The following is a 72,089-nucleotide window of genomic DNA, read 5'->3' as shown; positions in this document are numbered from 1 at the left end:
CCTGTCCTGGCCTTGGACATGATCTTGTAATCTACATTCAACAGTGAGATGGACCACCAACTCCTGATGTCATCCATCTCCCTTTCTACTTGTGGATGAGGGTAATGATGCCCTTCCCTGTGGAGTCTGACATGCTGTCAGCCAGAAGCATAGTGTTGTACACTTCCAGCAGGCATGGTCCCTTTCAGTCCCACAGAGCCAAGTATAACCCACCTGGGAATTTTATCTGAGTGGAAGGAGTGGATGGAGCCAGTCAGCTTCTCCCGGTCAGTGGTTAGTCCAGACTCTCCCGTTTACTGCTTCTGGTTGAGGATAGGAAGTTCTGGGAGGCTGTGCTGTCCGTGACTGCTCTGTCGTAACGACTGGCACAGAAGGATCTGCAGATCCTCGACATGTCCATTTGTGAGGATGCTACTGAGACACCCTCTTCCTTAGAGCTGAGGGTCACAGGTACCCACTGTGAGCCTTTTAGAACAAGAAGTGTGAGCATTCCCCATCCTGTTCCATAGTGTGGGCCTGGGTTGGAAGGTGATCTTGGAGGATTCAGCAGGGAGAGCTGGAGTTGCCTGTCTTTCACCTGTTGTAACTCCTCCCCTCACACCCATCCCCTTTGACTGCAGCAGGAGAAGTTGATCCAACTCTGTCTGGAGTTTGCACAGGTCCCTCTGATCCTGTCTTGCTCTCTGAACCCCTTTGTAGACAAAGAACCTCTTCACCCAACCACTTAAACAAACCATGGGGACACCATTGTGACCCCCTGCAGTGGTTGTGGAGATGTAGTAGACCACACTCTTGTGGCAAAGTCACATCAGCCTTGACCTTGGCAACACACATCACACAGTTTTCTTCACACTGTGCATGTCCAAAGAGCCTGTTGGTATCTCCATGCTTGAGATCTGGAATCACAGGTCTCATCCACTTGTCACTCAGTCTGAACTGTCATGCCTACAACCTTGGTAAACAGCCTGAGGTACTGCAGATGGTCCTCCAATGTGTGAGGGATGTTGTGGTGTGTCTGGGGGGAGATTGGTCACTGTTCCTCCTCCAACATCCTGCTCCAGTTGACCCACACCCTCCACCTCACTGAACTGGGGCGCGCCGGCTGCCTTTCTGCTCCCGGACTCCAGGAGCTGGGTGTGGATGGGGGTCTACTGGCCTTTATACAACTCCCGGTTTCCCAACGCTGGTATGTATTGGACACTGTGTTGTTCACACTCTACTGGAGCAGGGTGGTTATGGCATCTGTCTGCCCCCAATTTCATGAGGCAGAGGCATTCAGCAGAATTCCTTCCTCATCCGTATCTGCTGTTGGTTCCCTTCCAATTTAACCTCCCCTGTTTGGCACTTCCTCTGCCTGTGTCATCGGTTTTGTCCGGGGGAGAGGGTGGGAGATTGAGGTGGTCACTCTTTCCTCAGTGTCAGTCTGGTTTCAGCCCTGGCTGTGGCTCCAGTGCTGGTGGTGACACGTCAGCATTTTCTGTCATTATTGGTGCCAACTGCCCCTTATTACCTGAGCGCAGGTGCCAGCACATTTTGGAACCAATGTTTGCAAGATCAAGGAGATGACTGGTGACTTCAGGAGGAGGAAACCAGAGGTCCATGAGCCAATCCTCAGAGGTGGAGAGGGACAGCTACTTTAAATTCCTCAGTGTTATCATCTCAGAGAACCTGTCCTAGGCCCAGTATGTAAGTGAAATTATGAAGAAAGCACGGCAGTGCCTCTACTTCCTTAGAAGTATGTGAAGATTCAGTGTGGCATCTAAAACTTTAACAAACTTCTATAGGTATATGGTGGAGAGTACCTCATGTTCCCAATATCTATCTATTTCTCTCTCTCTTTCTCTCTCTCTCTCTCTCTCTCTCTCTCTTGCATTTGAAGAATTTGTTGTCTTTTGCGCATGAATTACTTGTTTGTCCTGTTGGGTGACTCTGTTGTGTTTCTTGTATTCCCCTATTATGCAAAAATCTATCCAACCTTGTCTTAATTATATTTACTGAGGTAGCTTCCACTGCTTCATTGGACAGAATTCCACAGATTTACTACACTCTGGGTAAAGCAGTTCCTCCTCATCTCCGTCCTAAATCTACTGCCCTGAATCGGCTATATCCCCTAGTCCTAGTCTCACCTACCAGTGGAAACAACTTTCCTGCCTCTATCTTATCTATCCCTTTGGTAATTTTATATGTTTCTATAAGATCTCCTCTCATTCTTCTGAATTCCAGCCAGTACAGTCCCAGGCGCCTCACAGTCTAAACCCTTCATATCTGGAATCAACCTGGTGAACCTCGTCTGCACCGCCTCCAAAGCAGTATATCCTTCCACAGGTAAGAACACCTGAACTATGCGCAACTCTCCAGGTGCAGCCTCACCGGTACCCTGTACAGACCGCATATCTCCCTTCGGAGTAGAGTCTACATTGTCCTGGGACTCCCTCTGCTGGTCACCGCTGGAACACCCGTGTCCTTTCCTTTTCCGACACAATGGCACTGACCCTCAAACCCATCGATCAGAGGCAGTGAACAAGTCTTGTTTGAGGAAATCAATAAATAAAGCCACAGCAACACACACCCACTGCTATCTATAAGGAGTTTGTACCTTCACCCTGTGACAGCGTGGGTTTCCTCTGGGTGCTCCAGTATCCTCCCACAGTCCAAAGACGGACTGGTTGATAGGCTAATTGGTCATTCTACATTGTCCTGCGACTGGGTGGGGATTAAACTGGGCATCGCTGATCAAAGGGCCAGAAGGGCCTGTTCCGCATCCTATCTCAATAAATTTAAAAATAAATAAAATAAAAACTGCTGGAGGAACTCAACAGTCAGGCAGTATTGATGGAAATGAACAAATTGTTCACGTTTTGGGCCAAGACCTTTCTTCAGGACTGGTTGTTCACTTTCATAGACGCTGCCTGACCTGCTGAGCTCCTCAAGCATTTTGTGTTTTGCTCTGGATTTCCAGCATCTGCAGAATCTCTTGTGTTTAAAATAAAGCCACAGACAGTGGAACTCTAAAATAGAAATGTTGTAAATACTTATCAGATGAAGAGTCTTTGACCTGAAACATAACTCTGTCCCGATCACTCAAGCTGCCCCAGTCTCTCACTCACCAACAGGATTACACCCGTCCCCTGATCCCCGGGACACAAACATGATCCCAGTGGGGGTTCACTCTCACTGAGGGACACATTATCTCACCATCAGTGTGGCTTTTCATCACCGAGATTAGCTCCCATCACAAATACTCCATCAAACTGCAACTACCAGTGAATCCTCCCAGCCGGCCTTCTCCCTCTTGCCCTGAATCAGCTTGTTAACCCTTCAATAGTGCAACACATCGCCAGAGGCTACACTTTCACATTCCATTCTCATGAGGCTTGACAGCAAGTATCACAGACTCACTTCACCCTCTGCTGCTTCAGCCCCTGACATTCACTGTAAATACCCACATTGCCACCCAGTGCACGGGTCAGTGTTCTGGAGATTACGTTTCACTTTACTGAGGACTATTAAACTCTCATCACATTGGTTTCCTGACCAACAGAGACTCAACCAGTCAGGGCCCCAAACAGTCCTTCCAGGTGAGGCGACAATTCACCTGTTAGTTGGCTGGGGTGATATACTGCGTCCGGTGCTCCCGATGTGGCCCTCTATATATTGGCGAGACCCGACGCAGACTGGGAGACCGCTTTGCTGAACACCTAGCTCTGTCCGCCAGAGAAAGCAGGATCTCCCAGTGGCCACACAGTTTAATTCCACATCCCATTCCCATTCTGACATGTCTATCCACGGCCTCCTCTACTGTAAAGATGAAGCCACACTCAGGTTGGAGGAACAACACTTTATATTCTGTCTGGGTAGCCTCCAACCTGATTGAACATCGACTTCTCTAACTTCCGCTAATGCCCCACCTCCCCCTCGTACCCCATCTGTTACTTATTTTTATACACACATTCTTTCTCTCACTCTCCTTTTTTTCCCTCTGTCCCTCTTAATATACCTCTTGCCCATCCTCTGGGTTCCCCCCCACCTTTCCCTTCTTCCCGGACCTCCTGTCCCATGATCCTCTCATATCCCTTTTGCCAATCACCTGTCCAGCTCTTGGCTCCATCCCTCCCCCTCCTGTCTTCTCCTATCATTTTGGATCTCCCCCTCCCCCTCCCCCTCCCACTTTCAAATCCCTTACTCACTCTTCCTTCAGTTAGTCCTGACGAAGGGTCTCGGCCTGAAACGTTGACTGTACCTCTTCCTACAGATGCTGCTTGGCCTGCTGCGTTCACCAGCAACTTTTATGTGTGTTGCTTGAATTTCCAGCATCTGCAGAATTCCTGTTGTTTGCTGTTGTCAATCTTTCCCACTTCTGACGTCCTCAACCTGAAACATTAATTCTGTCTCTCTTTCCACAGATACTGCCTGAACTGCTGAGCATTTTCTGTAGTTATATCTCTCTGACTTACCTATTTTAAGGCTCCTCAGTTCCACACTCAGTGAAATGTTGCTTTGATGATAAGGGCCGTCACTCTCATCTCCCCTCTCAAATTCAGCTCTTTGGACTGACTTTGGAGCAAGTTTGTGATGTGGTCTGGAGCTGATGAAGCCAGAACAGCCTCTCTCAGGAGGTTACTGTGGTGTAAGGGATGGCACGGTGGTGTAGTGGTTAGCACAACGCTTTACGGTACCAGCAACGGTACCCTGTCTATTTAAATGCCTTTCTAAATCATTCTTGTATTATTAAACATGACACGACCTCATCTGTCAGTGTGTTCCAGATGTCAGTCACTCTCTGTTTTAAAAACTAATCTCACAGATCTCCCTCAAAACTTCTTCCTCTCAGCTTAAACCCAAAAGTTGTTTTTGATACCGCTGCCATACCATGGGAAATGATTTTCACTCTCTACCCCATCTATGCCTCTCACAACCCTTTATACTTATAAAGGTCTCTCCTCAGCTGCCTTCACTCCAGGGAAACCAAGCCCATCTCCTCTACTCAGTGTCCTGACTGAAGATGGTCAGCATGCTATGTGTTCTTTTCACCACCCTGTCTACCTGTGACACCACTTTCAATGAACTCAAACTGAAATTCCTAGACAGTGAGAGAGAGAGAGAGAGAGAAAGCAAGCGCGAGAGAGTGAGAGCAAGAGCGAGAAAGCAAGCGCAAGACAGCAAGCACGAGTGAGAGCGACCACGAGCGAGAGAGAGAGCGCGCGATAGCAAGAAAGCAAGCGCAGGGGGAGCGAGAGCGAGTGAGCAACCACGAGAGAGCAAGAGAGAGAGCGAGAGCAAGAGTGAGAGTGTTCCAAAAAAAGAAAATATGAAACGTACCTCACCACAGACTACACTAAAGTGCACCCCTGCCTAATAGGGGTCAAAAATAATGACAGTGTTGCTGCTGCACTGTTTGCAACAGTGACTTTTCTATTGCCCATGGTGGGTAAGACTGTAAAAGACATATTGAGGTGAGTTTAACAGGTGTCATTCGTTCATTGGCTTTGCTAATGTTATTTAAACTAGCTGGCTAGCTTCTAAGGAGCTACTCTATTGCAGACATCCCACCTCTCCCGGAAGTTCCAGGAGTCTCCCGCAAATTGATGATGCTACCTCCCTGAGATCAGTTTTTGCAGAGTGGGATGTCTGCTATGGTGTTGCTGGGGACTTCAATCGTTTCAACTTCAAAACAGACAGGAGAAAATCTGCAGATGCTGGAAACCCAAGCAATACACACAATGCTGGATGGAATAACTCAGAAGGCCGGGCAGTATCTATGGAAACGAGTACATTCGACCTTTCATCGGGACTGAAGGGGGAAAAAAGATGAGGAGTCCGAGTAAGAAGTTGACAGTCCTGCAATGGTTCTACAAACATGTCAGCTTCGCAACCGGGGAGAGAAGATATCAGTCTTTATGAAGGGTCGCGGCCCGAAAAGGCGACTGGTTACTCTTTTCCGTTGATACTGCCTGGCCTGCCGAGTTCCTCCAGCATTTTGTGCTTATTACTTCGGTTTCCAGCATCTGCAGATATTCTCTGTTTGTAATATATTAGACATGTTTACACAAATGCTCGTGAAGGTCATATCCCGCCATCACCTCGCATACGCAAACCACAATCCCTTTTGCTAATCCCTGCATACAGAGCACTGGTTAGGAGTCAAACCCGCTCACAGGGAGATCAGGACCTGGCCAGAAGGTGCTGCACAGTTGCTTTGAAAATATGTTCTGCAACATATCCAGGAATGCGGCTACCTACGATCATCACATCGGCATTGAATATGCGGGATCGGTGACCGGCTACACGGGAAAATGCATTAAGGACTTTCCCGAGATCAAACGGGTAACGCCAGGGCAAACCAGATACCATCTCTGACTGCGGAGGGAGGTTCGTGCACTGCTTAGGGATCGGGGCGCTGCCTTTAGATCGGGAGACTGGACAACATAAGGTCAGCAAGACCCGTGATATCAGGATGGCCAAAGTGTGAGTACGCAGAGAAAATCCATGGACATCGTTTGTGACACCAGGGACAGGCGGCGCATGGGGCAAGGTTTTTAAACCATTACTGATTACAAGTCCATCCTGCGCTCAACGATAGATCATGAAGTGCTTTGAGCAGCTGGTAATGGATCGTATGAAATCCCACCTTTCAGCGACATTGGGCCCTTCCCAGTTCACCTACCACTCAAACCGTTCCACTGATGATGGCATTGCCGCAGCCCAGTCCGTCCTGTCCCACCTCGAAAGCGATGCCAGGATGTTGTTCATCGACTTCGGCTCGGCGCTTAACGAGATCATCCCTCAGAGACTGGTAGCTAGACTGTTCTCGTTGGGATTCAACACCCTTCTCTGTAATCGGATCTTGGGCACTCAGACAGTGGCGGCGCCAGAGATTTTTTCTTGCTGGTGCTACGGAGGGACAAAATGATTCAGTGATGGTGCTGAGGGATGCACTGTATGGTAATATGTATTCGCAAGGCCAGACGCGAGGCGTTAAAAAGTCAGTTTCAAGCATTATGTACCTACTAAAAACGCCTCTGTTGATTCACAAGCAACAGCAATCGATAGATCTAATATAGAAGTGAACTGTTTCAGTGTCAACGGCATCGGAGACAACCTGGGCTACACGGAGCATAAATAACAAAAAAAAACAAACAGAGCATCCGAGCAACAGCGGACAACGTGAATCACGCGCCAATCCCGCAGTCAGCGTCAAATGCGTGCTTTTCAACTAAAAAAACACAAAACTAACCCACTGCTATTCGCATTACACAGACAGCAATGCCAAAAGATACGCCGTTATTAAAGTCAAATAAGGCAAACGACAGATGCAAGGCTTTACCTGGAGTTGGACAAATCATACTCTGACCATGCAATACCTCAGTTAATTGAATTTAAAACAAAAAAATAAACAGAATCACCGCTTGGAAGTCTAAGCAAAACCAGTAGGCTTAATAGCAGTAAATGTAATATTTTAGGATTTGCAGGAAACATAACGACTATGGGGTATCCACCACAAAATAATAATAACAATAATCAGCATTAGTCTTGGCCCAAATTTTTAAAAAAATCAACTGCACTCACCTGACGAAGGGTCTCGGTCTGAAACGTCGACTGTACCTCTTCCTAGAGATGCTGCCTGGCCTGCTGCGTTCACCAGAAACTTTTATGTGTGTTGCTTGAATTTCCACCATCTGCAGAATTCCTGTTGTTTGCACTCACCATTAATGTTTTCAGAGAAGCACAATCCGTCTGTTGTTGTGATTGGTGGCGAAAGAATCAATGATTTTCTGGATGTCAAGTGCCTGGTCCTCCGGCTGTTTATGGCCAACAGGACCAAGTTGCTGTTCCGAGCATCGCCGCTGCTATTCCTTAGGTAGTTTTGGACGCGTCTGAGGCTAGAGAAACTCCGTTTGCATGAGGACCTACACTGACCCATACACGCGTTCTTATCAATAACACACCGGGCGAGTGTCTGTTCAATGCTTTTAAGAAGCGACTTTGCGTCCAACCCTTCTGCTGGAGTGAAGTGCAAGAATTCTTCAAGCACTGTTTTGTTATTCAAATACCGCACCACCACTGATATTTGCCCCTTTTTACTCAAGTCTTCACTTTCATCCACCATGATGGCAAAATATCCAGCCTCCTTGATTTCTGCACTTATTTGACGTCTGACTATATCTGCCATAATACCCATAATTTCATTTTGGATATCGTGATGGGTGATTTTTGCATTTCCAGGATTGTGCTCTTTTTTTTTTAGCTACAGTCTTATCAAACTTCCCAATTACATTGAGCAACTCAACAAAGTTTCCCCTATTGCCAGATCCATCATTCTCCCGGTGTCCTCGCTGGGCAATGCCTTGGCACGCAGTATAGTGTACAGACTCAACCACTGCTCTCATATACTCACAATTTTCTTGGACAATCTTTGCATGTCCTTTGTCAAGCATATTTCCCAATCTTGAACCGTCTTGTTTTCTCAATCTTAATCTGGCCCGTGCCTCCATCGCAAACTTATGAGCTGCACTTACATGGTGGGTTTTGAAAGCTATTGTAGCTTACCGCCAGTTGCGGTAACCGGTGACAGTGAAGGTAGACTCAGAATGGAACCCATGTTCTCCACACAGGAAATGCCTGCATGCGAAGCAGAACATAGTATCTTTCGTGATTGAATATTCCAGTCAGTCAAACCAGCCACGAATAAAACTGCTTTGCTGATTGCCAAACTGTTGCGAAGGGTACTTTTTCAATGCTGGCCGACGGTGTCCTTCCTCAGGCTGCTGGCTGACGTCGCTAACAGTATTCCCACTGGCACTAAGAGCAGCTTCATCCACGTTCTCTTCCGAATCCCGCTCCATTTCTTGTTCCTCTACTTTGCCCTCACACTCCTTCGATGAACTGCTGTCGTCCTCATCCCCACTTACTTCTTTCTGCATGTCACTTTCAATTAAGACATGCTCAGGCTGAGACATGACTGATTCCTCTGGATGAGGTCGTTTTCTCACTAAAAATCGATCCATTTTTCACACCGGCCAAAATAATGCACGTCACAGGTCGACACTAGTTTGTAAAAGCACAACGTGCGCGTGTGGCATCCGTTAGTCTCGCGAGACCACGGATCTGCGCCTGGATGTATACTATCAATCTCTCGCGTGAGTGGAAGTGAGTGACATCACCACCTTAAGTGATCTTAGATCAGCCTAACTGATCTGAGGACAGCAACGGCAAGATATTGACAACGAATGAATAAGCAGAAGTGTAGAGTGGATCTGACAGAGTTTATAACTTTATTGCTGCGTGGGTGCTATGGTAATTGGGGATGCTGTTTCACTAGATCAACTGGAGAAACAAGTTGTATTCAAAACTATACAGAGAAAGCAAAGCAGCTGCAATTAATTTCTTGATGGTGCTATGGTGGGGCTATTGCAATTTCTGCTGGGGCTGTAGCCCCAGCTAGCACCACCTTAGTGCCGCCCATGCACTCAGACCGGGTTGGCAGAAACATCTCAACCTCCATCAGGTTGAGATGCCCCCCAGCCCTGTGGTCAGTCCACTCACGATTGCTCTGCCAGATCCAGCGCAACTGGCATCCAGTTCTCAATTACAGCAACCTATTCGGCTCCCACTAGAGGTAGTTCCCAGTTAGTGCGGGCAAGGACCGCAAACCGCACTATCTGGACAGGGTGAAGGGGTCGTGCTGGGGACCAACCGGATTCGCCCTCAGCCGAGCCCATGGGTAGGTCTCTTTATGGGACTGCACTTCAGACTTCTGTCGCTCTGCTCAGAGATGCATCTGAACCAAAGAAAATTTTCTTTTTATGAGTTTGGATGTTTTGATATTTTGAATAATACATAAAAATTGGCACTTTGTCAACGTTTCATTAAGCTGCAGTAATACCATGTTCTGAGTTTTTTAATGCTGTTTCTTTTATAAAAAATCGAGGATAGGTTGCTGTACTATGGGCAAGGTCAAAAGCAGATACTTCTGTGCTGTAAATAGTACTTGACATTCCTCAGCCTGCTCCTTAATGCTGACTGTCTCTCAGTGCATGAATAGACACATCCATAAGCAAATGACGCAATGGCTTCTCACTGTCTGCCTGGGATGGGGAACCTAACATTCCTTAGTGTTTGCATATCTCTGTACAATATTTCTCCTTAATTCCCCGTTTTCAGTTGCATCAGAATGGAGTTTCACTTGGGCTTCTGAGCATTAAAGGCCCATCACGCAAGTGCTACCATGTGTATTTTAATTTCTATCGGTTTCTATGGAAACAATACACCTTGCGGTGTCTGGGAAAACCCCCAGCACAAGTCTGAAAAATCCAAGGTTGATGGACAAGTTGGTAATTGATTCAATTTTATGGAATACCCACAAAACCACTAATCGCCTTCCAAAGATCTTCAATTTGGATCACTCCCGTTGAGCCCTACGGAACTGCAGTACCTCTTTGCCCAGGTCAGAGCCTATTGGGACAGTGTATCGAGTTTCAGTTGAAGGCTGGAATACCTGTCGGTGTAAATGGAATAAGGCAGATGGGTGCAATGGGGTGGGCGAAGCGGCCCGTTTCTGTGCTGTGCAGCTCTCACTCTGTTGACAACATGGTGTTGTTTTTACACGTACAGAAGGGAAACAATTAGAACAGATTGTTCCAAGATCAACAATTAACTTATCTCAAACTTAAGAGGCTCTGCAGTTGCTGGAAATAAACTGGTGACATTTCTCCTGTTTATTCCCCCATAGATGCTGCCTGATCTGCCAAGTTCCTCCAGCAGTTTGTGTGTGTAACTTATCCCAAGCTCCTATACTTCCATGAACAGGTCTGAGAATTTGTTTTAACCTTCAGTCCCAGTGAGCTGAACACTGGGCAGTTAATCCTGTACCAAGTGCTTTACATTACCCATAAGTGGAGTAATATGCAAACACGAGGAAATCTGCAGATGCTGGAATTTCAAGCAACACACACAAAATGCTACTGAACGCAGCAGGCCAGGCAGCATCTATACGAAGAGGTACAGTCGACGTTACGGGCCGAGACCCTTCATCAGGACTAACTGAAAGAAGAGCTTGTAAGAGATTTGAAAGTGGGAGGGGAAGAGGGAGATCCGAAATAATAGAAGACAGGAGGGGGAGGGATGGAGCCAAGAGCTGGAAAGTTGATTGGCAAAAGGGGTACAAGGCTGGAGAAGGGAGAGGATCATGGGATGGAAGGCCTAGGGAGAAAGAAAGGGGGAGGCGGGGTAGCCGAGAAGATGGGCAAGGGGTATAGTGAGAGGGACAGAAGGAGAAAAAGAACAGAGAGGAAAAAAAAAAAAATAAATAACGGATGGGGTAAGATGGGGAGGTGGGGCAATAATGGAAGTTAGAGAAGTCAAGGGCATGTGTAGCACTTGTTCCGCGTACAAGGATAAGTGCTGGGAGAGAGATCAGTGGGGAGGGATGGGGGGACGAACGGACAAGGGAGTCATGTAGCGAGCGATCTCTGTGGAAAGCAGAGAGGGGGGGAGGGAAAGATGTGCTTAGTGGTAGGATCCCATTGGAGATAACACAAGTTATGGAGAATTGCGGAGAACAAAGGAGATGTCCTCCTTTTTTTAAAGAAAGGGGCTTCCCTTCCTCCATCATCAACTCTGCTCTCCAATGCATCTCTCCCATTTCACGCACATCTGCTCAGCTACCACCCCACCAGCCTCCGGGTCCAACATATAATTCTCTGTAACATCCGCCAACTCCAACAGGATCCCACCACTAAGCACATCTTTCCCTCCCTCCACCCCACTTTCCGCAGGGATCGCTCCCTACGCAACTCCCTTGTCCACTCGTCCCCCCCCCATCCTTTCCCACTGATCTCCCTCCTGGCACTTATTCCTCGAAGCGGAACAAGTGCTACACATGCCCTTACACTTCCTCCCTTACCACCATTCAGGGCCCCAGACAGTCCTTCCAGGTGAGACGACAATTCACCTGTGAGTTGGCCGGGGTGATATACTGCATCCGGTGCTCCTGATGCGGCCTTCTATATATTGGTGAGACCCGACGCAGACTGGGAGACTATTTCGCTGAACACCTACGCTCTGTCCGCCAGAGAAAGCAGGATCTCCCAGTGGCCACACATTTTAATTCCACATCCCATTCCCATTCTGACATGTCTATCCACGGCCTTCTCTGCTGTCAAGATGAAGCCACACTCAGGTTGGAGGAACAACACCTTGTATTCGGTCTGGGTAGCCTCCAACCTGATGGCATGAACATTGACTTCTCTAACTTCTGCTAATGCCCCCCCCCCCCCAATCGGCTATTTATTTATTTATTTATTATTATTCATTTTTTTTCTGTCTCCTTTCTCTCCCTCTGTCCCACTCACTATACCCCTTGCCCATCCTCTGGGCTTCCCCCCTCCCCCCTTTCTTTCTCCCTAGACCTCCTGTCCCATGATCCTCTCATATCCCTTTTGCCAATCAACTGCCCAGTTCTTGGCTCCATCCCTCCCCCTCCTGTTTTCTCCCATCATTTTGGATCTCCCCCTCCCCCTCTCAAATCTCTTACTCCCTCTTCCTTCAGTTAGTCCTGACGAAGGGTCCTGGCCCAAAACGTCGACTGTACTTCTTCCTGGAGATGCTGCCTGGCCTGCTGTGTTCCACCAACATTTTGTGTTTGTTGAGTGGAGTTATATGTTTCATTCTAGTTCAATTTCATCACACTGATTCTAGATCAGCAATAGACTTAGAAACATAGAAAATAGGTGCAGGAGTAGGCCATTCGGCCCTTCGAGCCTGCATCGCCATTTATTATGATCATGGCTGGTCATCCAACTCAGAACCCTGCCCCAGCCTTCTCTCCATACCCCCTGATCCCCATAGCCACAAGGGCCATATCTAACTCCTTCTTAAATATAGCCAATGAACTGGCCTCAACTGTTTCCTGTGGCAGGGAATTCCACAGATTCACCACTCTCTGCGTGAAGAAGTTTTTCCTAATCTCGGTCCTAAAAGGCTTCCCCTTTATCCTTAAACTGTGACCCCTTGTTCTGGACTTGCCCAACATCGGGAACAATCTCCCTGCATCTAGCCTGTCCAATCCCTTTAGGATTTTATACGTTTCAATCAGATCCCCCCTCAATCTTCTAAATTCCAGCGAGTATAAGCCTAGTCGATCCAGTCTTTCATCATATGAAAGTCCTGCCATCCCAGGAATCAATCTGCTGAACCTTCTTTGTACTCTCTCTATGGCAAGGATGTCTTTCCTCAGATTAGGGGACAAGAACTGCACACAATACTTCAGGTGTGGTCTCACCAAGGCCTTGTACAACTGCAGTAGTACCTCCCTGCTCCTGTACTCGAATCCTCTCGCTATAAATGCCAGCATACCATTTGCCTTTTTCACTGCCTGCTGTACCTGCATGCCCACTTTCAATGACTGGTGTACAATGACACCCAGGTCTCATTGCACCTCCCCTTTTCCTAATCGGCCACCATTCAAATAAGAATCTGTTTTCCTGTTCTTGCCACCAAGGTGGATAACCTCACATTTATCCACATTAAATTGCATCTGCCATATACTTGCCCACTCACCCAACCTGTCCAAGTCACTCTGCATCCTCTTAGCATCCTCTTCACAGCTAACACTGCCACCCAGTTTCGTGTCATCCGCAAACTTGGAGATGCTGTATTTAATTCCCTCATCTAAGTCATTAATATATATTGTAAACAACTGGGGTCCCAGCACTGAGCCTTGCGGTACCCCAATAGTCACTGCCTGCCATTCTGAAAAGGTCCCGTTTATTCCCACTCTTTGCTTCCTGTCTGCCAACCAATTCTCTATCCACATCAATACCATACCCCCGATACCGTGTGCTTTAAGTTTGCACACTAATCTCCTGTGTGGGACTTTGTCAAAAGCCTTTTGAAAATCCAAATATACAACATCCACTGGTTCTCCCCTATCCACTCTACTAGTTACATCCTCAAAAAATTCTATGAGATTCGTCAGACATGATTTTCCTTTCAAAAATCCATGCTGACTTTGTCTGATGATTTCACCGCTTTCCAAATATGCTGTTATCACATCTTTGATAACTGACTCTAGCATTTTCCCCACCACCGATGTCAGGCTTACCGGTCTATAATTCCCCGGTTTCTCTCTCCCTCCTTTTTTAAAAAGCGGGTTACATTAGCCACCCTCCAATCCTCAGGAACTAATCCAGAATCTAAAGAGTTTTGAAAAATTATCACTAATGCATACACTATTTCTTGAGCTACTTCCTTAAGCACTCTGGGATGCAGACCATCTGGCCCTGGGGATTTATCTGCCTTCAATCCCTTCAATTTACCTAACACCACTTCCTTACTAACATGTATTTCCCTCAGTTCCTCCATCTCACTAGACCCTTGGTCTCCTACTATTTCCGGAAGATTATTTATGTCCTCCTTAGTGAAGACAGAACCAAAGTAGTTTTTCAATTGGCCTGCCATGTCCTTGTTCCCCATGATCAATTCACCTGTTTCTGACTGTAAGGGACCTACATTTGTCTTAACCAATCCTTTTCTTTTCACGTCTATAAAAGCTTTTACAGTCAGTTTTTATGTTCCCTGCCAGATTTCTCTCATAATCTTTTTTTCCTTTCCTAATTAAGCCCTTTGTCCTAGTCTGCTGGACTCTGAATTTCTCCCAGTCCCCAGGTGTGCCGCTTTTTCTGGCTAATTTGTAGGTTTCTTCTTTGGAATTGATACTATCCCTAATTTCTCTTGTCAGCCACGGGTGCACTACCTTCCCTGGTTTATTCTTTTACCAAACTGGGATGAACAATTGTTGTAGTTCATCCATGCGATCTTTAAATGCTTGCCATTGCATATCCACCGTCAACCCTTTAAGTATCATTTGCCAGTCTATCTTAGGAATTCCTGTCTCATACCTTCAAAGTTACCCTTTTTTGTTCAGAACCTTTGTTTCTGAATTAACTATGTCACTCTCCATCTTAATGAAGTATTCCACCATATTATGGTCACTCTTACTCAAGGGGCCTAACTAACCTTTCCTCATTGCTCAATACCCAGTTTAGAATGGCCTGCTCTCTGGTTGGTTCCTCGACATGTTAGTTCAAAAAACCATCCCGCATACATTCCAAGAAATCCTCTTCCTCAGCACCCTTACCAATTTGGTTCACCCAATCTATATGTAGATTGAAGTCTCCCATTATAACTGCTGTTCCTTTATTGCACACATTTCTAATTTCCAGTTTAATGCCATCCCCAACCTCACTACTACTGTTAAGTGGCCTGTACACAACTCCGACCAGCGTTTTCTGCCCCTTAGTGTTATGCAGCTCTACCCATATCGATTCCACATCCTCCCAGCTAGTGTCCTTCCTGTCTATTGCGTTAATCTCCTCTCTAACCAGCAATGCTACCCCACCTCCTTTTCTTTCATGTCTATCCCTCCTGAATATTGAATATCCCTGAATGTTGAGCTCCCATCCCTGGTCACCCTGGAGCCATGTCTCTGTGATCCCAACTGTATCATATTCATTACTAACTATCTGCATATTCAATTCATCCACCTTGTTACGAATGCTCCTTGCATTGACACTCAAAGCCTTCAGGCTTGCTTTTACAACACTCTTAGCCCTTATACAATTATGTTGAAAAGTGGCCCTTTTAGATTTTTGCCCTGGATTTGCCTGCCTGCCACTTTTACTTTTCACCTTACTACTTGGATGAAAAAAAAATTATTATATCTACAGCTCAGTGTGATCAGTAAGTTGTAGATATAATACGAGGGGTGATTGATAAGTTTGTGGCCGAGGCCTAAGGTAGAGGGAGTCAATTTTAGAAAACCTAGCACATTTATTTTTCAAATGCAAAAACGAGGAAATCTGCAGATGCTGGAATTTCAAGCAACACACATAAAAGTTGCTGGTGAACGCAGCAGGCCAGGCAGCATCTCTAGGAAGAGGTGCAGTCCACGTTTCAGGCCAAGACCCTTTGTCAGGACTAACTGAAAGAAGAGCTAGTAAGAGATTTGAAAGTGGGAGCGGGAGGGGGAGATCCAAAAGGATAGGAGAAGACAGGAGGGGGAGGGATGGAGCCAAGAGCTGGACAGTTGATTAGCAAAAGAGATATGAGAGGATCATGGGACAGGAGGCCTAGGGAGAAAGAAAAGGGGGAGGGGGGAAGCCTAGAGGATGGGCAAGGGGTATAGTGAGAGAGACAGAGGGACGGATGGGGTACGAGGGGGAGGTGGGGCATTAGCGGAAGTTTGAGAAGTCAATGTTCATGCCATCAGGTTGGAGGCTACCCAGACGGAATATAAGGTGTTGTTCCATCAACCTGAGTGTGGCTTCATCTTGACAGTAGAGGAGGCCGTGAATAGACATATCAGAATGGGAATCCCACCACTAAGCACATCTTTCCCTCCCCCCCCCCCCGCTTTCCGCAGGGATCGCTCCCTATGCAACTCCCTTGTCCATTCGTCCCCCCCATCCCTCCCCACCGATCTCCCTCCTGTCACTTATCCTTGTAAGCGGAACAAGTGCTACACGAACTGAACTGAACTGAAATTTACTCATCATCGTAAGACTGTATCTTTTTACCCCAAGACTTAAAGAAGCTTGGTTTATCATACATGTATTTCCACATTTACTGACCTACTTACTTATATATATATATAATGTTATGTAACAGACAACAATGAATATCAACCGAGACAGGTTATAGAAAAACAACCAAACATTTATTAAACACGGATAAACGAGAAGGAAAAAAAACAACTGTCATGGGTGACAACCTCATCCTTTAATCAGTCTTTTTAGCCATAGCTCTTGTTACAACACAGGAAGAACCTGTGTTAGAATCCCTCTGTGGTTCCTCAGAATTTGAATTTATTGTCAAATGCACTTCAGGAAAAACTTGTCCACCTGCTAAATCATTCCCTAACAAAAGAGAAACATCATTCACAGGTAAACGGGATTGTAGTCCTACTTTAACAACCCCTGTAACTAATTCTGACCTTAAATTTACTCTACGTAAATGTACTAGCATAAGCGCACTCCCTACTCCTCTTATATAATTTACCTCAGCAATGTCACACTCATCACTAAACCTTAACACACTATCTAATATTAGTGATTGCGAAGCTCCAGTATCTCTAAGTATCCTTATTGGTATTGAATTGGATCCTTCTTTCAAGGATACAAATCCTTTGTTATAAAAGCTTCATATCCCTTCTTAACTTGGTCAGACTCTGACAACATCTTCATTAATATTTTCTAAACCCTGTGGTTTTACAGGTTTTTTCAATATGCTGCACACAAGCATCTGGGGCCACTTCTTTCTCTTTCCTTTTTAATCGGAAGCAATTAGCTACTACATGTCCAGGTTTCTTACAATAATTACAAATAATACCAAAATGTCTTTCCTTCACATGTCTCCCTTCATCCTTACTTTTCTCACTAACTTAAGATTTAATTTCTGATTCACCTTGACTCTCTGTGCTGTTTTTCCTTTTAAAAATTTTACCTGGAGAAAATTTATTCTTGTGAATTAAAACATACTCATCAGCCAATTTAGCAATCTCCTGCAATGTTGCAGTGTCCCGTTCATTTAAGTATGTTCTCCCTTCAAAAGGAATGCTTCTTTTGAATTCCTCCTGCAAAATCAGCTCTTTTAATTTATTATACTCCCCATTCACATCTTTAGAGGAAACCCATCTCTCAAAACACACAGATTTCTCATAGGCAAATTCCACATAAGTTTTTTCCACCGATTTCTTCAAACCTCTAAATCTTTCTCTATACGCTTCTGGAACCATCTCATATGCCTGCTTATGTGCTGCTTAACAATATCATAATCCAGTGCTTGTTCAGCATTTAAAGCTGTATAAACTTGTTGTGCCTTGCCTTTAATTACACTTTGTAACATCACTGGCCATTGCTCTTTCAGCCACTTTAAACTCAGAGCAACTGTTTCGAAATGTTGGAAATATGTGTCCACATCACCTTCACTAAATGGAAGAGCTAAAATAACCTCACGACTAGCAATAAACTGTTTTGTAGAACCAGAAGAATGACTCCCAGACTTTAATTTCTGCATCTCTAGCTCGAATTTCCTCTGGTTATCAGCTTCTCTTTCTTTAAATTCCCTTAACTTAATAACCTCCATAGCCTCGAATTCTTTCTGTTTATTTACAGCTTCTAACCGACTCTTTTCCAAATCAGCTTCTAATTGCTTTAACTTTATTTGTTCAAGATGTAACTGCATTTCCAGATTACTCACTGGAAACTTATCTAATACCTCCTCATCAAACAATTCCAAATTAATATAATGTTCAGCAGTTTTTCTTTGTGTGAAAGCCTTGGTGGAATTCCTGGTAATTCCTTTAATATCCAACTTCCTAGCAATCTCCAATACCTCAGGTTTTCTTGCATTCTCTAAAGATCCCGAGTCAGGCGTCTTCAAAAACCCGTCAATATCCATTGATGCCGAATACAACACACACACCAATCAAACCAAAAACAAAAAATTGGGTATTTCCCTTATCCAAACCAAAATGGCAATTACCAGCACTTAAACTCAAAATCAGAACATTTCCCACGAGCCCCCACAGTTTATGTTACGTAACTGGCAACAATGAATATCAACCGAGACAGGTTATATAAAAACAACCAAGCATTTATTAAACACGGATAAACGATAAGGAAAAAAACAAACGAAAACTTTAACTGGAAGTTAACAGGTACGCAGCCGTTCAGCAACCCATCACTCAGCTCTGGTTCTTAAAAGCGTTAAATGCGAAAACAGTTCTTAAAGCGATAACTTCGAAAGTCCAACACATTTACACGTTCAATTGGGAGAGACTTCTCTGGAGAAGGGTTTCTTCACAGATGAAACTTTCCTGCTGGTTCTGTCCACAGGATTCACGATGCCGAAAATAAACAGTTTAAATCGACTGACCTTAAATTCCTTTAGAGAGAGAGAGCACCTTTTTGCATGAACTCCTTGCTCTGTTTGGCAAGAGTTATCCTCGATGCAGGTCGTACTCCTCTAACGAAGACTCAATAAGTTCGATCCTTTATTAAACTGCCAAAAGATGCCGACTCCTCTCGATCCTGTACTTCGATAAATTCTTCACTCTCCCTTCTACTGTTGGAATTGAGTAAATCGACACATCCAGCAAAAATTTCCAGTCCAATAATATGGTATCTTGCAACCGAACGCAACACTCCGTTTTAAAAATGAAACTGCGTCACAAAAACAAACACGCAACAGAAACGGAGATACAGCACGTTCTACCTGGAAATCTACAAACTAAAAACCAACTGCGTCACCTGGGTCGACCCTTATATACTCATGGTGCACGTGTCATCACGTGACCTCACATCGGCGGGAAAATCACATCAGGTGACCTCCAAAAGACCATTACATCATTCTCACAAAAAAAAACAGATCTTCTTGCGCATGTAACAATAATCGTTGCTAACCGGTTTGATTCATCTACATTTATCTTACTGTATTGCATAGTTAGGAATAAATATTATTAGTTTATAGCAATACTAGACTCCAAAGTGTTTTCCATCTCTGCTGGTTCTTCATTCCAGTCACGGGGTTCGTGACACTATGAACCTCTGGATGTTTGGGGTGCAGGTCGATGGACTAGGCAATTGAAATGGTTCAGCACGGACGAGATGTGTTGTAGTTTTCTATGACTCCAAGTTGTTCGTATCCAGGCTTTCGTTTTCAACTGCACAGCTCTTCTCTTCGTTCTCCAGTACACAAGATCCTGTGACTCAGCATTTGGCTGGGAAACCAAGGTGTCATCAAGACTGAGTTCAGACTGTTAAGGCTTCGAACTGGGAATGTCGTCTGAAAATGAAGACTGATGTACGCTTTTTAAATCAGACATCAGAAGTTCATCAGAAGCTGTGGGATCTGGTGGGTCCATTTCAGAATTTTCCTTTCTGCAGGATACTAAAATGACAAAAGTGCATTTGTTACAGGAAGTAGGTGAATCTCAGTCAATCAACAGAAGCATCACACCAAGGGGAAGGGTGACAGGCAGAGAAGGACATGCCTACAGAGACTGCGGCAGACTGAGGAATCCAGGTACCAACTCACAGAGAATATTTCAATAACAGGCAATCTCTACAAGTTAACTGGGGAATGTGAATAGACAAAGTAGTTCTATAACTTCAAGAGTAACTGTATACAGATAGACCCGGTGTTACACAAGACTTCAGTTCCCAAGAGCTGTTTGTAAACTAATCTTTATGTAAAGCAGGAACATCTCTTTCCTGTAGCTACCCACATCACATCGCCCTGCCTACACATCCTCTAAAACAATAAGACATAGGGGCAGAACTAGACCATTTGGCCCATCGAGTCTGCTCCACTATTCCATCATGGCTGACTTATTTTCCCTCTCAAAACCATTCTCCTGAATTCTCAACATAAACCTTAACACCTTGTCCTTTCATTTTAATGATAATTTCCAACATTTACTCTAACACAACCATAATTAACTCAGAACACACACTGTATCTTGTACTATTGTAAACATTTCATTATTGCAAACCTGAAAAAAATTCTTTCTTAAGTTATGGGGCAATTTCTGTAAGACATGGGTTCTGGATCCGGTGAGCCCCCCTGTGCTACAGTGAGGTCACAGTATGTACCCCAGATTCTCTGGGCTGGGTGAATCAGTGTCCAAGAGAGAGCAGCATTATGAACACACAATGTATTAATTTTTAGGTGTAAATTAGTCAATTTCTAAACACATAAAATGAAATTTTGACAAACAGTAGGAATCTATTTTAACAAAATATCTGGTGCTGTTTCTTCAGTGTTGATGCCTTCATTTGCATCTTTGATTCCATCTAAGAAATCGATCCTTTACAGATTTCGCAGTAATGTAGTGGTCAGTACAATGCTTTACTGTACCAGCAACCTGGGTCCAATTCCCGCCACTGCCTGTAAGGAGTTTGTACGCTCTCGCCATGGCCGTGTGGGTTTCCTCCCACAGTCCAGAGACGTACCACTGCAAACTGTCCTGTGATTAAGTTCGGATTAAATTGAGGTTTGCTGGACGGCACGGCTCGAGGGGCCTATTCTGTGCTCTGTCAGACCTCTCCATCAGTCTCCAAGGAGCCCAGTGGGGTATCACTGGAGTTCAGCTGGGAGGTTGTTCACTTCTACATCCCAGCAGGAGTCCAAAACCCCACATGCACGGCCAGCAGCTCCGTGAGGGAACTCAAGCAGAGCCCGGGAAACCCTCGTAGGAGCTGAAGTGGCTGCGAGATCGGGGGAAGGTCTTTACTCTGGGAAGCGATACAGCAGCTGCTAAATGGTTTGGTATTTACTTACGGTGTTCGACCATGAAGTTGAAGAGAAAGACCACAGCACCCACGATCACTGCTCCAAAGAATACCATCCAGACAATAAAGCTGCTTTCACAGCCTTGATCTGAAAATGTGCAACATGATGACACTGAGTAAACTGACACCAAGTGCCCACATCCACAGTACAGTAAACATCCAATGCACCTTCCACAGCAAATTCACAGAGCAATGGCAAAGAGAGGATGGTGCATGGCCCGTCCCTCCATGTACCTGTCCAGGTGTTAAACACTTCCCAGAGCTTCTGGTATTGTACCTGTCTCAACCTGTTCCTCTGTTAAATTGTTCCATACCCTGATCACACTCTGTTTTAAAAGAAACTGTCCTTCAGGTCTGTTTCAGATCTTTCCCCTCTCAACCTAAATCTATGCCCTCGTGTTTTCAACTTCCCGACCCTGGGGAAAAGACTGTCCAGCTCATCTCTGCCTTTCATAATTATTAACTTTTCCAAGTTCATCCCTTCTGTCTCCTAAGTACAGTCTTGCTTGGGTGCCTAACACTTTGAGACAGTACAGTAGTAAGTTTATGTATTGCTGCTGGAAACAAAGTTAAACAGATTTCATGCCATTTGTGAATGATGATAAACCTGAATCTGAAATGGGTCTCTACTGTGGACTGAGAGTGGGAAGGGGTCAGGGAGAGGGGCATCGTGGTTGGGGAAAGGAGAGAGGAGGAAGCAGGAAGCAGCAGAGAACCACTCTGCAGTGATCAATAAACCAACTGTGTGTGTGTGTGTATATAACAAAGAAAATGATCAAAACCATGCATTGCCATAAACAATGATGAAGAGCTCTAGGCAAACTCACAGTCTGGATGACTTAATAATGCTAAAAAAACGACTGAAGTGATGATCACGATGACATGAAGTCCAGCGACGGTCCTTTCCCAAATAGCTGTCAAATACAAAGTGTGACAATTACAGTGCATTAACCATATAACTATATAACAATTGCAGCACGGAAATAGGCCATCCCGGCCCTTCTAGTCTGTGCCGAACTCTTACTCTCATCTAGTCCCACCGACCTGCACTCAGCCCATAACCCTCCATTCCTTTCCTTCACTGAGAGGTTGTACAATGAATGACCCAGTCTCTTACCTGCCCTCTTTCTGAAACAGTCCAGCCTCTGGACAACGAGCAGCAGACCCAAAGTCAGAAGCTGAAGGGACACTGTGCAATAAACCGCTACTACGACAGGGTCCGAACCTGGGGAGCAAAGACCCCACAGCAATGGTCAGCGGTTCACTCAGTAATAAACGGGAAATTAAACAACAAGACGCAGGATTTCCATTCTGTAACTTCCCCAGAACTGTGCTTTATATACTGTTCCTGTAGAGGGGGCAATGCTGGATCTGCTTTTCACCTGCTTCACCTGAGGGTGAAACCTCTTGTTGGAAACCACTTTTTTAAAAATAATACTTTTTATAAAATTTGTACTTTTTAACAAGTATTACCCATGTGATGTAATTGTTTTAATTATGTAGCCTATTGACTAAATTATCACTAAGGAATTTCCTTCATCTTATCTATAGAAGTGATAGATTGTTCAGAAGTGCCATTCTTTCTTTTATTTCTCTTTATTCCTTTTCGTTACACCCCTTAGCATTTGTTCCCCTGAACTGCACTCTCACCAGCTGTGGGTAGACCAGACCAGGGTGAGACACTCGAGAGGCTCTCCTGGTCTCCGCCCCTCCACACAGTTCACTTTCTTCAGCTCAGCCCTTCACCCATCTCTGCAAAAGGAAACACAGATTTCTAACCTCACTCCACCTGACGGTGACAGACCTGAACCACCGGCTCTCCAGACCGACTCAGATGATGGGAGAATCATCACTGGGTTCACCACTGGTGCAAAGAGGTACGTCGTTGCAAACAGTGTGGGGGGGGGGGTAGACAGCATTTCACTGTCCACCTCTCACTACAGAGACGCTGCCTGACCTTGAATGTTGCAAACATGTTTACGTGAACAATTCAAGCAGGTGTGCAGAGGTGTGGGTGGAGAAAAGCCAGGACACTCTGAAGTCCCGGTGGATGAAGTTCAGTGACTAACATCTGGAAGGCATCCTAGAGTTTGGAGCTGCAGTGATGAAAGAGAATGGCCCTGGGACTGCCCAGTGGTGGGAACTCCCAGGACAGCATGGTCCAATTAACTTGCAGTTCCCCTACCGGAAATTGTCATACAGGGAATGACATCACCGGCCAAGCAAAAGTGACTGATGCCCTCGTGCCCCATTGAATTTCCTGACAGAACATTACTTCTTTTCACTCTGGGGAAAAGCGATTCCTAATATTAAAACAAACAGAACAGTACTATGCAATTGACCCTGGCCCCAGGTCTCCTGGTCCCAGATGCCCCAACCAACACACATCAAAGTTGCTGGTAATGCAGCAGGCCAGGCAGCATCTCTAGGAAGAGGTACAGTCGACGCTTCAGGCCGAGTCCCTTGGTCAGGACTAACTGAAGGTAGAGTTAGTAAGAGATTTGAAAGTGGGAGGGGGAGGTGGAGATCCGAAATGATAGGAGAAGACAGGAGGGGGAGGGATGGAGCCAAGAACTGGACAGGTGATAGGCAAAGGGATTATGAGAGGATCATGGGGCAGGAGGCCCGGGGAGAAAGACAAGGCGGGGGGTTAGTTCACAATGTCACCTCTCCGGTCAAACTTGACCAACTTGGTAAAGTCGCATTTCACATCATCAGCCCAGTCAATCCAAGGACCAGTTGCATAGCACTCTACAGAACAGTAGAGCCCTTGTCAGATGGTGTTGTGTCCACCTCTTAACCTAGTCTAAGATCAATCGAACCCATCCCTCCTTCATCACTCTCCATTTTCCTCTCATCCTACATAGCTTTGCATTTTTTCTCTCCTCCAAGTGCCCAAGAGTTTCTCATATGCCCCTAATGTATCTACCTCTTTCACCACCCCTGGCAGGGTATTCCACACACCCACCAATCTCTGTGTATTAAACAAAACTGCCTCTAACATCTCTTCTATACCTATCTTAAAATTGTGCCTCCTTGTTTCAGCCCTGGGGAAGAAGTCTCTGGCTATTTACTCGATCTACGCTTCTTACCTTGTATAATTCTCTCAAGTCACCCCTCATCCCCCTTTCCACTGATGAGAAAGACCTAGCTCGCTCAACCTGTCCTAGGAGACCAGCTCTAGTCCAGGCAGCATCCTGGGAAATCACCTTGCGAAAGATTCCACCTCCTTCCTCCAAAAGGCCCACCACACATTCCTGTACAGCACCATGACCCAAATCCCACCAACTTCAGCCCCTGCAGGTTACCCCTACACACTGGCTCCCCGCACTGAACCAACAACTGTTTTCCAAGCTTTATAATTATGCCTTTAATTTACGAGTTCCTTCACATGCCTTCTGGAGTCCAGATACCCACCCTGCCTGTCCTTGGGTGCTGGATGTGAAGGTGGAGGGGTGTGCTGAATCCCACACTGATCAGAACAATGCACATGCAGAACATCACACACGTACCTTTCGTAGGGATAAGTTTGGTGAGGGTTGCGACACAGGTCATGACGGTCGTGACGTAGGTCATGAAGGTACAGATACCCAGGAACTGCCTCAAGCATTTGACCCGCCTCACAGCTGCAATCAAGAAAAATCCAGAACAGTCCAAATGTGAGACCTACATAAATGGCTGGACACAGGAATCAGAGAGCGAGCTCGCGGTAACGGAGGTGGGACTCGGGATGAGTCAGGCTGCTGGTGGCACTCAACTCAAATACCAGCCCGGGGGTGGAGTAGCCACCAGAGCACTGGAGGAGTCTCAGAGCTGATGGACACTGGCAGCAAAGAGGAGACAGCAGAGAGGAGCAAAAAGCACCAGAAAACAGCTCATCTCGTAGTATGCCATCTGATTATCCATGGGCTGAATACCGAAAAGACAGATAGAATGCAGTCTCCCTGTGTGTGAGCCCAGTGGAGGAGGAAAGGACGCAATGTGAATCATGTGTGCATCATCCCAATGATTATGGGAGCTGGGGTAGCATTAACCTACAGCAGCCCAGAAGTTGCAGTTTCACCCTGAACTCTGCTGCGAGACCGAGGACTGGGTCATCACTGTACCCGGATGCTCTCGGGCACTAGACAGTGTTCTAGTCCAGGGTGGAAACTGTTCCCCAAATGGGGCTGCAGGCCAAAATGCCTGAATGCAGAGACACTAAGCAGTGAACAAGTGGTGTTTGTCCAGGGAGCCCACTGGCAACTGATGAACCAGTTTTGAGGGATCTTCCAGCATGTGGTCCGAGGGACACCTCTCCTTCCCCTGGTGCTTTTAATTCATTGGGGTTTTGCTGGTTGGTCCAGCATCTATCGGGACCCTCCGTTACTCTCCAAGAAGTGCTGCTCAACTGGGATTTGAAGAGCTTATGCGTATCAGAGAGGGAGGGAGGGAGCTGAGTGTGCGAGTGCTGTGCACGAGAGAAGGGCATGCGTGAGAGAGGGGGAGAGAGAGAGAGGCCATGTGTGACCCTTCAAATTCCAGCCCTGAAATTTGAATGCCCCAATACCTCCCTGTGTAAGTCAACAATTGTAATCAATCCCTCCTTGATTTCCTCACTTGCAGATCCCAGTCAGTTCAGATTGGCAACGACATCTCCTCCACAATTACCATCAGCACAGTTTGTGTGCTTAGCCCCCTCACTCACTCGTCTCAACTCTAAACTGATTCCACAACCTACAGACTCACTTTTAAGGACTCTACCACTCATGTTCTCAATATTATTTATTTAAATTATTTGCACAATTTGTTTTCTTTTGCACATTGGCTGTTCGAGAGTCTTTATGTAAAGGTTTTTCATAAATTCGAATGTATTTCTTTACTTTCCTGTAAAGGCCTGCAGGAAAATGAAACTCCACTTAGTATATGGTGAGCTCTACAGTACGTGCAGTGGATTCCAGTTAACTGGGCCATCGGTTAATCAGGGCAGCCACTTATTTGAGACAATTCTTAAAGAACAAAAATTAACTCGAGAAAATAACCAGGATTCCTTTCATTCATTTGGGACACAATGATAAATACCTCTGTCTGTCTTCAGCAGCAAGCACTGCGAGCACTGCAAAATAGAAAGCACCGAAGAGATCACCGACAGAACAATTATTGCAACGTCCTCTTGATGAAAACCTGCAATTAAAAAATAACTTTGAACAATGTTACACAGAGACGACAAAGGGATTTGCTATGAATTGCAACAAGCCTACGGTTCCCTTCATCTCCTGCAGGGATGGGAAAGCGCCAACCTCTGCCCCGTTTCACCAGCCTGTGACTTCACGCCTGTACCAATGTGCTCTACATGCCCTCTCAGGAGCACTTACTAGACAGCAACTTGCTGTTCCAGCCAAGAATGAACAACTCTGAGCAACATTCCAAACTGACAGAAGATGCAAAACTTGGGGCGTGACGGATATTCTTTCCCCAGGCCCAGAAGACACGTTGCTAACCCCGGCTCCTCAGCAAGTCACCTGACCAGGGATTAAGATGCAAGTCGTAGAAGAGCTACGTTACCATGGGACCACACGTAGTGTAGTGGTTAGCACAACGCTTTACAGTACCAGCGTCCCAGGTTCAATTCCCACTGCAGCCAGTAAGGAGTTTGTACATTCTCCCCTTGACTGCAAGGGTTTCGTCCCACAGTCCAAAGGCATACTGGCTGGGAGGTCAACTGATCGTTGCAAATTGTCCCATGATGAGGCGAGAACTAAATCGAGGGATTGCTGGGCGGCACGGCTCGAAGGGCATATTCCACACTGTATCTCACAAATAAACAACAAATTAAAAGGAGCACATATCATGGCTTAGTGTGGTTATTTTTTAGGGAAAAAGGTTACCAACTGTTACCATGCCTACCATCCGCAGAAAGTGGCTGCTCATCAGCAAAATAAAACGGTCGAAGGATTATGGTAGATGACAATACATTATTTCAATTTCTAACCAGTACTCTTAGCTCATTGTCCACTGAATCAGGAGAAAAAAAAACATTTCTTCAGCCTTATGATCGGGGCACAACTGCGCAAGTGCGTGGACGTCAGCCAGTGAAAACACCGAGATGAGTTTAAAAAGATGACATTTATACAGCGGGCGCTGGAGTAGTGGGTGTCAGAGTAGAGGTCGACAGAGTAGGAAGGCTTTGGCTCAACGGGGCTTCGGTGATAATGGGTTGAAGCGAGGTAGATTGTCTGTTTAGAAGTAAGTCAGAAAGTATGTGTGTGAGGCTGGTTTTCTGTGCTCAGTGTCAGATGTGAGAGGTCCTGGAGACTCCCAGCCTCCTGGGCAGCCATATCTGTGCCAAGTGCATCGAGCTACAGCTCCTTTAGGACTGCGTTAGGGAACTGGACATGCAGCTCAATGACCTTCGTCTGGTCAGGGAGAGTGAGGATGTGACAGAGAGGAGATATAAGCAGGTGGTCACACTGGGACCACGGGAGACAGACAAGTGGATAACAGTCAGGAGAGGGAAGTGCAAGAGGCGGATGCTAGAGGGTACCCCAGTGGCTGTCCCCCTTAACAATAAGTACTCCTGTTTGAGTACTGTTGGGGGAGACAGCCTACCTGCAGGAAGCAACAGTGGTCATGCCTCTGGCACAAAGTCTGGCCCTGTGGCTCAGAAGGGTAGGGAAAGGAAGAGGATGGCATTATTGATAGGGGACTCCATAGTTAGGGGGTCAGACAGGCGATTCTGTGGATGCAGGAAAGAAACGCAGAAGGTAATTTGCCTAACAGGTGCCAGGGTAGGGGATGTTCCTGATCGCATCCACGATACCCTGAAGTGGGTAAGAGGAGAGCCAGAGGTCGTAGTACATATCGGTACCAACGACATAGGCAGGAAAAGGAAAGAGGTTCTGAAAACAGACTATAGGGAGTTAGGAAGGAAGTTGAGAAGCAGGACCTCAAAGGTAGTAATCTTGGAATTACTGCCTGTGCCACGTGACAGTGAGTATAGAAATAGAATCAGGTGGAGAATAAGTGTGTGGCTGAGGGATTGGAGAAGGGGGCAGGGATTCAGATTCCTAGATCATTGGGACCTCCTTTTGAGCAGGTGTGACCTGTACAAAAAGGACGGGTTGCACTTGAATCCCAGGGGGACCAATATCCTGGCAGGGAGATTTGTTAAGCCTATTGGGGAGAGTTTGTGAGGAGCAGATATGGAGACAGATTCTGCAAAGGTGTAATAATAACAGGGTTGTTGTGGTGGGAGATATTAATTTTCCAAATATTGATTGGCATCTCCCTAGAGTGAGGGGTTTAGATGGGGTGGAGTTTGTTAGGTGTTTTCAGGAAGGTTTCTTGACACAATACGTAGATAAGCCTACAAAAGGAAAGGCTGTACTTGATCTAGTATTGGGAAATGAACCTGGTCAGGTGTTGGGTCTCTCAGTGGGAGACCATTTTGGAGATAGCAATGACAATTCTATCTCCTTTACCATAGCATTGGAGAGGAATGGGAACAGACAAGCTAGAAAAACGTTTAATTGGAGTAAGGGGAAATATGAGGCTATCAGGCAGGAACTTGGAAGCATAAATTGGCAACAGATGTTCTCAGGGGAACGTATGGAAGAAATGTGGCAAATGTTCAGAGGATATTTGCGTGGGGTTCTGCATAGGTACGTTCCAATGAGACAGGGAAAGGATGGTAGGGTACAGGAACTGTGGTGGGCAAAGACTGTAATAAATCTAGTCAAGGAGAAAAGAAGAGCTTACAAAATGTTCAAAAAACTAGGTAATGATAGAGACCTGGGAAATTATAAGGCTAGCAGGAAGGAGCTTAAGAATAAATTTGGGAGAGCCAGAAGGGGCCATGAGAAGTCCTTGGCGGACAGGATTAAGGAAAACCCCAAGACATTCTACCAGTATGTGATAAGCAAGAGGATAAGACGTGAGAGAATAGGACCAATCAAGTGTGACAGTGGAAAAGTGTGTATGGAACCGGAGGAGAAAGCAGAGGTACTTAATGAATACTTTGCTTCAGCATTCACTACTGAAAAGGAGCTTGGCCATTGTAGGGTTGACTTGCAGTGGACTAAAAATGTAGATATCAAGGAAGAGGATGTGCTGGAGCTTTTGGAAAGCATCAAATTGGATAAGTCACCGGGACCAGATGGAATGTACCCTCGGCTACTGTTGGAAGTGAGGAAGGAGATTGCTGAGCCTCTGGCAATGATCTTTGCATCATCAATGAGGACGGGAGACGTTCCGGAGGATTGGAGGGTTGTGGATGTTGTTCCCTTATTCAAGAAAGGGAGTAGAGATAGCCCAGGAAATTATAGACCAGTGAGTCTTACTTCAGTGGTTGGTAAGTTGATGGACAAAATCCTGAGAGGCAGGATTTATGAACATTTGGAGAGGCATAATATGATTAGGAATAGTCAGCATGACTTTGACAAAGGCAGGTCGTGCCTTACAAGCCTGACTGAAGTTTTTGAGGATGTGACTGAACACATTGATGATGGTAGAGCAGTAGATGTAGTGTATATTTATTACTATTTATTTATGGTGCAACTGTAACAAATACCAATTTCCCCCGGGATCAATAAAGTATGACTATGACTATGGTATATGAATTTCAGCAAGGCATTTGATAAGGTACCCCATGCAAGGCTTATTGAGAAAGTAAGGAAGCATGGGATCCAAGGGGACATTGTTTTGTGGATCCAGAACTGGCTTGCTCACAGAAGGCAAAGAGTGGTTGTTGATGGGTCTTATTCTGCATGGAGGTCGGTGACCAGTGGTGTACCTACTCGTGATTTTTATAAATGACCTAGATGAGGAAGATGAGGGATGGGTTAGTAAATTTGCTGATGACGCAAAGGTTGGTGGTGTTGTGGATATTGTGGAGGGCTGTCAGAGGTGACAGCGGGATATTGATAGGATGCAAAACTGGGCTGAGAAGTGGCAGATGGAGTTCAACCCAGATAAGTGTGAGGTGGTTCATTTTGGAGGTCAAATATGATGGCAGAATATAGTATTAACAGTAAGACTCTTGGCCGTGTGGAGGATCAGAGAGATCTTGGGGTCCGAGTCCATTGGACATTCAAAGCTGGGACACAGGTTGACTCTGTGGTTAAGAAGGCATACACTTCATTGGCCTTTATCAATCGTGGGATTGAGTTCAGGAGCTGAGAGGTAATGTTACAGTTACATAGGGCCCTGGTCAGACCCCACTTGGAGTACTGCGCTCAGTTCTGGTCAGCTGAGTAGAGGAAGGATGTGGAAACCATAAAAAGTGTGCAGAGGAGATTTACAAGGATGTTGCCTGGATTGGGAAGCATGTCTTTTGAGAATAGGTTGAGTGAACTCGGCCTTTTCTCCTTGGAGCGACAGAGGATGAGAGGTGACCTGAGAGAGGTGTATAAGATAATGAGAGGCATTGATTGTGTGGATAGCCATAGGCTTTTTCCCAGGACTGAAATGGATATCACCAGAGGACAGAGTTTTTAAGGTGCTTGGAAGTAGGTACAGAGGAGATGTCAGGGGTAAGGTTTTTACGCAGAGAGTGGTGAGTGCATGGAATGGGCTGCCGGCAGCGGTGGTGGAGGCGGAAACAATAGGGTCTTTTAAGAGTCTCCTGGATAGGTACATGGAGCCTAGAAAAATAGAGGGCTATGGGTAAGCCTAGTTAGTTCTAAGGTAAGGACATTTTCGGCACAACTTTGTGGGCCGAAGGGGCCTGTATTGTGCTGTAGGTTTTCTATGTTTCTATTACACCCCTTATTCGATGAGAGGTTAAGTGTTTGTCTGTTCAGGAAAAAGTATTATTTGCAGATGAGGGCTGAATAGATGACAAATAATAAATTAGAAAGCAGAAAGTGTGGCTCAGAGTTACAGAGATAAAGACAATACCCCTCCTCAGCCTCATTTCAAGGTTCCTCGATTGGCAGCCGTGTGGGCGGACTGAAGGGTGTGAGGGGATCCAGGAGTGCCCCTATTAACTGTTTGAAGAGAGACAGAGAGAGAGTTATTTATCATCGATGGTTTGTTTTAAAGAGAGAGAAAGAGAGGAAGATTGACGGTTGGACTGTCACTTTAAGGCACTGGAAGTAACTTTGTATTTCTACTGAGTTGGGTTTGGAGACAGCACCGAGCAGCTCGAAGGTTGCTATGGTGACCGACAGGACATTATTGATGTTACTTTCAAGAACTTGTTGCCTGCTCGCATTCCTTTACAGACAAAGGAAGGAGGGATTCTTTGAATGACAGGTGATGCTCAGCATGGTGAGATAAATAGGAGGTCAGATGATACAGACCTCAGACACATGATCGCAACACTGAATGAGCATTGTTGTGCCCACAGAGAAAGTGGGTTTTGGAGGATCGACCAGGCGGATTGATCTAATTGCTCTGCCAGTGAAACCTCAAAGGCAACATCGGTGGGGAGTTGTCCATGTCTCTGACCCAGACCTGGGTAGACAGCTCCACCACACCGAAGTACCGTCCCCTTTGTTGTTGAAGTCACAGTCGGTGACTTGTGAAGGATTTCAAAGGACGATGAGGAAATCGACGACAACAGCTCACCTGAAGACTCAACTCACTCTCCCTCTCTCTCCACCACCATTCAACTACATACCATGAACTGAACTGAATTGAACTTTGCTCAACATCTTAAGACTGTATCTTTTTACCCCTAGACTTAAAGAAGCTTGGATTTTTCATTCATATTTTTCCACACTTATTGATTTACTTACTTATATATATGATTCTTGTTAATCTGTTTGATTTATCTTCACTTAGTTTACTGTATTGTGTAGTTATTCATAAATATTATTAGTTATTAGCAATACTAGACTCCAAAGTGGTTTCTATTTCTGCTGGTTCCTTTATTCCTGTTACGGGGTACGTGACAAGAGACTGAAGCCATTCTCTGCGGAACGGGGAGGAGGTGAGAAGATCTGGTACAGATATTTGAAACCAGAGAGCTTGAGAACTGGAGGATGTAGAAGGACAATGATTAGCAAAAGAATCCAAGCTGGTACGTTGTCAGGGTACGTTGCCAAATTTTGCCTCAAGAATTGTTGTAATCGAGACAGATTTAATTGTGGAGCAGGAAAATGGAGTAGGTGGATTACTCAGAGCTAGTACAGACAAGATGGACCCAATGGCCTCTTAGCCTATTGCAAAATTTCTATGAACTTTAACACTCCCAGTGCCAACAGATTGATTTCCAAAGCTGGCCACTAAACGATGATGTCAAATTTACTCTCAGAATAAGATTTACAAACCAAACTCACCAGAAATGAATAGGGTGTGGTTAGCCTGGATGAAGCTGACTGGATTGGTTGCCGCGCAGGTATAAATTCCACAGTCATGTCTTGAGGCATTCATGATCATTAGAGTCCGATTGCCATCGATAAGCTGGTGAAACTGGGAGATTTCCGCTCCATTTTTCCACCATTGATACTTCTGAGGATCTCCACTGACGTTGCAGATGAGCCAGATAGTAGAAGCAGGGAAGGAGGAGATGGTCAATATCGTAGCTTCCAACAGGTTATCTAAAGGGCAGAAAGTCTAGCTTTATTTGTATTTCAAAAACGTATAGTTAAATGTGTTGTTTTGTGATTGTGCAGTCCAGACGTGCTGACACGCTAACATAGCATAAACACAACTCACTAACCCTAACCGTACATGAATAAACTCTCTTGGGCTTCAAGGCAGGTGCAGGTATCGATTTTAACTGACGTTTCGATGACAAACTCTGTCATCTTCATCAGGAACGATGCCTGGGCATGTCTAGTCCGGTGGTATTTACACCCCTGTATTCTACCCCTCCTGAATGGTTAGTCCTCATCCAATCAGGTTTCTGCCGTCCCACCTTGCTTACAAATAAATTCCAGTTCTTAGCTAGAGGAAGACCTTTGCCTTGGATAAAATTCTTTTCCTCTAGTTTTATTTCAAATGCTTCCTTCACCAGGTGGTCCCAAAAGCCATTGGTGTGGCACAGTTTTGTGCCGTCGAATTCAATCCTATGGCCATTGTGAACACAATGTTCTGCCACTGCCAATTTCTCCAGGTAACCCAAACGGATACATTGCCTGTGCTCCTTGATATGGGTTTCAGTGGAAACCTGATTGGACGAGGACTAACCATTCAGGAGAGAGGGACAACAGGGGTATAAATACCACCGGACTAGACATGCCCAGACATCATCCCCGATGAAGATGGCAGACCTTGTCATTGAAACATTGGTTAAAATCGATACCTATAGCCGGCTGGGAGTCTGTGAACAGTTTATTCATCACATACGCCAGGAAAGCACTAGATCCTTTTTCACCATCCGTACATGTTCGGAATGTGTGAGGAAACACACACGGTCACAGGGAGAACATACAAAATGCCTACGGACGGTGACGGGAATTGAGCTGCAGTCAGTGACAACTGGCGCTGTAAGGCGAATGTGATAAGCACTGTGCTACTGTGGAAGGGGCAGCAAGGCAAGGGTCACGATAATGTCCTGGCAAGCACAGAATACATATAGTGTGCAGTCAGTGCAGCCAAGATAGGTCACTAGGGAAGGCCTTTGGAGAACATAGCACAGGACTGGAGCTATTTGGCACAGGCGGATCAGATAAGGATTCCAGGATCAGGCAACAACTATCCTGAATGGCAATTAATTTTGCAAGTCAGGAACTTGAACATGTACCAGCTGGTCAATATCTGTAAAGCAATTCAATTTGTTCTGACAGTGGCATTTTCTCTGTTCAGACTTCAGAACAGTGCGGTGACAGGGGTCATGCAGTTCTCCTTGTGCACAAGTAAATAAAGTGTTTTTGAGGAACGAGTGTGAGTTTCCAGAGTCCAGTTAATCAATGCCACATATTATGAACTGATGACTTGCAATGAAACCTCATTGCGTGACATTTATTTCGGGATACGGTGCAGAACCGACCCTCCCAGCCCAACGAGCCACACTGCCCAGCAACCCACCTGTTTAACCCAAGCCTAACGGTGGGACAATTTACAATCACCAGTTAACCCACTAACCAGTACACCTTTGGACAGTGGGAGGAAACTGGAGCACTGTGAAGAAACCCACGTGTTCACAGGAAGGACGTACAAACATTCACAGACAGTGCCGGAATTGAACTCTGAACTCTGATGGCATAGCGTCAAACTACTACGGCTGCTGCGGCTCCCACCTTTCATCAAATGTGTGGGGAAGGGAGGACTTGCTTTTCAGCCACGTGTCTGTGCGGCTCACGTTCCAAGCTGGGATATGCCCTCAGCCGTACCAAGAATGGGACGGATGACCATTTAATGAGGTGTCAGGTCAAAGTGAGGAACAGCAATAACAAGGGCTATGTCAGGGCTAACAAAAATATTCATGGGCTGAAAGGCCTGTTTCAGTTGTCATCTATATCTCTGACTGAGAGGAAGATAATAGTCTAAAGAGCCAGTCCCAATGTTGAAAAACCCACATGTACAATATTGTGCCAAAGTCTGAAGTACACCTACATAGCTAGGGTGCCCAAGTACTGAATATTATGTCTTTCCAGTTACCAAATAACACTTAATACTATTGATCTAATAGTATTTGGCAAATGGAAAGACGTAATATATCAAACTACAAAGTCTTAGGCACCCTGGCTACTGTATACATTTATGTGCCTAAGACTTTTGCACAGTACTGTACACATGTTAAATAAACTTGAACCTTGAATCAGTTATTCATGTACTCACCGAAGAGGGACAAATGTATTATTTTCAGTTCACGGCCATCTACCTCCAAACTGTAATCTCCTTCGTCCCTGACTTTTAATCCATTTATCACCAAAGAACCATTGGAAAGAATAAAACCCAGGCGCAACTTGAACTGTTCACTGGGCTCTACCCACTTCTTGTAACTCGGGGTGTGATGTAAAATGATGACAGGGCTGTTGTGGCTGCTGATGAATGTCCAAACGATCTCTTGCATCTGCGGGTTAACTTTGACTTCCGAATCCAGTAAAACTGATGAACCAAGCATTGCAACGGCATCTTCTCTGTTGACTGATGAGGGCAAGAAAAGAAAATTTAACTGTTAAATCTGGGAAGACAGTGGTGAAACACTGGAACCGGGTGACAGAGGGTCAGCGTACGAGGAGCGTTTGTTGGGTCCGGGCCTCTCCTTGCTGGAGTTTAGAAGAAGGTGGTCATGGGGGCAGCATGGGGAGGAAGAGAACCTTACTGAAACACATTCAATATTGAAAGGCAAAGATGGAGTGGACACGGAGAGCCGCAGCCTCAGAAATGAAGAGGGATTTCTTCAGCCAGAATGGTGAATCTGTGGAATTCATTGCCATGGAATGGCTTTGGAGGCCAAGTCATTGAGTATATTTCAAGCGAAGGTTGATGGGTTCTTGATTAGTAAGGGTCTCGAAGGTTACGGAGAGAAAGCAGAAAAATGAGTTGGGAGGGATCTTAAATCTGCTGTGATGAAATGGCAGGTCTGACTCAATGGGCCGAATGGCCTAATTCTGCTCCAGTGTCTTATGGTTGTATGACCGAAAATGAGCACCCATTACATTAGCAGATATAAGACCATTCGCCACAGTTTAGCACCTGGTTCTGGCAGCCAATTTACACATAATTAACTCTCCAATGTTAACTCAATCTAGGCTAAACTGTCAAAATATTGCAAAGGAGAAGGCTGCTTGGGTGCATGAGACTTAAACCAAATGGATTGTAGCTTTGGCTGCAAGGATGAAATAAAATACAATTTAATAATTCAGTTTGCCCAGTCTGCCTCTGCCAAATGTAAACACATTTGACGACCCTTCTTCATGCCAACCTATCAACCTCAGCTTAGACCACAAGACATAGGAGCAGAATTAGGCTCTTTGGCCCATCACTCCTGATCCGCCATTTCATCATGGTTGATCCCATTCCCTCTTAATCCCATTCTCTTGCCTTCTCCTCATAACTTTTCACATCCTGACTAATCGAAAACCTATGAATCTCTGCCTTAAGTACATCCAAAGACCTGGCCTCCTCAGCCATCTGTGTCAATGAATTCCACAGATTTAGCACCCTCTGGCTAAAGAAAGTCCTCCTCAGCTCTATTCCAAATGGCCAGCTCGTGGTGTAGTGGCATCAATGCCGGACTTTGGAGCGAAGACTCCGGAGTTCGAATCCAGCCGGCTCCCTTGCACGCTTTCCATCTGTGCTGGGTTGAGCATTGAGCTAGCAACTCAACCTCGTAAAAATATGAAAGCTTGCTAAAAAGACGGAGTCCGGATGACTCGACTTGGAGTTAAGGGCTTTCAAATAGAGTCCCTCTAGTTTGAAGCTGTACTCTCTAGTCCAAAACCCCTCCACTGTCGGAAACATTCTCTTCACACCCACTCTATATAGACACTAGACACTAGAATACTACAGCACAATACAAGCCCTTCAGCCCTCGATGTTGTGCCAACCCATGTATTCCTTAAAAAAGAAACGTACTAAACCCTCACTACCCCGTAACCCTCTATTTTTCCTTCATCCATGTGCCTGTCCAAGAGGTTCTTAAATACCCCTAATGTTTTAGCCTCCACCACCATCCCTGGCAAGTCATTCCAGGCACTCACACCCTCTGTGTAAAAAAACTTACCCCTGATGTCTCCCCTAAACTTCCCTCCCTTAACTTTGTACATATGCCCTCTGGTGTTTGCTATTCATGCCCTGGGAAACAGGTACTGGCTATCCACCTTATCTGTGCCTCTCATAATCTTGTAGACCTCTATCAAGTCCCCTCTCATCCATCTACGCTCCAAAGAGAAAAGTCCCAGCTCTGCTAACCTTGCCTCATAAGACTTGTTTTCCAATCCAGGCAACATCCTGGTAAATCTCCTCTGCAACCGCCCCCCATAGATTCCACATCCTTCCTATAATGAGGTGACCAGAACTGAAAACATTCAACATTCTTTCAACATTCAATAAGTTTCAATGAGAACACTCCCACATTCTTCTAATTTCCTGTGAGAACAGGCCCAGAGTATACAATTGCTGCTCAGATGATAACCATTTAATTGCCAAAATCGTTCTTGTGAAGCTCCTCTGAACCCTGTCCTATGTCAGCAAATCCTTTCTTAAATAAGGGGCCCAAAACTGCACACAATAGTCCGTGAGGCCTCATGTGCCTTATATATCCGCAGCATTACATCCTTGCTTTTATATTCCTGTCCTCCTGAGATGAATGCTAACACTATATTCACCTTCCTCACCACCAATTCAACCTGCAAATTAACCATCAGGGAATCCTGCATGAGGACTCCCAAATCACTTTACACTTCGGATTTTTGAATTTCTCTCCATCTGGAAAATAGTCCATTCTTTTACTACTTCTACCAAAGTGGATGACCATACACTTCTCGACACTGTATTTTATCTGCCATTTCTTTGACCATTCTCTGAATCTATCTAAGTTCTACTGTAGCCTCTCTACTTCCTCTAAGCTACCCACTCCATATTTACCCTATCTAGTCCTTCCAACATTCAGTGTTTCAAATAGATCCCCTAGCATTCTTCTAAATTCCAGTGAGTACAGACCCAAAGCTGCCAAATGCCCCTCAGATGTTAACCCCTTCATTCCTGGAACCATCCTTGTGAACCTCATCTGGACTCTTTCTGAGATATGGGGCACAAAATGGTTGCAGTACTCCAAGTGCAGCCTGGTCGCCACAGTAAAGGAAGGATGTTGAGGCTTTGGAGAGGGTGCAAAAGAGGTTTATCAGGATGCTGCCTCAATTAGAGGGCATGTGCTATCACGAGAGACTGGATAAACATGGGTTGTTTTCTCTTGGGTGGTAGAGGCCAAGGGTAGATCAAGTTGAGGTTTAAAAGATTTTGAGAGGCTTAGATAGAATGGACAGGGAGTATCTGTTTCGAGGGTTGTAATATCTAATACCAGAGGGCGGACATTGAAGGTGCAAGGGGGATGTGAAGGGCAAGTCTTTTTACTCAGAGAGTGGTGGATGTCTGAAATGCACTGCCTGGTATGGTGGTAGAGGCAAATACATTGGAGGTTTTTAAGGGATGATTGGTTAGGCACATGGATACAAGGAGGATAGAGGGATATTGGCATGGTCTCGGTAGGAGGGATTAGTGTTTGGGTACTTTTTAGCTCCTTCGGCCCAACATTGGCCTGTTCCTGTGATGTACAGTTCTATGTTCTATCTTTGTAGCATCCACAAACTTGGCCACAAGGCCATCAACGTTATCATCCACATTGTTAACGTACAACGAAAAAGAAGTAGTCTCAACACAGACTCCTTGGGAACACCACTAGTCACCGGCAGCCAGTCTTAAAAGGATCCCTTTATTCCCACACGTTGCCTCCTGGCAATCTGTCAATGCTCTGTGCATGTTAGTATCTTTCCTGTAATTCTCATGGCTCTTATTTTGTTTAGCAGCCTCCTGTCAAAAGCCTTCTGAAAATCCAAGTGCAAAATACTGCAGACATCCCAACTCTCCCGGAAGTTCCGGGAGTCTCCCGGAAATCGATGGTGCTACCTCCCTGAAATGAGTTTTTGCAGGGTCAGACGTCTGATACTGGTATAGGTGAAGCCTGCCTGAAGCTGGTCGGTACCTCAGACTGACAAAGACAGAGGTTAAAGATCTCCGCAAACACTCCAGTGCAGGTCTTTAGTACTTGGCTGGAAGCTTTTCATGGATTCACACTCCGGAAGGCTGCCCCCCCCCCCCCCCAAGGGATTGGAATCACAGGATCATCAGGGACTGTAGGAGTTTGTGGTGGTTCCTCCATGTTTTCATGGTCAAAGTGAGCTTAGAAGGACTTGAGTTCATCTGGAAGCAAAGCCCTGTTCTTGCCTATGTCACCTGATTAAACTTTGTAAGCGGTGACAGTATTCAAGCCCTGTTGAGCATTCTTCGTTGATTCCTGTGTAGTCCAAAACTGCCAGTTCTCCAGTGAGATGGCTTTCTGGAGATCGTATGTGGACCTCTTGCAACTTTCTTGGCCGTCAGCAGATTTTGGATCTCATGCTTCATCCAGGGCTTCAGCTTGGGGAAAACTGAATGATTTTGTGAGGACACTCATCTACAGCTGTTTTAAGTCCATTACATGGTGTATTCATTCAGATGCCCAGATGAGTGGAGTTCAGAAAAATAGAGGGCGATGGGTAACTCTAGGTAATTTCTAAGGTAAGAACATGTTCGGCAGTTTTGTGGGTCGAAGGGCCTGTATTGTGCTGTAGGTTTTCTATGTTTCTTTAAGTCCTCAAACACAACCTAGTCTGATGACTCAAAGCAATCCCTTAGCTGCTGCTCTGTCTCCTGCAACCGCTGCTTTGTTGTCCTAATCTCTGGAGTTTTGCTCTTTAGCCTCTGCCTCAATGCAGGCAGAATGACAGTCAAGTGATCAAATTTACCGAGATGTGGTCTGGGCATGGAACATTCCTTATCTGAGTATAACAGTGCTTTGATGTGTTGGGACCTCTGGTGCTACAGGTTATATGGAGGTGGTAATTGGGCAGGGTTATCTTCAAAAAAGCCAGGTTGAAGTCTCGGACTATGATTTGAAATGCATTGTGATGGACTGTGTCTTGTTTGGAGATACCATCATGCAGCATCGTGATCGAATGATTACACTGGACAACAAAGATTATGCTTCCCGAATATGGTTGGGTTTATCTTGTGGATTCTGGACTAGTGATCATGAAAATCACCTTGAAATTTCCCTATGATGTACCATATTTTGGAATCCTCTATAGATGTTATTTCAATTTATAATTCAAGTCATTTAAAATGTTGCCCACAATGTAAGTTAAAAAGTTTTCTATCTTGCCCAAGCATGGGCATACTTTGGGTTGTCAACATGACCCACAACAATGGAAAGCAAGAGAAAATCCGCAGATGTTCGAAATCCAAGCAGCACACAAAAAATGCTACAGGAACTCAGCAGAACAGGCAGCATCTACAGCAACACAGAACATAGAACATTGAAAACTACAGTACATTACAGGCCCTTCGGCCCATAATGTTGTGCTGACCATGTAACCTACTCTAGAAACTGCCTAGGATTTCCCTAGCGCATAGCCCTCTATTTTTCTAAGCTCCATATATCCATCTAAGAGGCTCTTAAAAGACCCTACTGTATCCGCTTCCACCACCGCCGGCAATGCATTCCACACACCCACCACCCTCTGTGTGAAAAACATACCCCTGGCATCCCCTCGGTACCTACTTCCAAACCCCTTAAAACTATGTTCCTTCATATTAGCCACTTCAGCCCTGGGAAAAAAAAACCCTGGCTATCCACACGATCAATGCCTCTCATCATCTTATACACCTCTATCAGGTCACCTCTCATTCAACATCGCTCCAAGGAGAAAAGGCCAAGGTCACATAACCTATTCCCATAAGGTACACCCTCCAATCCAGGCAAAATCCTTATAAATTTCCTCTGCACTCTGTCTATAGTATCCACATCCTTCCTATAGTGAGGTGACCAGAACTGAACACAGTACTCCAAGAAGGGTCTCACCAAGTCTTATATAGCTGTAACATTACCTCATGGCTCTTGAACTCAATCCCATGCCAACACACTATATGCCTTCTTAACAACACTGTCAACCTGCTTTGAGTGTCCTATGGACACAGACCCCAAGATATCTCGGATCTTCCACACTGCCAAGAGCCTTACCATTTATACTGTATTCTGCTTTCAAATTTGACCTACCAAAATGAACCACTTCACACTTACCTGGGTTGAACTCCATCTGCCACTTCTCAGCCCAGCTCTGCATCCTATCGATGTCCCGCTGTAACTTCTGACAACCCTCCACACAACACCCCCAACCTTTGTGTCATCAGACAGACCACATTTCGGGCTGAGACCCTTTGTCAGGACTGGAGAAAAAAAGCTGAGGAATAGATTTAAAAGGTGGGTGGCGGGGAGAGGAGAGAGAAACACGACGTGATAGGTGAAACCTGAAGGGGGAGGGATGAGGTAAAGAACTGGGAAGTTGATTGATGAAAGACATACAGGGGTGGAGAAGGAGGGAGTCTGACAGAAGAGGACAGAAGGCCAGGGAAGAAAGTAAAGGGTGGAGGAGCACCAGAGGGAGGCAATGGGCAGGCAAGGAGATGAGGTGAGAGAGGGAAAAGGGGAGGGGGAATGGTGAAGGGGGGAGGGAGTGGGTGGCATTACCGGAAGTTCAAGAAATTGATGTTCATGTCACCAGGTTGGAGGCTACCTAGACAGAATATAGGGTGTTGTTCCTCCAACCTGAGTGTAGCCTCATCACAACAGCGGAGTTGGAATGTGATGGGAAGTGGAATTAAAATGGGTGGCCACTGGGTCAGCCCGCATTTTCTGGCAGATGGACTGTAGATGCTCAGTGAAGCGGTCTCCCAATCTACGTCAGGTCTCACCAATATACAGGAAGCCACATCGGGAGCACTGGACACAGTATATAACCCCAACAGACTCACAGGTGAAGTGTCGCCTCACCTGGAAGGACTGTTTGGGGCCCTGAATGGTAGTGAGGGAGGAGATATAGGGACAGGTGTAGCACTTGTTCTGCTTCCAAGGATAAGTGCCAGGAGGAAGATCAGTGGGGAGGGATAAATGTACAAGGAAGTCACATAGGGAATAATCCCTGCTGAAAGCAGAAATTGGTGGGGTGGGGGGAGAGGAAAGATATGTTTGGTAGTGGGATATCATTGGAGATGGCAGAAGTTTCAAGAATTATGTGCTGGATGTGGAGGCTGGTGGTGTGGTAGCTGAGGACAAGAAGAACCCTATCCCTTGTAGGGTGGCAGGAGGTTGGGATGAGTGCAGACGTGCGTGAAATAGAAGAGATACAGTTGAGGGCACTGTTGATGGTGGAGGAAGGAATGCCCCTTTCTTTGAAGAAGGAGGACATCTCTTTCATTCTGGAATGAAAAGCCTCATCCTGAGAGCAGATGCGGAGGAGATGGAGGAATTGAGAGAAGGGTTGGCATTTTTACAAGTAACAGGGTGGGATGAGGTATAGTCCAGCTAGCTGTGCGTTTGTAATGGACTTCAGTAGATAAGCTGTCTCCAGAGATGGAGACAGAGAGATCGAGAAAGGGGAGGGAGATGTCAGAAATGGACCAGGTAAATTTGAGGGCAGGGTGGAAGTTGATGGCAGAGTGGATGAAGTCGACGAGTTCACCACAGGTGCAGGAAGCAGCACCAATGCACTTGTCGGTGTAGCATAGGAAAAGTGTGGGGTGGTGACCAGTGTAGGGTTGGAACATAGACTGTTCCATGTAGCTGACAAAAAGGCAGGCATAGCTGGAACCCATGCGAGTGCCCATGGCTACACCTTTTGTTTGAAGGAAGTGAGGGAGCCAAAGGAGAAATTATTTAGAATGAGGATAAGTTCTGCTAGGTGGAGGAGGGTAGTGGTGTAGGGGAACTGGTTGTGTCTGGTGTCCACAAAGAAACCGACAGAATTGAAGCCTTCCTGGTGGGGGAGGGAGGTGTATAGCGACCGGACATCCATAGTAAAGATAAGATGATGGGGGTCAGGGAACCTGAAATCATTGAAAAGATCCAGAGCGTGTGAAGTGTCATGGATGTAGGTAAGAAGGTACTGAACTAGGGGGTATAAGACAGAGTCGAGGTCTGCCCATACGAGTTCAGTGGGGCAGGAACAAGCTGAAACAATGGGTCTACCTGGACAAGCAGGTTTGTGGATCTTGGGTAGGAGGTAGATATGGGAGGTGTGGGGTGCAGCCACTATGAGTTTGGTGATGGTGGATGGAAGATCCCCAGAGTCAATAAGGTTGGTGATGGTGTGGGAGATAGTGCCTGGTTTTCCTTAGTGGGATCCTGATTGAGGGGTAAGTAAGAGGAGGTGTCTGAGAGATGTCACTGGGCCTCAGCAAGGTGAAGGTCAGTTCTCCAGACAACTACAGCAGCCCCCCTATCTGCGGGTTTGATGGTGAGGTTAGGATTAGTGTGGAGGGAGTGGAGAGCAAAGGATTCAGAAGGAGTGAGTTTGGAATTGGAGTGCAGAGTGTTAAAGTCCAGATGGTTAATGTTCCGTCGGCAGTTGGCAAGTAGAAGTCCAGGAAGAGGAGGAGGGTTGAAGATGGGAGAAGGTGTCATTGGTGCGGGATGGAGCGTCCTTATCAAAGAAATAGGCTGGGAAACAAAGGCAGCAGAAGAATTCAGCGTCGCGGTAGGTGTGGAACTCACTGAGGTGTGGTTACAGGGGGACAAAGGCGAGGCCCTTACTGAGGACAGAACGTTCTACCTCAGGGAGGAGAAGATCAGAGGGAACAGGGAAGGCCCAGGACGGATGAGAGCTGGGATCGGGGTGGGGGGGGGGGGTGGAAATGTCTAAGGAAAAGGGTGGTTTAGGGTGTTCAGAAATTGTGGGGTGAGAGGAAGATGGAGTCTCCGCGGACCCAAGATCAAACAACCCAATTGAGCCTTTGCTGTTTATTCTTCAGTGCTCAGCCTGAAAGCTGTGCTTCTATACAATGGCAATGTCCACCCTTCAATCCAATCTGCTATGCAATCACCTTTCAACACCAATCAGCTGTGTAATGTCCACCCTTCAATACCAATCGGCTGTGCCTACCCTTCAATACCAATTGGCAATGTCCACTCTTCAATACCAATCGGCTGTGCAATCACTCTTCAATAAGAATCGGTGAAACCTCCGAAATTAAATCTGGATGCGAAGTCAGCAATAAATCTAAGGTGTTTTCGGTGCCACCTGTATCATCGCGTCTGCTAGGAAAAGTGACTTTCTGAGTCAGATGATTTTTCAGAATCAAATCAGCCAGGGCTTCCTGAAGGGCACCTTTTGGTTCACTTTGTGTGCCGTCAGTACAATCTACACCTGGGACATTAAAATCACCCCCGCCCCCACACACCTCAGGATTATAAACAGAAGTGACGAGGTGTTTATTTTGGAAATGCTTGATTCAAGGTCTAAAAGAGGCCCGGAATTAGCATCAGGTGGACAGTAAAAACTCCCGATCTGCGCCATTTGTCCCTAAAGTGTAGCTTGACATGAAATTTGCTCAGCATCGCTGCCTAAGTCAGTTCTTTCAAAACAAGGAATAGTATTGTTCACACCAATAAGCACACTACCTCCCTGAGAGTTTAGATTATGAAGACACGTAGTCCCCTTTTATTGTCATTTAGAAATTAAGAATGCATTAATGCATGCATTAAGAAATGATACATTACTTCCTCCGGTGTGACACCACTAAAACACAGGACAAACCAAGACTTAAAAAACTGACAAAACCACATAATTATACATATAACAACAAACAACAACAGGAATTCTGCAGATGCTGGAAATTCAAGCAACACACATCAAAGTTGCTGGTGAACGCAGCAGGCCAGGCAGCATCTCTAGGAAGGGATACAGTCGACGTTTCAGGCCGAGACCCTTCATCAGGACTAACTGAAGGAAGAGTTAGTAAGAGATTTGAAAGTGGGAGGGGGAGGGGGTGATCCAAAATGATAGAAGACAGGATTCTTTAAAAAAGGAGGACATGGTCCAGGACGAGGGAGATGTCCTCCGTTTTTAAAGAAAGGGGCTTCCCTTCCTCCACCATCAATTCTGCTCTCAAACGCATCTCCCCCATTTCACGCAAATCTGCCCTCACTCCATCCTCTCGCCACCCCGCTAGGAATAGGGTTCCCCTGGTCCTCACCTACCATCCCACCAGCCTCCAGGTTCAACATATTATTCTCCGTAACTTCCGCCACCTCCAACGGGATCCCACCATTAAGCACATCTTTCCCTCCCCCCCCGCTTTCCGCAGGGATCGCTCCCTACGCGACTCCCTTGTCCATTCGCCCCCCCCATCCCTCCCCACTGATCTCCCTCCTGGCACTTATCCGTGTAAGCGGAACAAGTGCTACACATGCCCTTACACTTCCTCCCCTACCACCACTCAGGGCCCCAAACAGTCCTTCCAGGTGAGGTGACACTTCACCTGTGAGTCGGCTGGGGTGATATACTGCGACCGGTGCTCCCAATGTGGCCTTCTATGTATTGGCGAGACCCGACGCAGACTGGGAGACCGCTTTGCTGAACACCTATACTCTGTCCGCCAGAGAAAGCAGGATCTCCCAGTGGCCACACATTTTAATTCCACATCCCATTCCCATCCTGACATGTCTATCCACAGCCTCCTCTACTGTAAAGATCAAGCCACACTCAGGTTGGAGGAACAACACCTTATATTCCGTCTGGGTAGCCTGCAACCTGATGGCATGAACATTGACTTCTCTAACTTCCACTAAGGCCCCACCTCCCCCTCGTACCCCATCTGTTACTCATTTTTATGCACACGTTCTTTCTCTCATTTTTCTCCCCCTGTCCCTCTGAATATACCTCTTGCCCATCCTCTGGGTCCCCCCCGCCTTGTCTTTCTTCCCGGACCTCCTGTCCAATGATCCTCTCATATCCCCTTTTGCCAATCACCTGTCCAGCTCTTGGCTCCATCCCTCCCCCTCCTGTCTTCTCCTATCATTTTGGATCTCCCCCTCCCCCTCTCAAATCCCTTACTCACTCTTCCTTAAGTTAGTCCTGACGAAGGGTCTCGGCCCGAAACGTCGACTGCACCTCTTCCTACAGATTCTGCCTGGCCTGCCAGCAACTTTGATGATAATTATACATATATTCACAACAGTGCAACAATACCATAACTTGATGAAGAAGTCCATGAGCACAGTAAAGTTCAAGGTCTCTCAAATGTCTCACATCTCACGCAGTCGGGAGAGGGAAGAAAAACTCTCCCTGCCGTGCCGACCACAATCCGACTCGGAGTCATCCGAAAACTTCGAGCTCTGATCAGCTCTCCGACACTGAGTACCGAGTGCCATCTCTGTCCAAGCGATTCGACTTCTTTCTCGGTCACCAAAAGCAGGCAAGACCGGGGATTTTGAGGCCTACCCTCCGAAAGATTCCCGCCCGCATAGTAATAACAGCGGCGAACGGGCGTTTCAGAAATTTCTCCAGATGTTCCTCTGTGTTTTCACGTCCATTCTCCATCAAATCAGAAATTGTCCACGGCCCCTATTTAACAGATACGACATCATTTTTTCACCGGAGAGCTGCGTGCGCCCGGCGCGCTGCCATCTTCCCCTGCCGCCTACAGTTTCTGTCCTTTCTAAAAATTTGGAGATGAGGGGGGAATATCTCAGAAAATTTAATCGAAGGGTCAAGCCAAGATTCAGTCCCGATTAAAATGTCAGGATTTTCAGTTTCAATAAATGAATTAATCACAGCCAATTTTTCCTTTTATACTGCGGTCCTCCCAGGGAACTATCAACTCGATGAGGACAACCGGCTGGTGGCTCAATGGCATCGTCCGGAGCGAAAGCTCCCGAGTTCGTATCCAAGTCGGGTCACCTCCGAGCACGCTTTCCATCCGTGCCAGGTTCAGCGTCGAGCTAGCTATTCGGTCTCGTAAAAAATATACAAAGAAATGTTCATATCCGAAAAGGAGACCAATTCTGACACCATACACTAGTCAAGAATAGCTGACTGTCTGATCCAACACCACATCCGGCCTCAGCTGCCTCCCCAGGTCAACGGGAAACCCTGAACTCCTCGTTTAAACTAATTAAAATAAATAACAGATCTTGGATTTGCTTTGACTCCAGCATCTGCAGAATATTTTGTGTTTAAGCAAGCCGTGTACCTTTGACGTACCGCGTGATGACGGCCATTCAGTACTGTTATATATAATCTGTAATGAACTATTTAAATAACGATTGCTTAATCAAACAATTTATTTACAATATTACTCTAATATTTCTGAAATATTAAGTACACAGCACACAATAGCCAGGTCTCTGTATTCACTAATTTACCCGCTCGTAAACCAGACTGAGCCCACATATACAAAAATTAAAACCCAAAACTCAGAGCTCATCTAACGCCCTCAAAAAGTTGTGTTCTCTTTCCTCGTTATCTATTCGATAGTAAATCTCATCCACCACTTGTTGGCGTATTCCAGCGATCCCCAAACACCGGGCCGTGGACCGATACCAGGCCGCAGAGGATGCGAGGAAACGATACGATTTGGTGATAGGAGTCAGCTGCACCTTTCCTCATTCCCTGTCACGCCCACTGTTGAGCCATTACGCATCCGAGGTCATTACCCGCGCGTCATCCATTTCAGCGCGGGAAGAAGATCAACTCCGAGTTTGCAAATGACGGCAGGCTGAAAAGTATGTTTGACATAACATCTCTGCCGGCATTATGGATCAAAGTCAAGGCTGAATATCCTGAGATAGCCACAAAAGCACTGAAAACATTGCTTCCATTTCCAACGTATCTCTGCAATGAATGCAACGAAAACTAAATTTCGGAATAGACTGGACATAAGGAACCCCCTTCGAGTATCGCTGTCTCCCATCACCCCTCGATGGGACCGTCTTTTGCAGGAAAACAAGCCCAGGGCTCCCACTGATTCAGCGATATTGGTGTGTTGCAATGATTTTATATGTTCATACGTGGAAATATGTGCTGTGTGTCTAACATCCAAATGTTACTTAAAATGTTATGATGCTTTTGACTTATATAACTATATAACAATTACAGCACGGAAACAGGCAATCTCTGCCCTTCTAGTCCGTGCTGAACACTACTCTCACCTATTCCCACCGACCTGCACTCAGCCCATAACCCTCCATTCCATTCCTGTCCATATACCTATCCAATTTTTCTTTAAACGATAATATCGAACCTGCCTCTACCACTTCTACTGGAAGTTCCTTCAACATTTACTTCAAGTTCCCCTGTCGTCCCCTGATAATTGACTTCTCATATTCTTGCGAGGAAAATATGCGCTGTGTGTTTAATATTAAATTCGTTAGATAAACCCTTTTAGAAAAGAAATTGAGTGTATTAGCTAATTATCTATATTCCGGTCGAGATTAACACCCCCTCCCCGTGAAAAGAATCGCTAAAAACGATTTGTAGAAAAAAATCGTGCCCTCTTGTCCGCTGGCAACCGCCGCCCCCGCCCCCCGGTCCGCAAGAATATTGTCAATATGAAACTGGTCCGCAGTGCGAAAGAGGTTGGGGACACCTGATGTAAGTTGTGTATAATTTCAGTCACGTGAACAAAGTTAAATGAACTTTGTCATGTTTGTAATGTACTGTGCTGTTAAAAAAGCGAATGGCCGTATCATTTGTATGTATCTGTATACTTATGCCTCGGACAACAGACTTCAGCTTGCAAAGCTGCAGTTCCCCCAAAAGAAAAAGCTCGTTCAGTCAGCAATCTGTTGTCCTGACACCACAGTCTCCGACCACGGAAATGGGAGACTGTGACTCTTGGATTCACACATGAAGTCATTCCCTTACCTTCGGCACCGATCACACCAAGCTGGAGCAGAAGCGGGAAAAGGCGAACGAGTGGAAATATCCGGAGACTGAGAAGGGACATAAACTTCTCAACCCGGAGCTGACGATTCTTGGGTCCGACGCTCAACCGATCCACGCCTCTTCCCGACCGATCAGTGTCGGACCTGCTCTGGGATACTGACCCCGTTCGCTGGCGGACAGAGAGCAGAGGAGGGTCCGCACACCGGGTCACGGAGCTTCCCAGCGGGGAGTGGAGGAGAGTGATGTGCAGTGAACTCATAACGATTGGTCAACAATAAAGCTGAATACTGTCTGTCTGTATCTTGTTTTACAGCGGTTGGCATCCAGCTTAATGGTGCATTACCGCCGCCCTCTGCTCCAGAATATGCACTAGATATACATTCTAAATCCCTATAAAGCTGAATACGGAAACGGTTGTTAAAGTATTTATGACGAAGTTGCGGCTTCGCTCGTTTCCGCTTCAGTTTCCGGGTGTCGTCAGAAAACAAGGAGGAGGAGCAAGAGTTTGCTCGAACAAGTAAAACTTGTTTGTTTTAGGAGTTCCTTTTTTTAATTTCACAAATGATCTTTGTTCATAATAAAATAGACACAAAAAGAGAAAAAAAATTACATCCTATTCATCATATGGTCAATATACTCAGCAGTGTTAACTCTGTTAAAAAACAATTGCCGTCCATGTGTTTCTCTCAGATGACACACTATGACATTGTTTGAGGGGCTACCCGAGCCGATTCAGGCCCTCCCTGTCCAGGAGCAGAAAGATCTCAGACTGTGGTAGTTCCCTACGGAGCCTTTGCATTGGCTGCACTGAGCTTCAGCGTGTCCCCAGCACATCCTCACACAGCCTGAGAGTGCCGGCAGCGTTCCTTACAGGCGCCTCACGGTGCTGGAAGAGCAACAGGTCTCAGACACATCTAAGGGGCTCCTTCACCGAAATGATCTCCTAGCAGCACCGGATATCTGTCTCATGTGCGTAAGTGTCCAGAGAACAGGGCAGACCCACCTGCCACGACACCAGTGACGGGTAGAACCTCAGCACATTGACACTCGGTGTCCACGTGCTTTAGATCCACACACAACTTGATACAGTTACACACAAAGGCCGTCATCAGGATGAAGGCAACGTTTGGTGCAATTGTCTCTGGGGCATTGTGCACCGCGACCTGTCGGACTCACTCCATCTTGCATATCCAGATGAACTGGGAGATAACCCAGGTGTTTACAGTAGAAGGGGAGAAACCGTGATCAAAAACTCAGAGATCTCTGTTGCCGATCACTCAGGAATTCATCTGCTGATAGAGGGTGGATCATAATAGAAATGCTCCCCACAGTCAGAATTTGCATCAAACTGCTCCACACAAACATATGTAGTGTAGTTCAAATCCACTGGTGGGAAACAGAGCTTTCCCCATCTGGTATCAGGCACGGGTGCTCACTCTCCCTTGTTTTTGTGCTGTATAGAAACCTTTGCAAACCATCAGGAAGAACAAAGGGAAAAGAGAGGTGTTGTTATCAGGCGATGGAGGTACCCCGGTCTAAACCTCATTCAACATGCATGATGTCACTGTATTGTGCTCAGATCCATGGTCAGTTCACAAACTCACCGGCATCTATGACCATCTGAATCATTATCATTGGTCAGAGTGAGGTCACTGGACCAATCTAATATCACAATCACTATCAGGTCTGATAACCTGAAGGAGCCGGGCATCTTCCTTGGAGTTGCCGAACCATGTAACAAAAATGGCTGGAGCAGATTGGGATGGTAAAACAAAAACTGACTTTGTGGAAATGAGGTTCTATGTCAGTAACTTGAAAGAAATTAGTTGTCAGTGTCTTGTCTTGGTACACCTGGTGGCCTTGGTTCCCAGGCTTGGCAAAAAAGCTGAGCAAAGATGAGCTGGGCTGTCCGGGATTGAGTTTTGCTTGGGTTACCATGTTTAGCTCAGTAACTGTACAATGTCTGCACACTGTTCTGTCAGCACCTCATCTTAATCCTTGCCTTGCTGCAACTTTCATAGATACAGTTGTTAAAACCATAAATAAGAATGATTCCACTTATGGTAAATAAGGCAGAGATAGAGTGGATGTAGAGAGGATGTTTCCTGTCTAGGAGTCAGAGGGAATCTAGGAGCACAGGGCACAGACTCAGAATAAAAATGGCGGATATTTCTGGGAATAATACAGAAGGTGCAGGATTAGTTCATTCCAAAGAGGAAGAAAGATTCTAAGGGGAGTAAGGGGCAACCGTGGCTGACAAGGGAAGTCAAGGACAATATAAAAATAACATAGACGTATAACATAGCAAAGATGAGTGGGAAGCCAGGGGATTGGGAAACTTTTAAAGAGCAACAGAAGATAACTAAAAAGGCAATATGGGGAGAAAAGATGAGGTACGAAGGTAAACTAGCCAAGAATATAAAGGAGGATAGTAAAAGCTTCTTTAGGTATGTGAAGAGGAAAAAATTATTTAAGACCAATGTTGGGTCCTTAAAGACAGAAATGGGTGAATTTATCATGGGGAACAAAGAAATGGCAGACGAGCTGAACAGGTACTTTGGATCTGTCTTCACTAGGGAAGACACAAACAATCTCCCAGATGTAATAGTGGCCGGAGGACCTAGGGTAACGGAGGAACTGAAGGAGATTCATATTAGGCAGAAGATGGTGTTGGATAGATTGATGGGACTGAAGGCTGATAAATCCCCAGGGCCTGATGGTCTGCACCCCAGGGTACTTAAGGATGTGTCTCTAGAAATTGTGGACCATTGGTAATCATTTTCCAATGTTCTATAGATTCAGGATCAGTTCCTGTGGATTGGAGGATGGATAATGTTATCCCACTTTTTAAGAAAGGAGGAAAAGAGAAAACAGTGAATTATAGACCAGTTAGCCTGACATCAGTAGTGGGGAAGATGCTGGAGTCAGTTATAAAAGATGAAATAGTGGCACATTTGGATAGCAGTGACAGGATCGGTCCAAGTCAACATGGGTTTATGGAAGGGAAATCAGGTGAGACTAATCTAATGGAATTTTTTGAAGATGTAACTATGAAAATGGACAAGGGAGAGCCAGTGGATGTAGTGTACCTGGACTTTCAAAAAGCCTTTGATAAGGTCCCACATAGGAGATTAGTGGGCAAAATTGGAGCACATGGTATTGGGGGTAGGGTACTGACATGGATAGAAAATTGGTTGGTAGACAGGAAGGAAGAGTAGGAATTAACGGGTCCCTTTCAGAATGGCCGGCGGTGATTAGTGGGGTACCGCAAGGCTTCGTGCTAGGACCACGGCTATTTACAATATACATTAATGACTTAGATGAAAGTATTAAAAGTAACATTAGCAAATTTGCAGATGACACAAAGCTGGGTGGCAGTGTGAAATGTGAGGAGGAAGTTATGAGAATGCAGGGTGACATGGACAAGCTGGGTGAGTGGGCAGATGCATGGCAGATGCAGTTTAATGTGCTGTTATCCACTTTGGTGACAAGAACAGGAAGGCAGATTACTATCTGAATGTTGTCAAGTTAAGAAAAGGGGAAGGACATTCTTGCTATTGAGGGAGTGCAGCGTAGGTTCACAAGGTTAATTCCCGGGATGGCGGGACTGTCATATGTTGAAAGACTGGAGCGACTGGGGTTGTATACACTGGAATTTAGAAGGATGAGAGGGGATCTGATTGAAACATATAAGATTACTAAGGGATTGGACGTGCTAGAGGCAGGAAACATGTTCCCGATGTTGGGGGAGTCCAGAACCAGAGGCCACAAATTGAGAATAAGGGGTAGGCCATTTAGAACGGAGTTGAGGAAAAACCTTTCACCCAGAGAGTTGTGGATCTGTGGAATGCTCTGCCTCAGAAGACAGTGGAGGCCAATTCTCTGGATGCTTTCAAGAAAGAGTTAGATAGAGCTCTTAAAGATAGTGGAGTCAAGGGACATGGGGAGAAGGCAGGAACGGGGTACTGATTGTGGAAGATCAGCCATGATCACAGTGAATGGCTGTGCTGGCTCGAAGGGCCGAATGGCCTACTCCTGCACCTATTGTCTATTGTCTATTAAAAAGAACAAACATTTAGAATGGAGATGAAGAATTCCTTTAGCCAGAGGGTGATGAATCTGTGGAGTTTGTTGCCACAGGGAGCAGATATGGATTGGGTCTGGATTTCTCAGGGCATAAAGATTCTGGGGAGAAGGCAGGAGAATGGGGTTGAGAGCAAAATGGATCAGCCATGATGACATGGCAGAGCAGACCTGATGGCCATATGGCCTAATTCTGCTCCTATGTTTTATGCTCTTAAGGTCTAAACAAAAATTTTATTTTATTCTTTCTTAGATTAAGAACAACAACTAAACACCTCATTAGCAGCAAAATGGCCCAAAATATAACTGGTAATCAATATTTTATGATTATTTCTAAATTTTTTAGATTTCACCTTTAGAACTCCATATTGTTTCTGCTTTTCTACAAATATATACTGTAACAGAGCAGTAGAATAGGAGGGGCTTTCCATGCGTTCATTCCTTCCCACTGAATTCCCTCCTGGCACTTATCCTTGCAAATGGAACCAGTGCCACAGCTACCCCTACACCACCTCCATCACTACTATTCACCATGTCCATCACTACCATTCAGGGCCCCAAACACTCCTTCCAGGTGAGGCAACACTTCACCTGTGAGTCTGCTGGGGTCATCTACTGTATTTGGTGTTCCCATTGTGGCCTCCTGTATATCGCTGAAACCTGACGTAAATCGGAAGATCGCTTTGCCGAGCACCTATGCTCTGTCTGCAAGAAAAAGTGAGATCTCCCAGTGGCCACCCATTTCAATTCAACTTTCCATTCCTATTTTGACATGTCAGCCCATGACCTCCTCGACTGCTGCGATGAGGTGATACGCAGATTGGAGAAACAACTTATATTCCATCTGGGTAGCCACCAACCTTATGGCATGAATGTCGATTTCTCGAATTTACAGTAACTGCTCCCCTCCTCCTTCATCATTCACTATTCCTCATTCCTGTTTCCCACTCTCATCTGATCCCCTTACCTACCCATCACCTTCCTCTGGGCCCCTCCCCCTTTCTCTTTCTTCTGTGGTCTTCCATCCTCTCATCAGATTCCCCCTTCTCTAGCCCTTCATCTCTTTCACCAATCGACTTTCCAGCTCCTTACGTCACCCTTCCCCTCTCCCTGTTTCACCTATCACCTGCTACAGTACCTTGTATTTCTCCATCCCCTCCCTCATCTTCTTACTCTGACTTCTCATCTCTTTTTTCCAGTCCTGAACTAGGGTCTCTGTCCAAAACATCCACTGTACTCTTCTCCATAGATGCTGCCTGACCTGCTGAGTTCCTACAGCATTTTGTGTGTATGATTGTGATTTTTGGCATCTCTTGTTTATAGAATTGCTCCCCAAATATTCCAATCTTTCCAAGATGTTAAATTCTAATTCCAAATTTAACTGTCCACCCATCAACAGTTTCCCTGAATGCCCATATCCCTCTGAAATATGGGCATCTCATATCCGGAATCCACGTTTGGACTCTTCATCCCTCAGAAACATTGAATAAGTTAATTCTCTCGAAGAAAAGTTTTCACACATTTTTCAAAGGACAAAAGAGGAAAGGGCTGGTGAACAGTGGTGTGTCTCAGGGATCTGTTCTGGGAACCCTACTCTTTGTGATTTTTATAAATGACTTGGATGAGGAAGTGGAGGAATGGGTTAGTAAGTTTGCTGATGACACAAAGGTTAGTAGTGTTGTGGATAGTGTGGAGGGCTGACAGAGTTTACAGCAGGATATTGATAGGATGCAAAACTGGGCTGAGAAATAGCAGTTGGAGTTCAACCCAGATAAGTGTGGCGTGGTTCATTTTGGTAGGTCAAATATGATGGCAGAATATAGCATTAATGGCAAGACTCTTGGCAGTGTGGGGGATCAGAGGGATCTTGGGGTTCAAGTACATAGGACACTCAAAGCTGACCCACAGACAATGAGATATCAGACCTTTAACTTATGAATACACTGATACAGGAGCTTCAATCATTTGAGTCATGTTGAAACTGTCAGGGCATAGTTTCAACAGCTTCAGGTAATACATTTTCTCTGTTTAGAGTCATAGAGTAGAACAACACAGAAGAAGGCTCTTCGGCCCACCTAGTCCATGTTGAAATGATTTAAACTGACTACTCCCATCGACCTGCACCGGGACCATAACTAACCATGTCCTTACAATCAACATACCTAACCAAACTTCTCTTAAACTAGCCAGTTCACTGATAAAGTTAAAGTTCACAGTAAATTTATTATTAAATTACATATGTGTCACCATGTACAACCCTGGGATTTATTTTCTTGTGAGCATATCCAATAAATCCAGAGAATAATAACCATAACAATATCGACGAAAGACTTGGGTGTTCAACTGGTGTGCAAGAGACACAGATGAGAAGATGAGGCCTGGGACAGATCATATTGAATGGAGGGGTAGACTTGTGAGTCTGGGTGGCCTAATCCCGCTCCCAATATTCTCCCGATGTTCTTTCAGATTGCAGTTACATCAACTCCAGTACTCAGAGTTTGAGCTGCTCCAGCTGATGGCAGAGTGAGAGGAACGTGGGGAGGGAGGTGGTGGGAGACAGAGAGAGATGGAGGGGAAGCAGATAGAGAGTGTGTGTGTGTGAGAGAGAGAGAGAGTGAGAGAGAGGAACAGCAGAACAGAGAGTGAGAGAGAGGAACAGCAGAACAGAGAGTGAGAGAGGGGAATAGAGGGAACAGCACAGGGAGATTACGGGGCAGAAAGAAATGGGAAAGAGGAAGGCTGAAAGAGCAAGGGGGTGGGAGACGGGAAGACACAGAGACAGAGTGGGGAGATGAAGAGAGAGGGATGCAGTGGAAAATATTGGAAATGCCCAGGAGATCAGGCAATGTCTGTACATAGAAACAAACATTAACAACGTGGATTGACACATTTATAACAGAACTGCAGTCTGCAGCATGTAATTTCCCTCTAAGTAATGTACATTTAAATCAACTTAATGATCCACAGATTTGAATTTGAATTTATTTAAAATCTTATATCCATTCCACAATGTAAGTGAGTAAAGATCTTTGCGTTATGACTCCATTGCAATGTACAGACATGCGAATTTAAAAGTCTAATAGCTTCTAGAAAGAAGCTGTCCCATACCCTGTTGGTCCTGCCTTTAACACTGTGGTACTATTTGCCAGATGGAAGCAGCTGAAACAGTTTATGGTTGGGGTGAGTGGTGTCCCAGATGATCTTCCAGGCCTTCTTTCTGCACCTGCTGTTGTAAATGTTCTCAATGGAGGGAAGTTCACATCCACAGATGCGCTGGGCTGCCTGTACCACTCTTTGAAGTGCCCAGCGATTGAGGTTGGTGCAGTTCCCATACCAAGTGGTGATACAGCCAGTCAGGATACTGTCAATGGTGCCCCTGTAGAAGATCATGAGGTTTTGGGGGTTCATGCCGAACTTCTTCAGTTGCCCGAGGTGGAAGAGATGCCATTGTGCTTTTTTTGCCACACAGCCAGTGTTTACAGTCCAGGTGCGATCTTCGGTGATGTGTATACTGAGGAACTTGAAACTACTCTCCCTCTCAACTACAGTCCCATTGATGTTGATAGGGATGAGCCTGTCTCCGTTCCTCCTGTAATCCACGACCAGCTCTTCTGTGTTTTGGACATTGAGGGAGGGGTTGTATTCTTGGCACCACGGTATCAGGGTGTTAACCTCTCCTCTGTAGGCTGTCTTGTCACCCTAGAAATAAGGTCGATCAATGTCTTATCATCTGCAAATTTGATCAACATGTTGGAGCTGTGTGTGGCAGCACAGTCATGGGTGACAATTTCATGATTGTCTGAAGGTCTCGGCAGACCAGGCAGGTAGGGCACCTTTAAGTGGACGAAGGTTCATCACTACAGCCAGAAATGAGGTGGGTTGGTGGGGCGGAGGGGGACTCCAAGCAAGGCTGAGAAACAAAGAGATGAGGTTTCCTCTACCCAGCATCTTGTTGGCAAACGTGCAGTCACTGGAGAACAAAACTGAGAACCTGACAGTAAGATTGATGTATCGGAGGGAAATGAGGGACTGTTGTTTTCTGCGTCTGAGCAAGACTTGTCTTTCTCCCAGCATGCCAGATGCAACGATCAAACTGGAAGGCTTCTTGATTTTCCATATGGACTGAACTGTTGATTCAGAAAAGTTAAAATGTGGAGGTCTGTGTTTCCTGATAAGCTGTTGGTGGTGCTCTGATGTGGTGGTTTTGTCAAACTCGTGTTCGCCTGACCTTGAACACCTAATGGTCAAGTGCCATCTGTTCTATTTACCTAGGGAGTTCTTCTCCATTATCCTGACCACAGCTTACATATCACCAGTGATCAATTATAAACAAGCACTTGCGATACTGCATATAGCCCTCGCCATCATTGAGTACACCTACATGAAACGCTGTCACTGTAAGGTACCAAGGAAGAAACAGTCCATCCCGACGCATTTCAAATCAGAGTCGGGGACTTTAACCAGGCTTGTTTGAAGTAAACTCTGGCCAACTACTATCAGCGTATAACCTGTAGCACCAGAGGTTCCAACACACTAGAACACTGTTATACTCAGATAAGGAATGCTTACCATCCCATTCCCACACTGTATTGCGATGAATTGGATCACTCAGCTGTCCTTTTCCTCCCTGCATACAGGCCGAGGCTGAAAAGCAAAGCTGCAGAGATAAGGACAACAAAAAGCTGATTGTGGGAGGCAGAAGAGAGGCTATGGGATTGCTTTGATTCAGTGGACTAGACCGTGTCCAAGGACTCATCGTGGATCTGAATGAATACACCATGGTTGTCTCAGACTTGATTAAAACAGTTGTAGACGAGTGTATTCCCACATGATCATTCAGAATCTTCCTCAATCAAAAGCCCTGGATAAACCATGTGATCTACAATTTGCTGAGAGCCAGATCAGAGGCATTCAAGTGTCGCGACCAAGAAAGTTACAAAGGTCCAGGTACAATCTCTAGAAAGCCATCCCATGTGTGAAGTGAGATGGAAACTCGAGGTCCACGAGTCAGACCTCATCAGAGAATCAGAGGAGGAGAGGGTCAACAACTTTAAATTCCTTGGTGTTATTACTTCGGAGAATCTGTCCTGTACCCAGCATGTATATGCTATTATGAAGTAAGCACAGCAGTGCCTCTACTTCCTTAGGAGTTTGTAGAAATTCGGCATGACATCTAAAAATTTGACAAACTTCTATAGATGTGTCGTGCAGAGTATGTTGACTCACAGCCTGGTATGAGAACACCAATGGCCTTAAAGGAAAACTCCTACAAAAAGTAGTGGATACAGGCCAGTCCACCACAGGGAAAGCCCTCGCCATCATTGAGCACATCTACATGAAACGCTGTCACTGTAAGGTAGCATCCATCATCAGGGACTCCCACCATCCAGGACAGTCTCTCTTCTCACTGATGGCATTAGAAAGAAGGCACAGGAGCCTCAGGACCCACACCTCCAGTTTCAGGAACAGTTACTATCCCTCAGCCATCAGTATCTTGAACCAATGGGATAACTTCACTCAACTTTACTTGCCCCATCTTTTGAAATGTGCTCACAACCAATAGACTCACTCTCAAGGATTCTTCATCTCATGTTCTCGATGGTTATTGCTTATTTATTTTTTTATTATTACTATTTCTTTCATTTTGTATTTGCATAGTTTCTTATCTTTTGCACACCATTGAACACCCAAGTCTTTCGTTGATATTATTATGGTTATTATTGTCTGGATTTATTGCATATGCCCACATGAAAATAAATCCCAGGGTTATACATGGTGACACATATGTAATTTAATAACAAATTTACTTTGAACTTTAACTTTATAACAGAACTGGCCAGTTTAAGAGAAGTTTGGATAGGTACGTTGACAGTAAGGACATGGATGGTTATTGTCCCAGTGCAGGTTGATGGGAGTAGGCAGATTAAATCATTTTAACCTGGACTAGATGGGATGAAGAACCTATTTCTGTGTTGTACTTCTCCAGGCTCTTTCCATTTAGATTAGGAGAGATAAATGAGAGAGGACATGGCTTTAGGGTGAAAGGGGAAATGTTTAGGGGGAACATTAGAGGGAACTTCTTCACTGAGTGGTGGGAGTGTGGAACGGGCTGCCATCTGATGTGGTAAATGCAGGCTCACTCTTAAATTTGAAGAATAAATTGGATATATACATGGATGGGAGAAGTCTGGAGGGTTAGGGACTGGGTGCAGGTCAATGGGACTAGGGGAATAAAGTTTCGGCACAGACTAGAAGGGCCGAAGGGCCTGTTTTCCGTGCTGTAGTGTTCTATGGTTCTATGACTTTATGACTCTAAACAGACAAAGTGTATTACCTGAAACTGTTGAAACTAAGTCCTGACATTTAAACATGACTCAAATGGTTGAAACTCCTGTATCAGTGTATCCATAAGTTAAAGGCCTGATTTTTCATTGTCTGTGTGTCTGCGAGTACAGAACAGGGACTGGGGGTTGGAAACCCAGAAACAGCCTTTTCTGTCATAATTTCATCTTTTATAATTGTGTAAGGGGGTTTCGATTTTTATGTTACTGCGGAGGCTAATTAAAATGGCGTTTTTGTTATGTTAATCCGGGGAATGCGGCTTTGTTGTGCTTTAATGCTGAGAAAGTTTGTGCTAGCAGCTTATTGTGGTCTAGAGGGTGATAAGAGGGTGCTATTAACCAATTGGGATAGTTGTTATGGTTTTGGTGTATTTGAAGATACTGTATGCGCGGGGTTTTGGGGGAGAAGGCGGGAGAGCGATACAGAGGATGGAGGAGGTGCTGTGAGTTCGCTAACGGGGTCGGACCCCGAGCGGGACGTTCGGCGAGGAGACGGAGACGGACTCGTGTGGAGCGTCTGGTCGACCACCGTTGCTGGTCCCAGGCGGCCGGTTGAGGTGGTCCGAGGGGGTCGCAGGGTGAAGAAGAAGGTCCTTGAGCTCCAACGGTTTTTGTGCACGAAGAGATTGAACTTTGATAAGTGTGGCGCCTTTTATTTTCCTTTTATATTTTATTCTCTTTTAATTATATAGTTCCAGTAATATCTATAAACTGTAAATCATTTAATTGCATCTGGTGTATTGTCTGTTATTTGGGGCGGGGTGGGGTACCTCACACAGCATCCACACAAACGAATTACCCAGTTTGGCGGGGCTGGGGCTGTTTCCCTAGACGACAGCGAGCTGAGCGACCCTGATGGAGGCCAGGGGGGCTACATTGTGGGGGCTTTGTCCGGGATGCTTGAGTCTGTTGGTATGCTGTGTGGGTGCCCTGATTAAATCTGTAATGTGTGTCTCTGTGGGTTATTTGCTGTTGATTGCTGTATGCGTTGTGGGTGAGGTCTTTGTTCGAGTTCAGACTAGCATTGACGAGTTAGGGGTGGCACTCGGGGCTGTCCATGCAGTTGGGAGAGAGAGGAAAGAGTGGTCTGATTTGGAGGTAGAGTCTGCGAATAAATGTTCTAGCTCTGGCAGGCTCCACCTGGCACTGGGGATAGTGTCCACCCCAGGAGGGGCGGAGGCGTGCGAGGCGTGGGCGGAGCGGATCTCTCAATTGTTAGATGAGTGGCAGTGCCCGGTTGAGGGAGAGCGACAGGGATTGGTTGAAAGTTTGATAGGCGGGCTGGTGACGGTGTTAGAACTGTCAGGTTCACTTACACCGTAGTGACAGCTGTCAGTTATTTGAAAGAGGGGGGAAAGTTTTCAGTGTGTCTTCTCTGGCGAGGAGGGCGGCTAAATTGCTTGTAGTGCCAGGGGGATCATTTCAGGGGATCAGTTGTTCAGCTGATCAGAGAGGTGTCGGGAAACTTAGTGGAGGCCCAGTGGGGGAACGGCCTGCGGTCTCTGGGGAAGCACGTTCCTAGCAACGTACCACTGAACTTCCGCAAGGAAAAGACCCTATTCCTGAAGGCTTAGAGGGACCACGCCCCAGGGTGTCGTTATGAATAGAGGGAAGCGATGCTAAAGCTATCCTCGACCCCGGGGCACAGATCAAGTTGTTGTACAGTTCGTTTTACAACCGGTGTCTGAAGCATTTACCCTTGACAACCGCAAGGGCACCGGAGACTTTGGGCACTAGTGGCAGTAGTTATCCAGAAGACGATGATTGGTTAATGACCCTGGAGTTCATGCGGGCATTGTCTGGGCACCCAGCATGTCGAGTCACTTCTGAGGACATGTGTAGCAGCCTTGAGCCAGTACCGAATTTAAATGAGACCCAGCGGTGGTACGGCTTGGGGAAAGTAACTGAGGGTGAGACCCTCTTAGTAGATGCTCCGAACCACCACGAGGGAGGGGAGTTGACCGCTGAAGACACCTCAGTGAGAGAGAGGTCGCGGTAACTGGACCCTGGAGGCGTGGAAGATGAAGGCAGCGTGTGTGTGGATTATGCGACGTGGTTTAATGTGCTGCATCTGAGGGGTGGATGTTGCCAGATCCTGAGGAGTGTGGCTGTTGAGCTGAAGATGGCCTTTACTAGTTCCCTAGGATTCTTCCGATCCGAAAAGATGCCCAAGGGCATATTCGGAGCCCCTGCATCCTTCTCGCGGGGCATGAGGAAGACCATGGGGGAAGTGAAGGTGTGTGGAGTTTTGGCATATGTGGATGACCGCCTAGAGCTTGGATTCGCCTGGGGGGACTATGAGGCGAGGCGAGTGGCTGAGCCCGGGCGACCGAAGCGAAGTGTCAAATGTGGAGGAATTTTTGGCCGGAGGAGTTTGGTGCAATGTGAGGAAAATGACCCGACATACCAGTTGAACTTCCTGGTGTTGGGACAGACGGTGGTGGACCGGGGGATGGAAACCCAGGTCGTCAATCTGAATGAGACACAGGGAAGAGAGGGGATTTGCACCGCACTGCGGTCATATACTGACGAATTAATCCAGCGAGAAGAAACAATGACCCACCTTCGAAGGGATCAGCAGAAACTCAAGACGTCCATTCAGAACAGATTGGAAGATTTACAAGTTGGGGAATATCAAGAAAGTGTTCTGACTAAGGTCAACAGAAAACCGAGAGCCCGGGGAGGGGAGTTTAACTACGCTCCCGAGGAGGTAAAGAAATGGAGGACAGATCTCGGAAAAGGGAGGCGGACGCTTGAAAGGAACCTGAAGATGACTATCGCGAGTTTAAATGAAGTGGAAAAACTGTAAGTTGACCTGGAAGACGCCCTCAGGAAGAAACAACCGGAGGCTGAACATCCTTTAACTGCTGCTTTTCAGGTCAGGGAGGAAGAAGCTGGTGGGGTAACTGCGTCCCAGATTGAGATGGCCAGGAACCTTGAGTCAGAACTGCTGAGGCTGTGGCGAGAGTTGAAGGAGTCCCCGGAGAAGCTGACGTCTCGATTGCAGGAGGCTGAAGCGGTAGCCCCAGCTAAATTTTTCAGTTTGGAGAAACTTAACCAGCAGCTATCGATCGAGGGAATGAGGAAGGATACAGATTCGAAGGATGATGTGCTGCACATGTGGTACATGCTGCCTTTCGCTAACTTCCCCGTGATTGAGGAAGAGACCTTTGGCCTTTCTCCCACTGAGTCAGGTGTAGTGGGGGGGGCTAGCTGTGGGCAGTCTGAGTTACAGCAGGATCAGGAAGGAGGAGAGGCGGGGTCCCGGACATGGGACAGGGGGCTCCGAGCTGTAGTGGTGGCCTGAGTGAGAGAGGAGTTGGCAAGCAGGCCCGAGGTATCCCTAGTAGTGTCTGAGCCTTTTGGGTTTAGGTGAGGGGGTACGGAGGTCTCAGAGGGTTAAGAAGCTCCCAGATAGGTTGGCCTATTTAGCGCCCGTGGGACAGGAGTAAGGTCCGCTGTTTGGGGAGCACTGTCACTGTGTGTATCTGTGTATGTGTGTGTTGTGTGTCTGTAGGACTGGGTGGCAAGTTATTTAGAAGTCATGAGGACATGACTTTATTTGGTGGGGGGAGAGTGTAAGGGGGTTTCGATTTTTATGTTACTGCGGAGGCTAATTAAAATGGCATTTTTGTTATGTTAATCTGGGGAATGCAGCTTTGTTGTGCTTTAACGCTGAGAAAGTTTGTGCTAGCAGCTTATTGTGGTTTAGAGGGTGATAAGAAATACGTTATTAACCAATTGGGATAGTTGTTATGGTTTTGGTGTATTTGAAGATATTGTATGCGCGGGGTTTTGGGGGAGAAGGCGGGAGAGCGATACAGAGGATGGACGAGGTGCTGTGAGTTCGCTAACGGGGTCGGACCCCGAGCGGGACGTTCGGCGAGGAGACGGAGATGGACTCGTGTGGAGCGTCTGGTCGACCACCGTTGTTGGTCCCAGGCGGCCGGTCGAGGTGGTCCGAGGGGGTCGCAGGGTGAAGAAGAAGGTCCTTGAGCTCCAACGGTTTTTGTGCACGAAGAGATTGAACTTTGATAAGTGTGGCGCCTTTTATTTTCCTTTTATATTTTATTCTCTTTTAATTATATAGTTCCAGTAATATCTATAAACTGTAAATCATTTAATTGCATCTGGTGTATTGTCTGTTATCTGGGCGGGGTGGGGTACCTCACAGCATCCACACAAACGAATTACCCAGTTTGGTGGGGCCAAGACTGTTTCCCTAGATGACAGCGAGCCGAGCGACCCTGAGGGTGGCCAGGGGGGCTACAATTGACTCCAGCATCTTTCCCATCACTGACGTCAGGCTAACCAGTCTATAATTCCCTGTTTTCTCTCTTCCTCCCTTCTTGAAGAGAGGGACAACATTAGCCACCCTCCAATCCACAGGAACTGATCCTGAATCTATAGAACATTGGAAAATGATTACCAATGCGTCCACGATTTCTAAAGCCACCTCCTTAAGTACCCTGGGATGCAGACCATCAGGTCCCGGGGACTTATCAGCCTTCAGACCCAACAGTCCATCCAACACCATTTCCTGCTTAATATAAATTTCCTTCAGTTCATCCATTACTCCAGGTCCTTTGGCCACTATTATATCTGGGAGATTGTTTGTGTCTTACCTAGTGAAGACAGATCCAAAGTATGTGTTCAACTCGTCTTCCATTTCCTTGTTCCCCATAATGAATTCACCCGTTTGTCTTCAAGGGCCCAATTTTGGTCTTAACTATTTTTTTTTCCTTTTCACATACCTAAAGAAGCTTTTACTATCCTCCTTTATATTCTTGGCTCGTTTACCTTCGTACCTCATTTTTCTCCACGTATTGCCTTTTTAGTTACCTGCTGTTGCTCTTTAAAAGTTTCTCAATCCTCCGGCTTCCCACTCGTCTTTGCTATGTTATACTTCTTCTCTTTTATTTTTATACTGTCCATTACTTCCCTTGTCAGCCATGGCCTCCCCTTACTCCCCTTAGGATCTTTCTTCCTCCTTGGAATGAACTGATCCTGCACCTTCTGCATTATTCCCAGAAACACTTGTCATTGCTGTTCCACTGTCATCCCTGCTAGGGTATTGTTCCATTGAACTTTGGCCAGCTCCTCCCTCATAGCACCATAGTTCCCTTTGTTCAACTGTAATACTGACACTTCCGAGTTTCCCTTCTCCTTCTCAAATTGTAGATTAAAACTTATCATATTATGGTCACTACCTCCTAATGGCTCCTTTACCTCGGGGTCCCTGATCAAATCTGTTTCATTGCACAACACTAAATCTGGAATTGCCTTCTCTCTGGTCGGCTCCAGTACAAGCTGTTCTAAGAATCCATCTCAGACAGACTCCACAAACTCTCTTTCTTGGGGTCCGGTACCAACCTGATTCCTCCAGTCTACCTGCATGTTGAAATCCCCCATAACAACTGTAGCATTACGTTTGCGACATGCCAATTTTAACTCTTGATTCAACTTACACCCTACATCCAGACTACTGTTTGGGGGCCTGTAGATAACTCCCATTAGGGTCTTTCTACCCTTAGCATTTCTCAGTTCTATCCATACTGACTCTACGTCTCCTGATTCTATGTCCCCCCTCGCAAGGGACTGAATATCATTCCTCACCAACAGAGCCACCCCACCCCCTCTGCCCATCAGTCTGTCCTTTCCATAGGATGTATACCCTTGAATATTCATTTCCCAGGCCCTGTCCACTTGAAGCCATGTCTCTGTTATTCCCACAACATCATACTTACCAATTTCCAGCTGTGCCTCAAGCCCATCCACTTTATTTCTTATACTCCGTGCATTCATATACAATACTTTTAATTCATTACTCCCCTCGCCTCCCATATCAATTCCTATATCACTTGGCCATACTGTACGATCCCTTCTTGAGCTTTCTGCTCTGTTGATTCTGCTGTCTTTCTTAACTTTTCTTATTCTCACTTTCCCTTTATCTCCATCCTTATAATTCCAGTTCGTCCCCTCCCCCCCACTACTTAGTTTAAATACACCCGTGTTGCAGAGGCAAACCTGCCTGCCAGAATGCTGGTGCCCTGCTTATTAAGGTGAAACCCGTCCCTTTTGTACAATTCATCCTTACCCCGAAACATACCCCAATGGTCCAAGAATGTAAATCCTTGCTTCCTGCACCAGTTCCTCAGCCACACATTCAGATCCATTATCTCCCTGTTCTTGCCCATTCCAGCATGAGGAACTGGAAGCAAACCGGAGATAACCACCCTGGAAGTCCTGCTTTTCAGCCTTCTTCCGAGTTCTCTGAAGTCACGCGGCAGAAAGTCTTTCTTCTTATTCCCCACGTCATTTGTGCCCACATGCACCACCACTTCCAGATGTTCACCTTCACTCTTGAGGACTCCCTGCAATCGGTCCGTGACATCCTGGATCCCGGCACCAGGGAGGCAACACACCATCCTTAAATCTCGCCTGTTGCTACAGAAATAATTCCTTTTCGATTTAAGCATATCGGCATTGGCAGTCCGTAAGTGCTCGTGATCCATACACCACAGGCCTCCCATCCTGCAGTATAACAACTCCTATTCCTTCTGAACTGGCATCCACAGACATCGTCACTGGTTTATTGACATCTTAGAACTTGAGTACTGGTGCAATGGTAACCAACTGCTTCAATGTGTCAAAACTTTTGTTTGTCTTCCCAATGCCATTCAGTGTTGCTCTCTAGTAGCTTTCGGAGTGGAGCTCTGACCTCTGATAAGTTGGGAATGAATTTGGCAAGGTACTGTATCATGCCCATGAACCTCAATTCTTGTCTGCTTGTCTTTGGGTGGTGGTAGCTGTACCACAGCTCTGACCTTTTCATCATCTGGTTTAAGCCCATCAGCACTGAGCACATGACCTATGTATTTGATCTCTGTAGTTCTGATCTTACATTTACTTTTGTTCAGTGTAAGGTTGTACTCACGTGCTCTTTCCAGGAGCTTCCTCAGTCTCTGATCATGTTCCTCAATTGTGTCACCCCATATCAGCAAATCATCAGTGATGTTGACCACCCCATCCAGGCCTTCAATCATTTGTGCCACGGATCTCTGGAATACCTCTGATGCAGAAGAAATCCCAAAGGGTAGACGCAGGAAACGATATCTCCCTATGGGCGTGTTGAAAGTGCATAATTTGGAACTTTCTTCATCCAGCTTGATCTGCCAGAAGCCTTGATTTGTGTCTAATACTGAAAAGTATTTTGTATTAGGCATGCGGGGGACAACTTCTTCAACCGTGAGCAGCGGATAGTGCTCTCTTTTGATGGCTTGGTTGAGATCTTGTGAATCCATGCAAATCCTGGTCTTTTTTTTCTGTGACCACTGTCACCATACTATTCACCCAGTCGGTCGGTTCTATTTGTCTTGTTATGACTCCCATCTGTTCCATTCTGTGTAGCTCCCCCACTACTTGATCGCAGAGAGCTACTGGAATCTTTCTCGGGGCATGCACGACTGGTACAATAGTTGGATCAATCCTGATATGGTGTTTCCCTGGTAAACATCCTAATCCAGAAAACAAGTCATCAAAGTCTTTGAGAATGTCATTTTCTTTTTCAACACCATAGATTCGCTTCACCAGGCCTAGCTTTGTGCATGTTGCTTTGCCCAGTATTGCTGAAACATGTTGCTGTACTATTTCAAACACGATCTTGCATTTTTGACCTTTGTATACACAGATGAGTGCTTTTTTGCCCAGTGGCGCCATTTTGTGGCCGAAATATGCAACAAGATTGCACGTGGATTTTTCCAGTCTTCCTCTGATGTCCAGTGAGTTGAATGTTTCTGCCGACATTACATTGCGCTTTGCCCCAGTGTCAAGCTTAAATGTCACTTTCCTCCTGTTTATTATCAGATCTTGGGTCCAATCATCTTCATCCTCCATCTCTGCATTGTCAATATTCTTGATGCATACCTCCTGTTCCACTTCAACTGTGCCAATGAACATGTCACTGTTGCCCTCACTCCGCTCCACAGCATGCATTTTCCTTGCGTGCTCCTTCGATTTGCACATCTTTGCAAAGTGATTTCTTTTCTGGCATAACTTGCACGTCTGACCAAAGGCTGGACATTTTCTGTATCCACGTTTATAACCGCATCTGTTGCAGTTAACTTCCTTTTGATCATCCTATGGAGCTAGCTTTGTCCTACTCTCGTCAGTTTTCACAGTTTTTATTTTGTGCACTTCAATCTCTTCATTGAGCACTTCAACCTGACTTGACTCGATCTTGCTGGCACGGCAAACATCAATCGCCTTTTCTAATGTAAGATCCGCCTCTCTCAAAAGCCTGCCTCTCACTTGATCATCTCGTATGCCGCGTACAATCTTATCACGTATTAAAGAATCATGCAGTTGTCCAAACTCACAGTCATTTGCCTTGCTCTTTAAATCTGTTATGTAGGCGTCTATGGTCTCCGTTGGTCCTTGAGCCCTCGTGAAAAACCGGTGTCGGATGTACGGTAAGTTTTTTCTTGGTTTGCAGTAATCTTGAAACTTTTTTTTCAACACTTCAATTTTTTCTTGCTCATCATCTTGGAAGACAAACGTGTTGCAAACCTTTATTGCCTCTTCTCCCGCTACATGCAGAAACGTAGCACATTGCACTTTCTCCATCTTTTCAGCTAGGCTGCTAGCACTGCAAACCAGCTCAAACTTCTGGATCCATATTTTCCAGTTTTCATCAAGATTACCTTGTGGGCTTAAACTTGACAGTGGCTGTAACTGTGACATCTTTTACGTGTCTTCTCTTCCTTGTCATTTTTCGTGTTTTCTTCTGACACCATGTAATATTGATGTGACTCGGACACCGCTGTAGATTGAACAACCTCGTTTATTCACCAGACTTCCATTTTTTAAACCTTTTCCACATCCTGACGTCATACGCACTTTGGCTCTACGAATACTCACAATACATTACAGATGGTAGCAGCTGGAACAGTTTGTGGTTGGGGTGACTCGGGTCTCTAATGACCCTTTGGGCCCTTTTTAAGTACCTTTCTTTATAAATACTTTATACTTTACCACACCACTCTCTACAGACTCCTGCAATTAAGGGAAGTACAGTTCCCATACCAGGCAGTGATGCAGCCTGGATGGCTGGTGGCGCAATGGCATCAGCGCCGGACTCCGGAGCGAAGGCTCCTGAGTTCAAATCCAAGTCAGGCCACCCCCGAGCACACTTTCCATCTGTGCCAGGTTGAGTGTCGAGCTAGCCATTAGGCCTCGGAAAAAATACAAGGGTCGAGTCAGGAACGTTCATATTGTGACCCGGTTAATTCGAAAGGAGACCAATCCTGACACCACGCGCCAGGCAAGAATGGCTGACTGTCTGGTGCGACACGCCAAAAAAAAAGTGATGCAGCCTGTCAGGATGCTCTCAGTTGTGCCCGTGTAGAAAGACCTTAGCATTTGCGGGCCCATACCAAACTTCTTCAGCCATCTGTTGTGCTTTTTTCACCAAACAACCAGTATGTACAGACAATGTGAGATTCTCGGTGATGTGTATGCTGAGGAATTTAAGGCTGTTTGCCCTCTCAACCCCAGATCCATTGGTGTCTATAGGGGTGAGCCTGTCTCCATTCCTCCTGTAGTCCACAACCAGCTCCGTTCTTTTTGGGACATTGAGGGAAAGGTTGCTTTCTTTGACATCCCTGTGTCAGGGAGTTGACTTCTTCTCTATTGGCTGCCTTGGTATTATTTGAGATTAGGTCAAATCAGACACAAACCTGAGGTTTACAAATGAAATCTAAAGCACAATAATAAGGAAATCAGTGCTGAATCTTTATACACGCTTGCTGGCTCTAACTGGATTTTTGTATCCGGTTCTGGACACCTCACTGTAGGATGGATCTCCTGGTTTTGGACGGGATGGTGAGGGATTTACTGGAACGGTGCCAGGAATTAAAGACACCCGTAATACAGAATATTTCTGTATTCTCTGCAGAGCAGGAAGCTGGGAGAGTGAAGCGTGTCCATATTGTCTCCGGCAGCGAGAGTGTCCTTAATCCCCGGGGACAGTGTGGGGTGTGTGTGTCAGTAGAACAGTCAGGAAGTAAAACTCACAGCACGTTGTCATATTCTGAGATTTACTGGATGACGATCCGGTGGAAACAGATTCAAGAATCGCTTCCAATGTGGTTTAATATACACTCAGCTTTCACAGAACTCTGAAGAGAGGACAAGGCCGCAAGACTAATTTAATATCAACAATAAACATCTCTTACTGTAGCGATGGCCCAGTGGCATCTTGTATATAATCAAGCTGTGATTCTATCACATTAGAACAGGGATATTAACTAGGTGGAATGGCCCGGGGAGTCATGGTTTTGTGAACAGTCTTTGGTGAGTCCAAGTTTCACAAGATCACAAGACAAAGGAGAAGTAGGCCATTCGGCCCATCGAGTCTGCTCCACAGCTCCCCATGAGCTAGACTATTCACCCATCTAGTTCCAATTTCTGGCTTTTTCCCCATATCCCTTGATACCCTGACTAATTAGATACCTGTCAATCTCCTCCTTAAACACCCTCAATGATCGGGCCTCCACAGCTGTACGTGGCAACAAATTCCACAAATCCACGACCCTCTGGCGAAAAAAAATTCTCCTCATCTCTGTTTTAACTGGGTACCCTCTAATGCTAAGACTATGGCTTCTTGTCCTGGACTCACCCACCAAGGGTAACAACCTTTCCACATCTACTCTGTCCAACCCTTTTAACATTCAAAAATGTTTCTATGAGATCCCCTCTCATTCTTCTATACTCTAATGAATACAGTCCAAGAGCCAACAAACGCTCCTCATATGTTAGCCCCTGCATTCCAGGAATCATCCTCGTAAATCTTCTCTGAACTGTCTCCAACATCAGTACATCCTTTCTAAGACAGGGGGCCCAAAACTGCACACAGTATTCCAAATGAGGTCTCACTAATACCCCATAGAGCCTCATCAACACCTCCTTACTCTTATACACTATTTCTCTTGAAATGAATGCCAACATAACATTCGCTTTCCTTACCGCCGATCCAACTTGGTGGTTAACCTTTAGCACATCCTGCACGAGGACCCCCAAGTCCCTTTGCACTTCTGATTTTTGAATTTTCTCCCCATCTAAATAATAATCTGCCCGATTATTTCTTCTTCCAAAATGTACAACCATACATTTGTCAACGTTGTATCTCATCTGCCATTTCTTTGCCCACTCTCCTAAACTGACTAAGTCTCTCTGCAACCTTTTCGTTTCTTCATTATTTCCTGCTCCTCCACCTATCTTGGTGTCATCCACAAACTTAGCCACAAAACCATTTAATCCATAATCCAAATCATGGATATACATTGTAAAAAGAAGCGGCCCCAACATCGACCCCTGCGGAACACCACTAATAACCAGCAACCAATCAGAATAGGATCCCTTTATTCCCACTGTTTGCTTTCTGCCTATCAGCCAATGCTCCACCCATTTCAATATCTTTCCTATAATTCCATGGGCTCTCATCTTATTAAGCAGCCTCATATGCGGCACGTTATCGAAGGCCTTTTGAAAATCCAAATACACAACATCCACAGCCTCTCCCTTGTCAATCTTATTCGAGATTACCTCAAAAAATTCCAATAGGTTGGTGAGGCAGGATCTTCCCTTCATGAAACCATGCTGGCTTCGGCCTATCTTGTCATGCTCCTCGAGGTATTTCATAACCTCGTCCTTGAGGATTGACTCCCAATATCTTTCCAACTACCGATGTCAGACTAATAGGTCTATAATTTTCTTTTTGCTGCCTCCTTCCTTTCTTAAATAGCGGAACTACATTTGCGACCTTCCAGTCCTCCGGAACCATGCCAGAGTCTTTTGATTCCTGGAAGATCATTTCCAATGCTTCCAGAATCTCCAAAGTTACCTCCTTCAGAACCCTTGGGTGCACCTCATCCGGACCGGGAGACTTTTCTATTCTTAGTCCACTTAGCTTCCCAAGCACTTTCTCGCTAGTAATCTTGACTGTACCTAATTCTATTCCCTGATACCTCTGGCTATCAGCTATATTGCTCATGTCTTCCACTCCTTGTCACTCTTTTACTCTTCATATATCTAAAAAAACTCTTAGTATCCTTTTTTATGTTAATCGCCAACTTCCTTTCATAATTCATCTTTTCTTTCCTAATGACTTTCTTAGTTTCCTTCTGTCAGTTTTTAAAAGTCTTCCAGTCCTCATTTTTCCTTGTACGCCGTTTCTTTTGTTTTTATTTTTGCCTTAGCCTCTCTCGTTAGCCACATTTGTGCCATTTTCCCATTCATGATTTTCTTTTTTCTTGGAATATATTTTTCCTGCATTTTCCTTATTTCTTGTAGGAATTTCATCCAATTCTGCTCTGCCATCCCTCCATTTAGCTTACTTTTCCAATCGACTTGGGCCAGTTCCTCTCTCATACCACTGTAATTTCCCCTGTTCCACTGAAATATCGATACACCTGCTACCAGCTTCTCCTTTTCAAATTTGAAACTGAACTCAATCATATTATGATCATTACTTCCAAGGGTTCCTTTACCTCCAGCTCCCTAATCGCCTCAGGTTCGTGACAGAGCACCCAATCCAAAACAGCCGGTCCCCTGGTGGGCTTCTGGACAAGCTGCTCCAAAAAGCCATCCTGTAGGCATTCTACAAATTCCGTTAAAGTTCACCCTTAAAGTTGACCATCTCATTCAGTTCTGATAGGAAGCAATGCATGTTGTAAAATATTTCAACCATACTTTAAAAACCTTAAATCAATATTTGGGAGGCGGGTGGATATAAGTCTCTACCAAAGGAGGTGTAAGGGGCTCATTCGATCCACTCTCCTGCTGGTCACCCTTGGGCAAATTGTAGCACCTGCTTAGTCCCCGGGTCAGGGTCAGGTGTAGCCATGGGAACAGGTGCTGGGTAGTCATACAAGTAGCAGGTGCAAATCATAAGTCCTGGTTAT

General features: G+C 45.7%; 1 protein-coding gene across 4 annotated transcripts; it reads right to left on the bottom strand.

Moving 5' to 3' along the window:
* Nucleotides 1-18,630: 18,630 nt before the first annotated feature.
* LOC140198125 (uncharacterized) lies at nucleotides 18,631-49,092 on the bottom strand. 4 transcript variants are annotated; one of them, XM_072259068.1, is made up of 9 exons: nucleotides 48,683-49,092; nucleotides 35,058-35,366; nucleotides 32,612-32,872; nucleotides 26,412-26,513; nucleotides 24,863-24,976; nucleotides 22,468-22,575; nucleotides 22,178-22,264; nucleotides 21,340-21,438; nucleotides 18,631-19,947 (listed from the first exon to the last, which is right to left on the bottom strand). In XM_072259068.1, the coding sequence occupies exons 1-9, from the start codon at nucleotides 48,960-48,962 to the stop codon at nucleotides 19,817-19,819; spliced, it is 1,491 nt and encodes a 496-aa protein (XP_072115169.1). In that variant the 5' UTR covers nucleotides 48,963-49,092; the 3' UTR covers nucleotides 18,631-19,816. The 4 variants fall into 4 exon arrangements, with proteins under 4 accessions (XP_072115169.1, XP_072115171.1, XP_072115172.1 ...); XM_072259070.1 differs by lacking the exon at nucleotides 48,683-49,092 and adding an exon at nucleotides 46,067-46,843; XM_072259071.1 differs by lacking the exon at nucleotides 48,683-49,092 and adding an exon at nucleotides 46,007-46,154.
* Nucleotides 49,093-72,089: the final 22,997 nt, after the last annotated feature.

Source organism: Mobula birostris, chromosome 5 (genome assembly GCF_030028105.1).
Source record: "Mobula birostris isolate sMobBir1 chromosome 5, sMobBir1.hap1, whole genome shotgun sequence".
NCBI classification, from domain to species: Eukaryota; Metazoa; Chordata; class Chondrichthyes; order Myliobatiformes; family Myliobatidae; genus Mobula; species Mobula birostris.
Note: the sequence above shows the minus strand (reverse complement) of the source record. Positions and strands in the feature narration are given on the sequence as shown.

Excerpts from the sequence above, each read along its gene's own strand:
- LOC140198125 (XM_072259068.1), bottom strand. The coding sequence starts at position 48,962 with ATGAGTTCACTGCACATCACTCTCCTCCACTCCCCGCTGGGAAGCTCC. Across the intron at positions 32,873-35,057 it reads AATACATTTGTCCCTCTTCG|ATAACCTGTTGGAAGCTACG; the intron begins GTGAGTACATGA and ends TCTGCCCTTTAG. Across the intron at positions 22,576-24,862 it reads CAAACTTATCCCTACGAAAG|GTTCGGACCCTGTCGTAGTA; the intron begins GTACGTGTGTGA and ends TTTGCTCCCCAG.